This window comes from Cyclopterus lumpus, chromosome 11 (genome assembly GCF_009769545.1).
Source record: "Cyclopterus lumpus isolate fCycLum1 chromosome 11, fCycLum1.pri, whole genome shotgun sequence".
In the NCBI taxonomy this organism is placed as follows: Eukaryota; Metazoa; Chordata; class Actinopteri; order Perciformes; family Cyclopteridae; genus Cyclopterus; species Cyclopterus lumpus.
The window spans coordinates 2776836-2848924 of NC_046976.1; the positions used below are offsets into that span (position 1 = coordinate 2776836).

At 44.0% G+C, this 72089-nt stretch overlaps 3 protein-coding genes across 6 annotated transcripts in view; all 3 read left to right on the forward strand.

Annotated features, from left to right (window-relative positions):
• The first annotated feature begins 3449 nt into the window (after positions 1-3449).
• LOC117739132 (repetitive proline-rich cell wall protein 1-like) lies at positions 3450-9405 on the forward strand. The gene is made up of 2 exons (XM_034545429.1): positions 3450-3474; positions 8939-9405. Exons 1-2 carry the CDS (start codon positions 3450-3452, stop codon positions 9403-9405), a joined length of 492 nt encoding a protein of 163 aa, XP_034401320.1.
• A 14286-nt stretch (positions 9406-23691) lies between these two features.
• Positions 23692-56144, forward strand: erf (Ets2 repressor factor). Of its 2 annotated transcripts, none has more exons than XM_034545015.1 (5): positions 23692-24395; positions 45432-45666; positions 51150-51262; positions 52826-53703; positions 53911-56144. In XM_034545015.1, the coding sequence occupies exons 1-5, from the start codon at positions 24374-24376 to the stop codon at positions 54547-54549; spliced, it is 1887 nt and encodes a 628-aa protein (XP_034400906.1). In that variant the 5' UTR covers positions 23692-24373; the 3' UTR covers positions 54550-56144. The 2 variants fall into 2 exon arrangements, with proteins under 2 accessions (XP_034400906.1, XP_034400905.1); XM_034545014.1 differs by lacking the exon at positions 23692-24395 and adding an exon at positions 37561-38074.
• Positions 56145-67640: 11496 nt separating this feature from the next.
• cica (capicua transcriptional repressor a) overlaps positions 67641-72089 on the forward strand; it is a 31531-nt gene continuing 27082 nt past the window's right edge. For 2 of the 3 annotated variants that reach the window (XM_034545797.1, XM_034545799.1), the window contains exons 1-2: positions 67641-67831; positions 71293-72089. The exon at positions 71293-72089 is cut by the window's right edge and continues 2921 nt beyond it. In XM_034545797.1, the coding sequence (XP_034401688.1) occupies positions 71510-72089 (580 nt within the window). In that variant the 5' untranslated portion in view covers positions 67641-67831; positions 71293-71509. Of the gene's footprint in view, positions 67832-69937; positions 70914-71292 lie in introns of those variants that run through there. The other variant, XM_034545798.1, reaches the window with a different exon arrangement.

Here is a 72089-nt window from a genome sequence, read left to right on the forward strand (position 1 = left end):
TTATTATTATTTTTGTTTTTTACACCTAACAAGCAGCCACGCGTTTCTATTAATGTCATTATTGAATGAAAATCAATTTCCACAGACTTGAATCCTTCACCTGAATATCATGTCCCTTGTTTCTCCCCCAAAGTTATATTATTGTAATGCTGTGTAATGTGTTTTATTCAAGTTAAGAGGCTTTGAATACACTTAACAGTGAAGCAGTAGGCGATTATCACTTGATGGGAGGAAAAACTCTAGGCCCAGGTTGAAAACAGAGTTTCATGTAACACACACACACAGGTACTGAAGGCAACCATTGATAAAGATGATGGGGATGGGGGGGGGGGGGCTGACGTCCACTGTTAGAGGGAATGTATCCATTAGTTCTTCTAGGTTTTTTGTAGGGGGAAAATAATCTATGTTCAACTGCTCTTACTAGTTGCTGATGTATAAAAAGACTGGGACTATTATCTCTTGATGATGAGGACCGACAACGACGACGGATTTAAGAACCAAAAGCTTTAAAACTCTTTATCTCTCACAGGCTCTTTGTTGGAAAAAAAAAGTAATATTTGTATTTATTGTACGAGGGAGGTGTGTGCTTTTTTCGGGGACGGGGAAGATGGTCCGTTTGTATTTTATTAACTTCTCTGTCTCTCACCTTTATTTATTGACTCTTTATTTATGTATTTATTGGATTCTATTTATGTCTTTCTGGATCTTTGTACTAGTATTTTCAGGGGTTGTTGTGAGGCTTGTATCTGCAGAGGGGGGGGGGGGGGGGGGGGGGGGGGGGGGGCGTTCTTGAGATCGAGACAAGAAGAGAAGATGCCAAACGAATGTTTCAAAGCAAAACCAAACCTAAAGACTGTTGTAACCTGAGACAGAGGGAGAAAGTAGCAGGGAAACGGTGACGGAGGGAAACTATGTTTTTAAATTAGCTCGCACGGAACTTGGAGTGTGTGTTATTGTTTTTTAAAATATTCAGTCAGTGATGTTTACTGACATAAAACACAGACTCTTTTCAAAGAAACTTTGGGCTTCTCATTCAGATCAGACTTATATGTTACCGTTGCACCAGCTCTTCGTTAATTCAACCGTAGCCTTGTTAGTATTTACTAATTGGAGGTTTACACATTACCAAATTAAACTAATTAGATGTGTTGTTTTTAGTGCTGCGTTCCATTTACCTCTGACCTTGATAGGAAAACAAAATGGACGCCCATTTAGCCAGTTTGGCCATTGCTAGTAATACCAATAGCGCATTACACAGTGTTTTGCACACTCCGTTGAGCTGCCATCTTGGATTTTGATGTCAGAATGTTTTTTTTATTTTCAAAGTAGGAAACCCAACAGCTGTTGCCTAGCGAACAACACTAACGTTAGTTTGCTAACCTGTATAGACGACTAAAAGAGCTAATATACAAAAGGGTCCACATAGCTGACCTGACACTTGATCAAAGTGTTATTAAAAATACAAAACGCTATGCTTGCAATGTCATGAATGGCTAGCTTAACAGCATTGGTTAGCATAATTAAGGATAAATACTACAAATTATTTCTTCATGTACACAATCCCATAAAGTCGTAGCTACATTAACAAAAGATTAGCAGTTACCTTTCATGTAAAGAAAAGACTTCTAATACTGTTATTTGTGGCAGTCATGTCACAGCTTGTGATTCTAACAGTGCCTGCCCGATGAGATGGCGCTACAGACCCTCGCAAACAAAGTCTTCATTCCTAAAGTCTTTATCACTAAGACGTTTTTACATTTTTTATAGTGCGACCTGATTCATTCACCACTTGTCTAAAACGTAGATATTAGTTTCTAAGAACATAAACACACTTTGGGGTGGATTTTACGAATAGCTCGTGCAACCCGGTCCTGCTGCTTCAGTCTGGTGTGATGACATACTAGCGGCTCCACATTCGCCCCTTGTTCCGGGTTCAATGTCCCGTTGACTGAATTTCCTCCGTTCACGTCTCCTCCTTGCCTCTCTAAAAAGCTTTCTGATTCCCCTTTGGGGCTTTTAACTCATACCTCTGATACTCTAATAAAAAAAAACAACCAAATAGACATTCAAGCTTTAATGACCTAAAAAAAAAAAAATGTAATAATAAAATGTAAAAAAAGAAACGTGACCTGTCTGAACTCAGGAGCGAGGGATGTAAAACTGGCCCTAGCGAGCTTTACTATGGAGAAACAAAGACTTTCAGTTGTTCTTATGGCTTTAACCCACAGAATACACCACCACGTCCTGGTGGCTGTGTTTTGTAGAGCGGAAGGTGTGTGTGTGTGTATTCATCATTGCTGTTGGAGGAAAACATTTGAACTTTTACTTAAAATACAAATTTACTCTTGGGCTGTCAAAATAAAAAGTGAAAATCCACCGCAGAGCTTAAAAACTGCACGGATGTCAAAGTAAACTTAAAAAAATATATACACATTTATATTTTTAAGAATTGTGATTTTATTTATTTTTGGTCTCCGACAGCAGTGCAGCTATGTGTGCCTGTGTAGTCCGGCTCGGCTGTGGTGGACAGAGAATGATACCAAAGTTAAAACTACCACAGTGAGACGCTACACGACAAACACGACAACACACACACTCACAGTCATTCCACGTGTAAATACACATTCAGGATTCTTGTTAGGGACTGTATCTGCTCAAATAAAAGGCCTCCGAGCGCCTGTCGATGATATAAAAACACTGTCAGACAATAAGAGCACGTCAGGCCTTGACAGTTTTCTACTGTAGTTCTTCTGTGGCTGTGAATGTTAATTTTATTACTCTGTTCAGCTTTCCAAGTTACCGTGACTCATAAAAGACCTTATTTCTTCTTCTTTTTTTGTCCTTGAGAATATAAAATGTAAAACCTGACAACGTAAAAAAAAAGAAAGAAAGAAAGAAAGAGAGAATAACTTCAGTCGATATTTTTTGCCCCCGTTTTGTCATTCATTTGTTTACGGAAAAGAATAAAAAGAAATGTTTTCCTTTCTATTTTTTCTACAATGCAGCTTAAATCCAAAGGTTAAGAGGACAGCAAATATAGATTTTACTGCTCAAGAAAAAAACCTCAATAGTGAAAACCAAAGAGCTCCACTGTATCTTCTCACTTTGATTTTCTTTTCTCCGCATTGTACAACTCCCATGTTTATTTTTATGATGGCTGTAAACTCCAAAGGTTTTCTTTAATATAGCCTAATGATGATGGTGATGATGACGATGGCGATGAACAGAAAAGATGACACAAACACTGCTCTGTAAGCTTTAGTATCTGTTTTTCGGGTCATTTTCTTTCTGTTTTGAAGTATGCTTACGATATGCTGTTTTTAAACCTCGAGGCTCTCTCTGTCTGAGTTGATTCTATAACCTGATTCTGTTGGAACGGTTTGGGTTTGAAACCGTTCCCTACTGTCCCTGAACTCATCGCTATCTGTGTGCCTGTTGTTCTGGGGGCCATGGAAACGGGGACGAAACAAACCTGTAAGTGTTAGGAATAAAGTGCGAATTTAGACCAAAGTCATCTCCTGTGTCTGTGTTGTCTTGATATGATGTGATAGAAAACAAAAAGCAAGTAATAAACAAAAAAAGATGATGCACCATTTCTAGTACATTAATATATTAGCGTTCACAGAGTTTTCAATACAGTTTTGTTGCAGGTAGTTGTTTTACATAGTATACATAAATAAACCCTGCCATTTAGTATTTCTGTTACTTACTAGTTATATTTCTATATGTTATTAGTTATGATAAACCAACAGAGAATTATCAGCTGTAACACCATCCCATCCAGGAAGCAACTTCCGGTTCTGAAAATTGAAGTCGATGCAGAAGAGCCTTTAACTTGCATCCTTTCTAAGACTCCTCTGGTTGTATAGAAGTCTATAGAAAATGGCTCTACTTCTCTCTTGATTTATTCCCTCAGTAAACATTTATGAGTTCATGGTCTCAATCTCTAGTTTCAAGCCTTCTTCGATACAGTTCGATGTTCATTTAGTAAATTATGGTCTATTTAGGATCAAATAGACCATAACGTAGGGTATGCTTTAGGGCGGTGCTACCTTGTGATTGACAGGTCACTCCTCCGCAGTCCAATCGTGTTCATTCCGCTCACTGTTTGTAAAAGTCCAAGATGGAGACAGACAAAACGCCAAACTCGAGGATTCAAAACCGCAGTCCACAAACCAATGGATGAATTCACAACGACTCTCCGCTTTGCAGTCTGTGGTCCCGACCGACTGAGCTCCCACCATCCAGTCCACCCTCCGGTCCACCCTCTGGTCCACCCCCAGTCCCCCCTCCAGTCCACCCTCTGGTCCACCCCCCGGTCCCCCCTCCGGTCCACCCTCTGGTCCCCCCTCCGGTCCACCCTCTGGTCCACCCCCCGGTCCACCCTCCGGTCCACCCTCCGGTCCACCCCCGGTCCCCCCTCCAGTCCACCCTCTGGTCCACCCCCCGGTCCACCCTCCGGTCCACCCTCTGGTCCACCCCCGGTCCACCCTCTGGTCCACCCTCTGGTCCACCCCCGGTCCCCCCTCTGGTCCACCCCCGGTCCACCCTCCGGTCCACCCTCTGGTCCACCCCCGGTCCCCCCTCTGGTCCACCCCCGGTCCCCCCTCTGGTCCACCCCCGGTCCACCCTCCGGTCCCCCCTCTGGTCCACCCCCGGTCCACCCTCTGGTCCACCCCCGGTCCCCCCTCCGGTCCACCCTCCGGTCCACCCCCCGGTCCCCCCTCCGGTCCACCCTCTGGTCCACCCCCGGTCCCCCCTCCGGTCCACCCTCTGATAACAAGTAATACTGTTAACTTGTTCAGCACTGTTGGAAACGTTAGCTGCGAGCCATCGGCCATTGGAGGTAATCCCTCGATTCATTTACTCTGGATTCAGTTTAAAGCACCTTTGAGGACTTTTATTTTATTTTATTCATTTATTTTGCAGGGACAATGCACATAAATCAACAGTAGGACTGTAAGTGAGCCAGAGAGTCTAATTTCCATCTGCTGTCCCTGGCCAGATGTTTGTAAGGCAGCCTAAAATAATAGACCAGAGACATAACAGGCTGCAGAATGAATCAGGCAGAACAATACAACATACACATAAAAAACAAATGCACATATAGGCCAAACAAGCATCAGGACAGAGAGCATATCAATGATTGCACTTCTTCCGCAATTCAATTGAACAGAACATAGAGAATCATTTAGCAGCTACATTGTGGACCAACAATAGAGACAAAACAGGGGTGAATATCTGCTGCTTTAAAAAACAACTAAGAAACACAAAGTTAGAAACTGTGTGATCTCCCGTGTTAAAGTCCTACATTTTAACACACATTGTGATTTGGGTTTAAAAAAAAATACTTCCATAAGGATAAGGGATGTTTTGTGTTTCAAAGAAAATACTTTTAAGGCTGCTTTAAATGATGTCTCAAGGCAATAACATTCTCACAAGAAAGACTGAATACATTTTGGTGGATTTTGGTATGAAAACTTTCTAACTCGAAATAATCCAGCAGAAAATATGTTGTCCTCCAAACACAAAAATAATTTAGAGGACAAGTCAAACTATTGCAGTGGATAAAGAGGGATGTTAAGCTGCTCTTCAGACTCGTGTGGAGACGCTGTGAGGAAACCGGTCTGTAAGTACAGTACTTTTATATTTGTTCAAACTTTGTATTTGTGCTTTCCTGTTTTACTTATCACTCGTAAAAGTAGCATCACCACACTGTAGAAATACTCACAAGTAAAGGTACTTTGTTCAAAAGCTTACTTAAGTTAGAGTTTTAAAGTATTAGCTTCAAAATACACTTTAAGTTCCAAGAATAAAAGTAAACATTTTTCAGAATGAAGATGACACGGTTAGCCAATCATCTCGCTGCTGTCTCATTTAAATATGACTGTCTCTCTACCTTCAGTTCTTTCATGCTGCTGTTACGCACCCCTCAGCCTCCCCATCTCCGCCCAGTCTTCACGGATCCATCAGCTTCATCAACTCATCATTCTATCAGCTCATCACCACCAGGTCTGGACTCCACGGGGGGATCTATCTCATTGCTGATCGGGGCGTCGGCCCTCAATTGCAAATCTCCCCGTAGAGTCCAAGCGCCAAAGACTCTGAGACTTCATCATTTCATATCATCTGTTAACATTAAGCATCATCCTTTCTTTATCTAACTGGTCTCTCCCTGATTGAACTACTCAGGTTTAGGAAACAAAACTACTTAGTCAGGTTTAGGAAACAAAACTACTTAGTTAGGTTTAGGAAACAAAACTACTTAGTCAGGTTTAGGAAACAAAACTACTTAGTTAGGTTTAGGAAACAAAACTACTTAGATAGGTTTAGGAAACAACTACTCAGGTTTAGGAAACAAAACTACTTAGTTAGGTTTAGGAAACACAACTACTTAGGTTTAGGAAACAAAACTACTTAGTTAGGTTTAGGAAACAATACTACTTAGTTAGGTTTAGGAAACACAACTACTTAGTTAGGTTTAGGTAACAAAACTACTTAGTTAGGTTTAGGAAACAATACTACGTAGTTAGGTTTAGGAAACACAACTACTTAGATAGGTTTAGGAATTAATACTACTTAGTTAGGTTTAAGAAACACAACTACTTAGTTAGGTTTAGGAAACAAAACTACTTAGTTAGGTTTAGGAAACACAACTACTTAGTTAGGTTAAAGAAACAAAACTACTTAGTTAGGTTTAGGAATTAATACTACTTAGTTAGGTTTAGGAAACACAACTACTTAGTTAGGTTTAGGAAACAAAACTACTTAGTTAGGTTTAGGAAACACAACTACGTAGTTAGGTTTAGGTAACAAAACTACTTAGTTAGGTTTAGGAAACAATACTACTTAGTTAGGTTTAGGAAACACAACTACTTAGTTAGGTTTAGGAAACAAAACTACTTTTTACATTACATGTCATTTAGCTGACGCTTTTATCCAAAGCGACTTACAATCATGTTACATTCATACACTGTAGACACAATGCAGGGTTAAGTGTCTTGCTTAAGAACACATCGACTAGGGCTGGGATTGAACCGCAAACCCCCTGATTGAAAGACGGGCATGCTAACCACTGACCCACAGTCGCCCCTGACTTAGTTAGGTTTAGGAAACAAAACTACTTAGTTAGGTTTAGGAAACAAAACTACTTAGATAGGTTTAGGAAACAACTACTCAGGTTTAGGAAACAAAACTACTTAGTTAGGTTTAGGAAACACAACTACTTAGGTTTAGGAAACAAAACTACTTAGTTAGGTTTAGGAAACAATACTACTTAGTTAGGTTTAGGAAACAAAACTACTTAGATAGGTTTAGGAAACAAAACTACTTAGTCAGGTTTAGGAAACAAAACTACTTAGTCAGGTTTAGGAAACACAACTACTTAGTTAGGTTTAGGAAAAGTGTTTTGGATTCAAATAACTACAGAAGTGTCGTGACTGAAGCACTCATTATGTGACCAATAAACCAAGGAGACCCTTTGTTCTGACGTCCCCTCCCACTTACCTTGTGGGTCCCTTTGCCGTCTTTACACTTCCTCGTTCGTGATTACAGGGAAAACAAACAACACCATTTCGTGGGATATCTACAAATTTCACCGCGCTATTTTTTGTGGTTACGAACGCTGAATGAGAACGGCCTGATTATGATTAATGTGTTCATTACTTTTATGTTGCAGCTATGAACTGCTGGGCAGCTCATGAGGATCAATTAAGTTATTTATAGCAATATATTTATTTTTTTGCTCATAAAATGTGTTTTATTAACCGGAATCTGCAAAGTAACTTAAAATGTAGTGTGAAAGTAGCAGAAAGTGTAAATCTCCCTCTCCCATCTTTCCTTTCCCTGCACTGTTTCTCACAGTTTGGGTTTGTCAAGAGTTGCTGACATGGCGGGAGGATTCTTAGCTCACTTCACTTCACTTTCTGTCAGTTGTGCACGTTCAGGGGGGGCCTTGTGGGGGGGAACCCCCTGAATGATTCAGGGGGCTTGGATTATATATTTAATGTGTTGCTGAGCTCCAAGAGTTCTAGCGGCGCCCCTGCACACATTCACAACTTACTTCTGGCCGGCAGCACCACAGCGAGCAGGTTAAGGTGAGAAGATCAAAGTCGTCCCCCCCCCCCCCCCAAAAAAAACACAACTACCTCTTCTCCAGGCATCCTCTCCCTCGGCTCCCTCTTCTCATTGCTCTTTTTTTCATGAGATTGGATCCAGGGTGGTTCGCATGCTTTGTAAAGTCACACATCTGCCAAACCCCCCTAAAAAATCCCCCGGCGGCTCCTCCCATCTCCAGTAAATCACAACGAGTGCATCCAACTCCACACACACACACACACAGAGAGAGAGGGAGAGAGAGAGAGAGAGAGAGAGAGAGAGATAGAGAGAGAGAGTCGCAGGCTGCAAATTAGCTCCCTCAGTTCCCTCTCCAACAAATTACTGGCCGCTGACATGTAGAGTCAGACCTACTGGATCGTGCCCATTGTCACCAGTAACCCGGTAATCTGGAAAAACACACACACAGGCCTCAGATCAAGAGTCAACGCTGTCATTTCAGTTTTTAATACCACTGTGTTTTTGTTCTTCTCAAAGACGTTAAACCTCAGATGTTTCACCAGCAGCTGTGGTGAAATGAAAGGCAGATACGAGGCTTCTGTGTCAAACTGATGATGTGTAGCTCGAGAACTGATCCCATGAAGTCACGATGCTGCTCCTCGTGGTCTTGGGTGGTTCAGATCTGGGTGGCCCGCTGTGTGTGTGTTTCCAGTCAGTCACAGTCTCTCTTCGGGGAACTAACAAGTCGTAACCCACAGGTCCCTGAGGAGTCCCGTCTCCTGCTGCGAGGAGACAAACTCTGTCTCTGTGACTCGCACTGCGTCTCTGCTCTGGCCGTGAACGACCCCCCTCTGTTTGCACCTTCGCACCCTCTGCGTGCCAGATGTGATCGAGCCATATGTGATCGAGCCATATGTGATCGAGCCAGATGTGATCGAGCCAGATGGGATCGAGCCAGATGTGATCGAGCCAGATGGGATCGAGCCAGATGTGATCGAGCCAGACGTGATCGAGCCAGACGGGATCGAGCCAGATGTGATCGAGCCAGATGTGATCGAGCCAGATAGAATCGAGCCAGATGGGATCGAGCCAGATGTGATCGAGCCAGATAGGATCGAGCCAGATGTGATCGAGCCAGACGTGATCGAGCCAGATAGAATCGAGCCAGATGGGATCGAGCCAGATGTGATCGAGCCAGATAGGATCGAGCCAGATGTGATCGAGCCAGACGTGATCGAGCCAGATAGAATCGAGCCAGATAGGATCGAGCCAGATAGAATCGAGCCAGATGTGATCGAGCCAGATGCTTCGGCAAACCCCCAAAAATGTGGAATAGCAGGTGTGAGGTAGCCGTGAAACACACACAGCAGTGTAAAGGTTGCAGAACAGCACGGTGTAAACCAGTAAAAGAAAGAAAAGAAAGTTTTGTAATCGCTTAACCTGCTTTGTGATCTCAGGGAGTTATTTTGAAAGCCAAATAAAACTCCTTTCTTTGGCTTTCATGTCTTTGATCTTAATAAAACCAATATGTGTTATACAAGCAGCAGTAAACACACTATTTGAAAAGAAGCAAAATAAATTATTTTAAAAAGACAAGACGCCAAAAATAATATGATAATACGATTTGGGTTTTTTCTAATATTGCTTGTTTTTCTTAAATTAGACAGGTTTTTTTTATATGAAACCGCATTCATACAGATGTGGCTACAATAGTCAAATACTTTATTATTAAACATTTTTATTAAATATGTAACCCTCTTTTAAAAAATATTTTTCAAAGGACACAATAGGAGAATGAAGTAACCACAACCATAATCTAATTTCCATCATTTCCATTCTTCTTTTGAGATTTCATGGCCTCTGTTTTTAACCAGAGTTATACTTTTGTTTAACACAGAACAGTATGTTGAGTTGCAGTTTGTGCTAAGCGCCACTAGATGGCTCCTGTTCACTGTAAAAAGAGACTTCAATGGGAGCATGTACAGGTCACTTGTCTGTCCTGGAGATCATATCTAGAGAAACTAAACTCTGATCATATGTATTTAGTCTCTATGGAAATATAGTTGAACATGGTCTTAATTTATTATAATTGATATGAGCTCTTCTCCTTAACCTTGTCTGTCAATATGAGTAATATCTGCGTTATGAGTGAAGGAACGTGTTTCCTACTACTTCTGAGGCCTTTCTCTGTACTGTCTCATTTAAGACTTGAAGTACAAGTTCAGATGTTGCTGCTATAGGCTTATAGGCTGCTGGGGGATGTTTTAGGATACACTGAGCACCTATCTCATCTCCTCTCTCTCCTTATGGATGAATTTACATCTCTCCATTGCACCTTATTAACTCTGCTTCCTCCCCGGAGTCGTTGTGACTTCACGTCTCATAGGGTCCATTGGACCTGGAGGTGTCTGATGCCTGGTGAGCCGGCCTCCTGTGTTGGCCCTGCTGATGCCCCGCCCCCCCTCCTCTCTACCTCCTTCTGTTTCATGGATTGTGGAGGTAACATTGTGAAACACATTCTTTCTCACACTTTTTGACTAAAATACTAATAAATAAAAACTTTTTGTACTTATCGAACTCTTCTCAAGTACCTCCCAGGAAATGGGGAAATCCCACGCTCCAGCTTCGGAGAACTGTTGCAATTTTCAAGGAAATACATCTTTTCCACTCATTGTAGGTTTTTGTTTCGGGGCATTATGGTAACATCTCTGGTTTTTGTATTTCACTTCAGTCAGTCGGTAGCGAAGTGCTTTGCTGCACTTCACATGTAAATTCGGTCTTAACAGTTAAACTGTCTGTGTTGTCAAACATGTGCAACACGTCACACTGGTTTAAAGTATTATGAATAAATATTCAAATTGCTGGGCAAACAGCTCCCACTTAATGCTGTCATGAGCCCGGACCATTGATTTTCTATTTGTTTAGTTCATATTTATTGAAGGATACCCTTAAACTGTCTGTCCGTATACAGGACCTGTGGCAATAAAACAGTAAAAGTAAGTCTCTGATTCAAAATCCTGCTTCAGTATCAATACTAGAATCAATAATAAAAGTATTGGTTTGACCCTGTGACCCTTTGAGCTGATATTCACTTTTAGTCCTGTGGTTTCCAACCAAGGGGTTGGGCCCCTCCAACGGGTCCCCAGATAAGTCTGAGGGGCCGTGAGCCGTTTCATGGGAGATGAGAGATGAAAAACAAGGTTCGGACACACAAAGTTCTCATTGTTTGGACTTTTCTTTTCACCATGTTGTACAAAAATGAAGCCGTCACAGAAGTTTAGAGGTGAAATTTGTGTTTGGTGGAAACAGCTTAAAACGTGACGAGGAGCCCAAAATTAAACACCATTTTTTGGAAATGGGTAAAACATATTTTTTAAAGAACGACTGATTTAATCTTCAGCGGATCTTTGTGTTTTAATGTTATTGTGTTTTTTGATGTAAAAATCTTAATTTGAAACTACAGCTTCAAATAAATGTAGCGCAGTAAAAATCCTTCTGGGCTTCCGTAGCAACACGGAGGACTCTGTGGAAGAAGACTGTAGATATGAAGGGCTGGAAAACAAGACAACTCTTAGTTTCAGGTGATTACACACAGAAGACAATATAGTTATGAGTATCATATAACATTTCTGCTGTTAGATTCCTCTGAAAAGCTCCACACCAGCCCTCTAGCCCAGACATACGCCTGCAGCCTCCTGTCTCACAGCATCAGCGTGTCTCTGCTCCCTCGGATCGGGGTTCCCCCTCCTGACTGTCAGGGTGGATGTCAGGGTGGGAACCGGCCGTCATGTGTCTGCGTGAGAGCTCACGCTTGCCAACGCGACACCACAACTGCCTCTGACGTTTTGACTGTCTCCCACTATCCAGACACAACCCCCCCCCCCCCCTTCCCCTGGTAACCGCGGTGATGCAGGCAAGTCCCTCTGTAGCTATAGAAACAAAAACTGTGCGCCCGGTGGCGTGCGGTAGGTGGCCCGGCTGCTTGCGGCTGGCTGGAAGGCGCGTTGTCTTGCTGGCTGATCACTGCGGTGTGATGTCTGTTGCCATCGCGCTCTCGTCTTCAGCCAAGAGGAGCGGGACTCTTTGCATATTTCTGGGCCTACAGGCCGGCCAGACCTGCACAAACACAGTGGCAGCCAATCTCAACCCGACTCAGACACACTGCGCCTCAATCCAAAGCCATCCGAGCGTTAACTGTGCGCAGCCAAGCCCACCGCACTCCACCCTGCCCCAACCCAGCATTTGATATTTAATACTGGAGACGTCGTTTAGCCAACACTCTCCCCGAGAGAACTGCAAACAGTGGAAGAAATCATCATAATTGTAGGCGGCAGGATCGCCCTTGTGGGTAGAGGGTGGCGTCTTGCATCTAAAAAAGGTCAAGCACTTGATCCTATCGACAGCTGGCTTGTCTGTCAGTCAAAGTCTGAACCACAAACTGCTCAGTGTTAGAAACTGTGGAAAGCAAAGAGCCAAAACCATCAATCACAAATATATCCAAGTGTAAAAGACAATAATTCAAATAACTAGAACTTGATGGAGAGGGGGAAACTAAGCAGCCAAAAACCTTCTACGTTTTCTATGTTTTTATTTCAGGGTTTAGAAGACAGAAAAGTCCTAGCTGTGGAACTGGCCAACTAAACACTTAGAAAAACTCCCCAAAACAGAAAAGCAGTCTACGTCCGGGTGCCCTTAATCTCTCAGTACAGTGACATAACTCGTCTGTGAGGACGCAGGTTGTCGACGTACAACAGGGGCCTCGCATGCCTGAACACAAGGCGGTAGACTATACATGTCAGTCCGAATATATACATTATGTTCAAACCATAAAAACAAGGAGGATGAGGGGGGAGGAGGACGCTCAATCTCCCAATTCGAGTCGTGTCTAATAGGAAACAGACCGGAGAAGAGGACAGAGTGACGAAGAACAGCGTCGGGAGGAGACGAGGAGAGGACGACGAGGCAGAAAGGAAGCGAGGAGATGAACGAAGGAGATGGTGAAAAGTAGGCAGCTTGGCATCCAAGCCGTTCAGAGCAGCAGCGGACCAAAACCTCAGCGCCCCGTTCGTGTTTTCATTGGCCCGTCTGAGCCGGTTGCTGCCGACTTTGACATACTTTTCTGTCTCCGCCGTCAACAGGCCGTAAAAAACGTATGAATGAGGCTCTGTGAGATTGTGGGAGGCGACTGGCCCGTTAGCATCACCATCACGACTCAGGTCAATTGCACTTTGAACTCAGTTTGTGATTTTCAGTCAGTATGAACGTAGATTAACACAGTGAATAGGAAGCATTTAAGCCTAAAAGCATTTGATAGTCTATATGTCTATATCTATATATCTCTCTCTCTCTATATATATAGAGAGATAGATAGATAGATAGATAGATAGATATCTATATACCAGAGTTGTTTGTTAATTGATGGCATATTCGTATTTATATACTGTTCATACTCATAGCACTTGTTTCTTGGTTTTATTATTACATCTCTCTCTTTCTTTTGGTCATTTTAATGTGCATTAGTTACTCATTGTGTGCTGTATTATTTCTACTCTTAATGAATAAAAATAAGTAATATGGTAGTATTTGAGTGATTTGCAGCAGATAAAAAAAGTTTACTTTACGAAGAAAAAAAATGTGAATGCCGGTATAAACACATAATATCCATATCTGATGACACTTTTGATCTGGCAATAGTCAAGACGATTTTGTTCTTTCTTTAGTTTTTTCAACACTATTTCCCCATGTTTTTGTGTCTGAGTGACTAATGGAGCTGAGTTCCACAATGTGAGATTTCAAAATGAGACGACTCAGCGAGATACACAATAACAAACGAATGTGGAAAATAAAAAAAGGTTTTATTTCTCTGTAGGCTTCTGTCCGTGATGTTGTCAGACACTTCTAATAACAATTTGAGCCTGTCAGTGGACGCAACCTTGAGGAGTTTCCTCAGCGATTACATAGGAGCCTGTTTATCGTCTGCAGCGTTCTCCTTCAATACTTCACCTGTTTCAGGAATTGTTGTCTCCATTAGTCCCTTTGACACAACAACATGGGGAAATAGGGTTGAAATAAAAGCAAAGTAACCCTTTAAATGAAATATTCTACTCTGAAGGAATTATATCATCGGTCCGCTGCTTTTAAAAACAAAACAAGATCTGATAAACCCATCGGCTCGCTGTCCTGCACCAAACAACAAACAGACCAACATCATATATATATATTATTACAAAAAGAATTTTGTCATGTGGAAGAAAAATCACTCCAATGTCTTGATAATGTTAAAATGTGTAATTAATTAATCAAGATAAGCCCTTCAAAAAGGTTTGTCTGGTTTTTGAGAGGCCGGTGAATATTGGAATTACATTCATGAGGAAGCCACAAAAACATGAGACGTGAGCACACGTTGACAGAAGGTTTCAGAGGACGTTCTTCTGACTCCTAGTGGCCAAAAACAGATTTTAAATAAGCATAGCGTTAACAAGCTAACCAGTTTTATTCAAACAGTATTCTTTCGCCGCACAACCCGCTTGTGAGTAACCCTGGGTAATGTAGGAGAGCATTTAAAGGGCCAGTGTGTAGCATTTAGGGGGGTCTATTAGTAGAAATGGATCCTTCATATCCGGGAGCGGGTCCTCTTCACGGAGTCCGCCATGTTATTACAGAAGCCCTGAACAGACAAACAAAACACTGGTTGGAGCCGCAGAGAGCAAAACCGCTGTTCCATCAGCCCCCTTCTGGCTGCTGTTGCTCCTAAAGTAGTGTTATTATGGTATGGATGGCCTCTTAGGTGGCGGATGGCGTTGGTATGGTTTTTGTAATCTGCGGCTCACATTTCCTTGGAAAAGGAGGAGTGAGCAAAGGGTTGGTTACGATCTGCAACAGCACTGCTAAATGTCACTAAATCAACACTGCTAAATATCACTAAATCCTACACACTGTGCCTTTAACGCCATCCGCCACCTCAGAGGCCCGAACTGATTGGCGCGAAAGATTGCCCGCAAAACCATTGTTTTCATACGTTTTTTCGACGCGCATAAACTCTTCAGTAGCCGGCACGGAGTCACACCTCTCGTCAGCGTCACGCTCGGCCCGGGCAGCCAATGTAATCGAGCAAGAGGCCGGCTTCACTACTTCCTGTTTTGTGGCGGCAGATGTAGAAGGGCTAGCTAGCTAGTCAACTGTTGGGCTGCCAGAAGGAGGAGGGGATTGGTATCTGGTGTTGTGGTAGTTCCATGTAGGCTACAGTGGGCACGTTGTTGTCTCGGTGTGGCCCTCGTCGCGTTAGACTGCAGGAACGCGACTGATAGATGTCCTCTGACATACAGGCCACAGGGCGCTGTGTTGCTATGTTGACTGAGTTGACTGAGAGGTCTGGGTATTCGGGGGAGTGTATCATGGGAGGAAGCGGGTGCATGGTGCCAATAGGAAGAGGAAGAGGGAGTTCCTCCAGAGATAGACAGAGGAGGCTGTTAACACATACACACCGAGCTCTATATAGACTGTCACCGTTCCACACATACCTCCAGTCTGACTGACTGGCTGATGGCTGCTCCACTCTCTAATGCCCCCCTCTCCCCCTTACCCCCCTTACCCCTCTCTTGCCAACTCACACTTCACTCCTTCACTCACCAAATCAAAACTCTCAGCTACGAGCTCGGCCTCTCTGCTTTCCCTCGCTCATGTTCTCCCTCTTCTTCTTCTCTCCATTACAGACCTGGCACAGGGCTGCAGCTAAAGGTTGAATACAACAATCACAGTCCTCCCTGCAGTCCCTCTTCCTCTCCAGGGGCTCAACTCTTTTCATGCGGTTCATTGTGCAGCGCGAAAGACATATTCAAGTGGTGCGTACAGAGTCTTGAGCCTTCACTCCTTGTTTTGAGTCTTTCTTAGACCTCGTCCACCTTTTATCGGGTCATTTTGGAAACAACATGCATTTTCAGGTGGTTTTGGTAAAGATCTCCCACCACTTTGACGCTCAAGGAAAATGGATGAATCTCCTCTTTGTCTGTCCAGGAGCGGGACATAATTCTTATTACAGTTTTTCTCGATTCCTAAGACACAATTCCTGGAACAACTCACCATTTTTTCAAATCTTCACACACAATTTTAAAAACTCACACCCAACAGTCCAAACATCTAACTTCTGGGTCCCAATCAGTCTTTACCCTCAGACAATACACACAAGCTGTCAAAACACAGACTACATTAGTGTTTGTTACACACAGGAGGGATTCATTCAACACACTGCCACCAAAATGTCAAAAATAGGGTTTATTCACAGCACTTCCAGATTGAGCACATATACAGGTTCATCAGCATCGGCATCAATATCAGCATGATCTTGTCTCAGGTCAGGGTCAGGCCATAGGATTTTATCAGAAATTACTTGTCTTTGCTGTCCTCTGCCTCTCCCTCTCCCTCTCCATCTCCATCTCCATCTCCCTCTGCCTCTTCCTCTTCCTCTTCCTCTTCCTCTCTCTTGTCTCTCAACCTCTGCATGGTTGGGATCCATTGTTCTAAGCTCTATTTATTGACCCCCAATTCTGATTCGTGTGTTAACAATTTTCAGGCTGAGTGTTTTCACCTAGAGAAGGGTGTGGTCTCTGAGTTTATGTTATGATAACTTGAGTTCATTATATTGAGAGCATGTGTTTGCTGAATGAACACGTAGTCTAAAGAATGATTTATTTGGTCACTTTTGTGTAAGGTTTTGCAGAAAGTGTTTTGAATATTGAGACGCAGTGGGGACGCAGGTGAATTGTGTTTTTGGTTATGGGAAATGTGTGTGTGCATGACGAAAAGGTTTGGGTGTTTGTGTTACAGGAACCAGGTTTTGTGTTTTAGCAATCAAGAAAAACTGTAATACGGCTGTTGAAGAGTGACAGCACTTGAAAGTCAATGTCAGCTCCTCAACTATAATAACTTTTGTATTCATAATATTCATAACCATCGCCACCCTGTATTTGTGTCCTCATCACGTGATTTCTTGCAAATCTTCCCTTCGCATTCTGAAATTCTAACTAACACATCAATCCTACAACTGCCTGGTCTCAAGTTTGACTTTAATAAACTGCCACTATTAAATTATACTATTTCTAGATAACTGCGAGTGAATATTGAGACACGCCTTGGTGTGACTGTATACAGATGGAGCTGCTCGGAGGCCGTCCTCCTCCCCGACATTCAAATGAGCCTGAAATGTTCCCTGTGACCTCCCGTAGCCCCATAACAGGCCAATGGAAAGAGCTCTGTCGCCTTTCCTCTATACATTTGTTTTCCTTTTCAGGAACCCCCCCCCCCCCCCTCTCTCTCTCTCACCCTCTTCCCCCATTTCTTCCATGGCCTCATCCTCCCCTCTTTCCTCCTGTTTCTGTCCTCTCTCTGTCCTCTCTCTCCTCCCCGGCTCAGGAGCGTGTTAATCCCATTACATGTGTGTGAATACCAGCTGGAGGAGAGCGGGAGAGGGGTGGGGGGGGTCGGGGGGGTCGGGACAGAGAGTGTTTGTGTCCGAGTAGGACTGACTGCATACTCTGCCACTGCGTCTGGTGGATGCAAAATCCCCTACTGCAAGGTAGTGACGGTAATATAATGTAGTGCATTATGATGTGGGAGTTTTTCAGGTTTCAGCTCAGGAGGAAAGCTATTCATTTGATATACATGTATCCTTTCTTCTTCTTCTTCTTCTTCTTCTTCTTCTTCTTCTTCTTCTTCTTCTTCTTCTTCTTCTTCTTCTTCTTCTTATTATTATTAAGTACTTAAGGGCCTGTAGTGGTAGACTAGCTAAGTACATTTACTAGCCTTCTGCTTAAGTATTTCCACTTTAAACTACTTTATACGTTTTTCTTTACACTTTTTTTTTTTTAGCAGAGATTGAATATAATATTCAGAACTGTTTTCATTAGTGTAAACTAAGAATCATTGTGTTTTCAAGCCTTTCAAGTTTTTACATTATCCAAAGGCCACCTTAGTTCTCCGACACATGCTTGTAAAGGGAGGGCCGGGAGGAAGGCTATTCAGTTGGTTGCAATCTGCAACCTCACCACTAGATGTCCCTACATCCTACACACTGCACCTTTAAGGATTGAACTACCACACTACTGTAAGAAACTGCTACTTTTACTCAAAGGCACAATGAGTAGGACCTTCCTGAAAAAAAATTTAGATGATCAAATAATAAAATATCATAAAACTGATAAAGTAGTCTCTCTGAAACACCACTTCTGACCCACTAGAAGTGTGTAGCGGTATCTGCACTGTCCTCTGACATTTTTATTATTATTATTTTATCATTGTTAAAGACCCATTAAGGAAAATTATGCTGAAATTGGGTGGAAGTATAGAACGGTATAAAATGGAAATAATGTAAATTACAAGCACCCTCCAATTGTAGTACTTTATACCTCCAGAAAAATGTAAAATACAATAGTATCAGTCAGAGTCACGCGCAAGAAGCAATCATTTAAAATGTCTCTCATTGTGACGCTGCTCACGTGCCTCGGAGGTCATCTTCCAGTTTTAAACCACTTTAAGTTCCCCGTCCCATGTTTTACAGCTGCTTGTGTTGGTGCCAACGTGACCCGCCTCCTCTTCGTGATTCAGGGCCCGTCGCTGGGATGTCGTGGAGGGCCATGAGGACGGGAGCTAGACAGTGCAGACAGGCCCAATGCGGCTCCTGAGGAGTTCAAGCGCCAAGAAAATAAACAAGCCTTTTGATCACAAAGGGCCCATTCACTCTCTCTCTCACTCTCTTTCTTTCTTTCTTTCTCTCCCCCTCCCCCTCTACTGATCCTGGGTAGATTCTCCTCAGCTCTCCTCTCCTGACCTCGGTCTTTTCCTTCTTTTACAAAACCTCTCAACGTGTCTCTTCCCTCCATTTTTATATCTTCCCTATACGTGTCCAAGACTATCCCGCTGCTTTGTGTGTGAGACAAGGGCAGCAGTGAGACAGACATCATCTGACCAGCCAGCGGGCAGACAGACAGACAGGCAGACAGACAGACAGGCAGGCAGGCAGACAAACAGACAGACAGACAGACAGACAGGCAGACAGGCAGACAGACAGACAGACAGGCAGACAAACAGACAGGCAGACAGGCAGACAGACACACACACACACACACACACACACACACACACACACACACACACACACACACACACACACACAAGGGCCTCCTTATTCCACAAACATAAGCTCATGGTGCAGAGCAGAGGAACACAACATGGAAAATGTCTTCATCCCTCCGAAAAAGGCAGAAACTTTCCCCCTCCGGCCACTCCAGAGAGTTTTGCTGTCACGAACACGAGCGGCCTCGTTCTGACTCAACTGCAGTGTGTGTGTGTGTGTGTGTGTGTGCGCGTGTGTGTGTGTGCGTGTGTGTGTGCGTGTGTGTGTGCCCGCATTGTGTGTGTGTGTGTGAGCGTGTGTGTGTGTGTGTGTGTGTGTTTTCTTATGCATACAGATGGGCTGGTGTGAAAAGGCCTCTCCCATTACAGTTTTGTTGTCCAGAGTGAGCGCCGCCCGCTCTGAGGTGTGGCTCGGTTCGCACCATTTGCCCCCTCGGGCCTATTTTACCATTTTATAAACACGGCAGATTTCCTCCGATAGAAAACACTTAACCTATAGAAGAAAACAAAAACAAAGACGTGACCGTAGTTCTATTTGGGACTTTGCTAATGGGACCCCCCCCACACCCGCCTCCTCCCCAAAAAACAAGGTAAAGGTACATTTCAGTGTTTGTTTTTTTACTCAACACACTAAAAATCACAGGGTAATGGTTATAAAACATTATAATCCACTCAACCTCTTTTAAAACGCATATGCCACTATTTGTTTTTACTGATTGTGATTAATGTGTAATGTGTCCCCTTTGCTGTTTGAAATGGCATATACACATACTTTTGTAAACAACAATACATTTTCGATAGTTTTAAGATCAAATTTGTGTCTAAAAAAACAACTTCATTTCGCTAAATAACCCAACGATGACATAAAAATAGCAGTGAAGCATGTCAAAGCAGCCCATTGATATTAGGTTAAGTTATTGATTAATGAGCAGCAGCACTGAAAGCATTATCACCAAAACCCCACCGTTCACACGTTTTTGATTTCATTAAATCCATGACTTCTTCTCATTCTTCATTATTTACCAATCAGCGGAGGTTTGATTGGCTCCTGTTTGCTGATGATGGTCATTACCACCTCAGTAATGAACCGATGGCGACCCTGGTGATCAGTTAGTCCCGATCACCCCACCAATTCACACGTATGTGGCCGTCAGGTCTCCCGCTGGGCCTTTGTTGCCGTTCCATGCGGCCGGGTGTCTGCATCACAGTCTGCCCCGCGACCCTCCTGTTGCATCAACAAGCCATTATTTCCACTTTTAAACCGGCCGGGGAGGACACAGCTTCACTTCCAGTGGTTGTGTCGTGAGCGAAGGAACTGGCCTAAAAAATAGGGACTTATTGAGAATGAAGTTATTGAGCACAATATTCCCACCATCATCCCACTTAGGGTAGTGTTTTCTTCTATAAAACTGTGTTTTGTTGTTGCATTTTTGGAATTGAACCGAATTTATATAGATTTTTTTAATTTTTGAAACACACATAAAAGGCAAAAAATGCAGTGGCTCATATCTTACACATAGGACAAATCCAAAAGGGCCAAATACTTAAAATAAGATACTTGTGCAGACACATTTCCCCCAGTGTGTTTGCTGTAAAGGGTTCAAGGCATCATCATTATTATCTAAAGAGCCTATATTAATTCATAGTAATGCTAATTACTCTTGCATGATGTAATGCAGAAAAGCAATGTTTTTGCATCAAGAAAAGACTGCAGCCTCGTACCGAATCAGAGAAACTCTCTTGTATCGCCCCAAAGTGTTGTGATGAGTCTTTAGCAATAAAGCTATGTCCATTAAAGAATCAACACTTTTATTTTCATACAAACTACTGTTTTATGAATGCGATTTTGGTGGGAAGATGGATTTTGATTCATATCTAATTCTTGCCTCACAGTGGCATTTCCCCACCTTACACAGCTCCACATATCTGTGGTTGCAGAAGACTAACATCTACATGAAATGTGCATTATATTATTATCCGCTAGAAATCTTTTCTGGTCAGCTGGTTGCACTTTGGTCCTGAGGTTTTGCAGTCGCAGAGCAGAGAGTAAGGACATCACTGGTGTCAACAAACTAAAGGTGGACGTGCTCGTTCACGCTTCACTTCCTCGAGGTGTTTGTGCCCGACGCTCCTCGGGTGGAGCAAAAGGTCAGCGGCAGAGTCGAGAGGGGAGGAGAGTGATAACCCCACAAATGCAGAGCTGAAACAATTAGTCCGTTTTCACAGCGGACATTTGGGGGATTTTTGCAATGTCAGGGAAAAAAAACAAATAACATTTACAATAACTCTATTAAGTTCTATCCAGCTGTCCCATTATGCACAACACCCTGAAGCTGAAGCAGCTAAATGGAATTAAGCCATTATTAATGGGTTATTTACATGTACTATTCATACTGTGATATTTCAATGTGTCTTTTGTGGGGGGGGATGTGAATTTTGCTTGTATTATTAATCTTTGGGTTTTGGACTGCTGGTCCGTCAAAAAATATATATATATTTTAGGACGCAATTTCTTCTAGCTTTTACTCACTGAATGATTAAATGATGAAAAGGAAAGTTGGACATTTAAAAAATAAAAAAAAACATTTATTTGCTTTCTTGCAGACAGCTAGATGAGAAGATCAATACAACTCTCATATTGGGTTGTTCAACATGAAGCCAGCGGTTGGTTAGCTTAGATTAGCATAAAGACTAGAAATGGAGGAAAACAAGGACTTATGTGAAAAAGAGCTATAGCTTGTTAAATTAGTGAGCCAGAGCCAGGCTAGCTGTTTCCCTCGGCTTCCAGTCTTTGTGCTAAGCTAAGCTAAAGAGACTTAAATTGAGGAGACGGACAGGCGAGGGGCATCGATCTGCTCATCTCACTCGATCTGCTCATCTCACTCTATTAAGTAAAAAGGGAAAATTTCCCAAAATGTCAAAGATCTATAATCAACAGAAGAATAAATCATAAATATAACATGCACACCTGTCGATTGCTTGTGGTGAAGGTGTTGACGAAGCATCGTGTGGCGCAAGCAAGAGGACAACTGGTGAGGAGAGGAGGAAGTGAGGTACAGAGGAGGAGATGAGAGGTGTAGGCCAAAAGAAAGTAGGAGGTGAAGTTACAAAACTGAGGAGGAAGGATCCACGCAGAGCAGAGGAGTGAAAGAGCAGTAGGAGTGTGATGTATGGGGGCCAAGGAGGAGAGGAAGTGGAGGAGAGGAGGAGGCAAAGGAGTGACAGCAGAAAGAGGAGATGTTTTTTTCCCTTTTTCTGTTGTATTGTTATTGTGCCTCTCTCTCTCTGTGTGTGTGTGTGTGTGTGTGTGCGTGTGTGTGTGTGGTGTGTGTGTGTGTGTGTGTGTCAATGTGACAATCGCATGAAATACTTCACCCACCGGCTGGCCTTCACCTCCCACACACTGCCACTCAAAGTAAATGAGCAAAGCAGAAGAGAGAGGGAGGGAGAGGTGGATGGACGAGAGAAAGAAAACAAGTGTGATGACTGATTGGGTAAGAAAGAAGGGGAGAGGGAGAAAAAAAGGAGCTGCCTACAATCCACACTTATTCTCCTCCACTTCATGTCCTTCCAATGCGCTCTTCAGCTCGGCCTGCTCCTCGCTCTCCAGTTCACACTCTTGAGTAATTACTGCTACTTTCTTTCAACTCCTCTGCCTCTCTCTCTCTCCGCTGCCTCCTCAGAGCTAATGCAAGTGCTGAAGGGCCCTTCATTAGAGAGGTAGAAAAGAGTGTGGATAAAAAGAGGTGTGCTTGTGCGAGTGTGTGCGTGTGTGCGTGTGTGCGTGTGTGTTTGTGTGATGAGCGCCTGATGTCCTCTCATAATTTAAGTCGATGCACATGTCAGTCTCACCCTGGCCACCGTCCGTTCCTGCAGGAACAAAACCAACCACCTGTTAATTGGCCCTTTCCTTTCCTCCCTTCCCGTGTGTACTTGACGGCCGCCTCGCCGCCGCCGTTTACAGGTAAACACGGCGCCTCTCTCATCACCCGCGGCGGCAGCGGGTCTCCACAGCAACGCCGTGACGCGCCAACCGGGAGCGAGCGGGGTGATACACCGGAGGCAGCGGCGGTAACTCCGGGCAGCGGAGCAGCCACTGGTCCTTATCGAAGATCGTCTAATGAGATAATTACTGGGATTACAATTTTTAAAAATGATCTGGTCTTAACACTCTAACATGCATGTTTGAGTGTTAAGACCTTCCATGTGTGATGCAATCCTAGCCAACTTGGGATATTTTAATAGTGGTTAGGCACTGTGGCTCCCATGCATGTTGTGTTTTTACCTTGATGTTTATTTTATATCCTGATTCTCAACCCCCCCCCATTGCTTCAGTAAAGAGTGTTTGGGGTTGTTTTGAAACATATACCACTATACCGGTACATTTATAATAAAAATGTTTGCGCCTCTATCTACTCCCTGATTTTCACATTCACACGCTATAAACGATCTTTGGCAACAAGTGGGCGTTCAGTTCCTCACCCCTTCCCTCCCTCCGTGGGTCAGCGTGGGCGGCCCCGTGTGGCAGGAGAGCGAAACACGACACCCGACAGAAGAAGGGGGGGCTGAGAGAACACGAAGTGAATGCAGTGGAAAAAGAAAAAGTCTGCCGGAGAAAGAGAGGGGCAGAGAAAGAACAGGGTTGGCGTTGCTTGTTTTTGTTCCGTTCAGAAGCGCCGCTGTTTTGACTGTCAGCGAAGATGATGATGTGGAGGAGGAATCGACCATGCGACATCGTTTCAACACACGGGATGAACATTTAGACTCGTCGCATTCCGCTGCTCTAGTACGACCGACGGCAGCACGACTCCTCCAAACTTCGACCTGCGCCATTCAGACCCGGGCAACTGGAACCCCCCCTCCCCTCAGAGGCTCGGGGCAACTTTTGGCATCAGACGCTGCGTGAAAATATTCCGACACAAAACTTTTTCATCAAACGCGGATGTGTCGAGATAAAACGCGGGCGCCTCGGTGAAGTTAGCCGCTTTCTCTTTCAACTCTAAAATCGAGCGCACCGTCGGGGGCAGGTTCTCTCCTCACGAGCCACTTGTGAGAACAACACCGGAGGAAGGAGTGGGGTGTCACTGCTAACTCCGCTAGCTCACTCGGCTAAACGCGAGCTAACTAGAGTCTAAAGTTCCGAGTCGACGTGGAAAGTGACCGAAGCAGCGCGCCGAAGTCGCCCGCGGAGATGAAGACCCCGGCGGACCCCGGTAAGTGGACGCTTCCCGCTTACCGACTTCAACTTTTCGGACGCCGCCGTTGTTCTTCTAGTGGAAACAACAGCGTCTAGCTTCGGTGGCTAGCTGTTAGCACGCCAACCAGAACTCTTCGCTCCGGAAAAGTGTGACAGAATTATGGCGCTCGGGTGAATCCCTCCGAGCCTCTGGTTATTGTTCGGGAAAGAGTAAAAATAGAGTCCAGCTCACGGGCACGTTTATTTTCAGATGCAACCATGCCGTGGAAAACACTTTGAATGTCCACGATATTTAACTTGAAGCTCCTATGCGGAGCTATTTACAGTGGGGGCATTAGAGAGTTAGCGTGGCGGTCCGGGTCAGTGCACCCCGACTGTAGTGTTGCATTCAAGATGACGACTCCAGTTCAGTGCAACAACCGCTTTAGTTTAGCTTTTAACCAACACCACCTGGAGCAGCTAGTAAGTGACATACAATTTATATACTGCACGTACAGTATTTATATTTAAATCTACAGGAGAAAAGCATGAACATGTAATTAAAGAGAGATAACAAGATTGTCTATAACAGATTTAAAAACAATAAAATGTGATGTTGCAGCAAAGATACAACAATAACCAGCTGAAAGAGTTGATAGTTAGTTTGAGAAGAGAGATAATACCTTTCCGTGGATGAAGTGTGTTGGCGAAGCTGTTTTGTCAGCTATTTATTTTAAGGAAGTGACAGCAAAGTACACACACTTCATGATTTGTGTTCACATTGGCATTTTTATTTGCAAGCTGGAAATCGGACTTCCATTCATCACTACATCACAGCCCACTGTGCAGTGAGCCAGGTAGAAAGTGACTGTTTGATTGGATAAGCGCTGATAAGTCTGAGGTTGAAGCAGAGGTTATCTGAGATCCTGGATAACACGCTGCCTGGATTCTTGGTGTGAGATTCTAAAATTCAATTAGGAAACATAGTGTGTCCCTTTGTTTGCAATAATTCTGTATTTTCTTTGCTTCCATGTGATGCACTTTGCAAGTGATCCCATTGGACCCCCTTGATGGATGCAGAATAATAGATAGTTTCAGTAGTTTTTAGATAGATTTTGACTCCAAGTTACTATTTCGAATGCTGCTCGTTTTTCCTATCATTTAAATGTTCGTGATTTTTCCATCCACAGCTCGAGATGTCTCCTCGATTGTGCCTTTTGGGTGCTCTTAAATTAAGTTTAGTCAGAAGTCTTGTACGGTGATCGTGGGCCGACAGAGATTAAACACGCATAATGAATGTTTAAGAGGGGAAATGCCACTCAACATCATAATCAAACATACACTTTTAGATATCTGGGCATCTTCAGATAACGATTTTTTATTTCACAAACCAATTATGGGAAAAACTTTCAGACGGATAAGCTTTTGTCAGATGATCTGTAGCCATGTGGGTATTTAACTATCTCATACTTGGGGGAGGGGATAACGTGGTGAAATACATTTGGATGGTAAAAGTCTTCTGTTTGCTGCTGTATTGTTTTTTTGTTTTGTTTTTGTGGGTGCATTTGTGACAGTAGAACTAAACGTCATAACCCATGGAATTACTTGACCTAGAGCTCACTGGAGCAATTATACATCCCTGATGTGCACCCGATGCTAGACAAGAAATGTCTTGCTTCATAATCTACATAGTTAGTTTAAATATTTTTATTTCCTGCAGTCTGGCCGCAATCTTTACAAATAACATTTTAGGATGTTCCAAATATGCTTATTTGACTGTCTGTGTCTGTGTGTTTGTGTGTTACTTGAGCAATTAGCTGTTACTTAGTCTGGTACGGCTAGGCTGCTGTTTATGACTGAGTATATTTATGTGCACGCCCCATATGTCTTGTCAATGTGAGCTCTACCTGACATTGATGTGGTCACAACAAAGCGAGTGTTTGACTTTTACAAGCGAGACCAAATTGCCCTTCTGAGGAGGACCATTTGGTTGAGTGAGTTGAGTCTATTGTAATTACAGGAAGAACAACGAGACGTCTTTTTTTTTTTTAATGCAGATTCAAATAGCTCTAATAACACCGGTTAGACGAAAAGCTAATGAACCACAGGCGCATTTTGGTAAAAGACTGACGCTGTTGGTTTCCTTTGGGAAGGACTGTTGCGTTACTGTCTCACCATTATACTGCCGTCGGAACCAGCAGCGGAGACGGCACAATTGCTGGCGACTTAAGTGTTCAGGGATGTGGTTGTGCAGTTTCTCTGTTTCAGGACACCCTGTCTACTGTGTGAGTAAGTTCAGACGAGTGCAGGGCCTGTTGAAGACAAGCCGAATGCTCGGCCTGTTGTGTTGTCACTTGCAGATTTCTCAAGGAACCGCTCATACGAACAACTTAACACTGGACCCTGAGCTTCTTTTGGTCCTCAGCAACACACCTGCCATGACATATAGTTGCGTCCCAGCTACTCGCGGTCCGAACAGGGCGGACTTTACCATACAGCAAGGTGGGCCCCAACAGCCATACACCTAATATAATGTTTAGATACAACATATTTTATTGTTACTATTTATTGCACACCCAAAATAACTTGTAGAAGGCCCAAAAGACAAAACTCAACTTTATACTACTTACTGTGTACTTCTGCTTCAGAGGAAATCATTGTACTACTTTGTCTAAAAGTATTACTGGTTATGTTGTAGATTTAGATTTGACTGAATTAAAATATGATGCATTACTATTCAATAAACCATCCAGCATTATATTAGAACTAAGAGCTCCATCTTTAAAAGACATAAAGTACATGCCTCTTTAACTTTTCACTAGAAATATATAGCTTCCTTCTCCCACTGCAAATACCACCAGTCCCAGTTAGAGAACGGGTAGAAAGTAAAAGGCATGATGGCGCCAACCTGGGGCCCCAAATCCCTAAATCCTTCCCTGAAAAACACCCAGGTCAGGGTTACTCACGAAATAAAATACAATTAGTGGAGGTAATTTCCAAACAGTAGTATTAGTAGCTTGCTTTTACAAAACTACTATAACCACCAGTCATAAAGTAGAGCATGGATGTAATTAGCGGAGGTATTTTTCTGGTGGTAACTTTATTAGGGTTATAAGTTAGTTTCATGTCTTTTTATAGTGGGTAAATACAGTCACCGCTATTACCGGTCACACTGGCAAGTAATTCTGGTTTCGATTCTGCTTCCAGTTGGCTATCCACTCGTTGACACCAGAGAAGTGACGAAGAGTTTGGTTGTAAAGGGAACTGCTGTCCACGATCTGCCCACTGCGGACAACATGTGGGGCTCATGCTGCATAGTCCTGAAGCTCTGCCCCCTGCTGCGACACAGAGCGCTCTTTTCTTGTTATTTCAAAGTGTATTCATATTGAGCACCAAATTCAACAAAAGCACTTCCAGGGGTGCCCAGCAATACACATTTACAGTGTAAAGTAGCTTGGATGAGTGGTTTTGAGATATGCGTAGGACGACAGACGGACAGAGATTCCTCGCTTTTAAGTAGTGTGCTGCAACTTGTGCAGCATTTACTATTTACCTGTACTGTACATGAGTAGTTTTATTTTGATATTTGTGGCAACGCCCTTTTTAGTTTTCCAAAAGTAAGTGCATATTTTTGTATTTTAAATTGAAATGACTACAATGAGATCCTGGGTCTCACTTTGTTTGCAGTACCAGTCTGGTCAGGCCATAAATATGCTGGTGCGGACCAGGTTTCAGCTCTCTCCGATAGATAATAAATCCCGACAGATTCCATTGAGGTGGAAATTGCCACAGCCCCCCCCCCAAAAAACCTAAATACCAGTGTTCCTCACAGGATGCACCACTTTCCCTGGTCAAAGCAAACGGTTGACCTGATGGCATTCCTACCTTACTACCGAGCCGAGCCCCGGGGCAAGCAGACCCTGGAAAAAGTACGGTCGCAGAGTGACGCCAGCATTTCTCTGGTGTGTTAAGCGGCGGCCCAGGGCATTGTTGCTAACGATCGCCTCTCGACATCACGGCGGTTTCCTGTGTGTGTGTGTGTGTGTGTGTGTGTGTGTGTGTGTGTGTGTGTGTGTGTGTGTGTGTGTGTGTGTGTGTGTGTGTGTGTGTGTGTGTGTGTGTGTGTGTGTGTGTGTGTGTGTGTGTGTGTGTGTGTGTGTGTGTGTGTGTGTGTGTGTGTGTGTGTGTGTGTGTGTGTGTGTGTGTGTGTGTGTGTGTGTGTGTGTGTGTGTGTGTGTGTGTGTGTGTGTGTGTGTGTGTGTGTGTGTGTGTGTGTGTGTGTGTGTGTGTGTGTGTGTGTGTGTGTGTGTGTGTGTGTGTGTGTGTGTGTGTGTGTGTGTGTGTGTGTGTGTGTGTGTGTGTGTGTGTGTGAGAGAGATGGCTTCAGTGACCCATACAAAGCTTAGAGAATAGACAACAGCTTGCACGAGCTGGGACATGCTGGCCAAACAAACACTGGGGCCTCACACACAGGAAGGCCTGGCAGTCAGTCTGGGAGGTGAGCGTTGATGGACATTTACGCCTGCCGTTATGTACATGTTTTTTATTCAGATATTTGAATTGCCTTGCCGAAGGGCACTAAGGTGGTGGTTGTATAGCAGCTCTAATATTTAAAATCCATCTTGGAGTGTGAAACCATTAGGAATCATCAATTTGGTAATGTGCTTTTCTTTCATTACATCCACATGCATCATCTGCTGCGTCCGCGATTGGAAGGTCTGCTGATGAAATATTGCTCCACTGTGGCGAACTCTGGGACCGTCAATGACTCTACTTTGTCCCCTTTTCATAAAGAAATACATAATTGTGGATCGACATGTTGCCAGGATAACTTTGAACAAAACACATAGACTGCTTGAACTTGAACAATCCCGCTGTGGGGCAGGATGCAGATGGAAAAATCAGCATACTTTTTTCCACTGGAGAACAAATGATTTGTTGCACCCCGTACTCGTATTGCAATATATCTGTACATCTCAGGGCTGTACTTTCTCAGTGCATTGGGCCTACTGTTCTCCTACGACTCTCCTACGATGAGTTTCTCTCTGCATGGTTTGCTGAACAGCTATATGAAGTGTTTGAGTTTAGAGGAGTTGCTCTTTTGATTTGAGAGGCTGAAATGAAAACCTGACATTTATGTCGTTGATACTTTAGTTGACCGAATCCTATTTTATTGTGTGTTATTAGCAGGAATGATAAAACTACAGGAGGTGACCCAGAGTAGTCAACTGTTGGACGGTTTGATCTAATGAGCTGGATCTGACTGGCGATCTCACAGTTGGATTGCCACACCAGAAAGGCTTAATGGCAACAAGATCAAAGCATCCTGTTAATTATAAAAGCACTATTAGTATATATTTAGTATCTATAAGCGATTCTCTCAAATCTGCCGTTTGCGGCAACTAGAAAAGGTGGCACATTATTCTCACAACTCTAACAGTCGCATGTATCTCGGACAATAGTTTTTCCTATTTCTTTATATAAAAGCTGATGGCGACGATCAATGAGCAAAAAAGAAAACTCCAGAAATGCACAAATACAGGCACGGCTTAGAAGAAGTGTTTTTTATTTATCTTGACAGTCACACCACTTTTTGTGGCACCACCTTTATGTCCAAACAGGGTCCTCATCGTCTTAAATGTCTCTGTCAGCCGTCCTGCTTGCATTGTTATCTGTAGGCATTTACGATTGAGTGAATCCGTGTTGGCCCCCCCAGAAGGGCAGATGAAAAGGACAGAGCAGGTCAAGTGGAACCCACGACTCACTCCACCGAGCAGATAAGGATGGCTTCTGCAGCGGGACGGATATCACTGAGACACCTGACAGTATACTCTGTTTTCAGGCATGAGCAACTTAAAAATCCCCTTTAAGTAAACACGCCTGCTTTAATCTGCCGTTTAATCGAAATTCACAGCTGGAGGCTAAACAAAGCCAGATATAATTGTAATGTTTTTAGTGATAAATGTGGAATAAAGCTCTTTCCTCAACCATTTTCTCATAAATTGACTTATCAACTCTGCGTAAAGATCGCAAAGCCACTGTTCATCCAAAAAAATGCAGACAGACCTTTTTGTGCCCTTGGAGCTCCTTTTCTTCTTTTTTTTGTGGACGTTTTTTAAATCAAATCAAGGCTGAGAGAGACAGAAGTTGTGGAGGTAGGGCTGCGCTTTCTCTGGCTGTTTTGACTGGAGTCAACCGAACCGAAAGTGGTGCGCCCGTGTGTTATGGCTGTCACCCGCGGCTCGTGGAGAACACGTCTGTCTGGCGTTGTTTTAACGGCCGTATGGTTCGAGGTGGGAACGAGAGCGGGTCTGCCGTTTACACACTGCAGAAAGGATAAGTGGACAGACTAGGTGTGGTCCCGTATGGCTCTGCATAATACCGCCCAAATTACTTTGGTCACTGCCAGCTTTTTGGGGAGTCTGTTTTAGCTCAGAGGGGCGGTAAGATGTCGTCTGCCAGGTTATGTTCTGGCAATTAAGAGAGCTCCAGTAGGTGGCAACATCTAGGTCACAATGTGTTTTTACAATGAAATAAATTAAATGAAGCATTGACTCGCACTAAAATCCAACTGTGGCATTCATCAGCAATTCATTGCAACACCAGTGGAAAGACTTCAGTCCGAAACAGATCTGTTGATTTAGAAAGCAGTTATTATGTCAAATAAATTAGATGTGTTTTCTTAAAAATACATTTAAAAAAGGACCACCTCAAGAGCCACTGAGGGAGAAGAAAACTCTGCCAACAGGTTGCAGGGAGGAAAACATTTTGGGTGTTTTGTGGTTGTTTGGACGAAGTTGATCCAACCCAGACTTTTCCTGTCCAGCACACTTGTTGGCGTTGCACCTGCATTTTTTTAGCCCACACTGCTCGATTGAAAATGTGAGATGTACAGCTTTCAGAAATGCCAATTTGAATTAATATTCTCATAAATATGAATCTCGGTACTTCTCCAAATAGAGTTTTCTCCAAAGAATACTATTGGACATGTTGCCACATGAACGGGGGGCTGTGGTGCTTTGCTGGGGTTCGTTCAATAGTAAGAACTGCTGCCCAAAGGTTTAATTTAATTCAGGCGGCAACTGATTTCTGCTGAGGTACCTTGCTTCACTGGACAATGACATGCTTAAATGAGTTTCTTCAAGAGGTTTTACATTTCGCACAAGGACTTAACCTGAATCCCACTTTGTAAGATGGGCTGGCGTATGATGACGTTTCATCGAATCCCACGTGTTGGGCATCTAACAAATAACCGTCTCCTCTGGCTTTTAAATTGTTACTAGATTTACAAAAAGGTGCCCAGAGTCTGCTTTTAAATAGTACATTAATGGCCAATTTATACAGTTAACATAAATTTATATTATATTTTGTTTAGTCATTTTCTCATTACCAATCTGTGTAATGCAACATTAGCCTTTACAGCTTTTCCCCTTCTGTGGTGATATAAGTCTAGTTTGTGAAAGCAGCATGGTGACCGGTGCAGAATATTCAGAGACCATATGTCTACACTGTGAACAACAAATGGTTGTCGAATGGGCGGTACAGTCCTGGCTGGCTATTTAACAGAGCTAACGTTAACAGAAGCTGCAGAGAGTTACATGACGGTGTGTTCAAACTCTGTACAGTAAGAATGATCAACGGTCATTTATAACCTTTTATAAAGAGGGGATTATGATCTGTTTAACTTTGGAATACTAGCTCTAATCAGATGGTATGACATACTACTAATGCCAAGCTTCTTTTCGAAGAATTAGTTTTATTGTGTTGTGCCAATTTGAATGAAGTCCGTTTAACAACAATCAGCGAGTAAATAGCGGATAAAATAGCTGTTTCTGTCAATTGAGTCTGGTGGCTTTGAGGAGAGCATATTCTTTGTTTGTTAATTTATTACAATAAATGTCCAAATCCCACTTTATTTTCTTTATATACACGTAAATGTTTGTATACATATACAAACTCAGTGTCCAGCTGAAAGGAAAGTAATATCACTTTAAAGCAGGGACAGGTCAATGAGGAAAATATGATCCAGGCTCCAGTATGATAACATAACGGCCAGTCATCAGTCGCATAACACTGTTGACCAGTCCAAATAATTTTGACAGTTCACACTTGCGTCGTTGAGATCAACCTCAAACAGCTGCCTAAGTCGTTATGGGGAAAGCAAGGGTTGGGTTGGTCTTGTAGCCGCTTCAAAGGTGGGCCATAAATGAGATGAGTGATAAGAAACGGCACCTTTTGATCAGCACCACCACCCGGTCATAAAGTTGCAATTTCTCCTTGTGTGTCCCCCCTTTTTTCCTTTTATCACCAACAGCACAAAAACGCTGCTGAAGTTCTTAACTTTGACGTCAACTTAATTGGAATCTAAATGCTTTATGTACACTTTAGTGATGTGACGGAGGATCACTTCACATGTTGACTTAATTAAGTTTAAAGCGCCGCCCATGTTCATTAGTTAACCCCATGAGAAGGAGATTTGTGGCCCCCGGTCGGTGGTTTGAAAACCAGTGCCAGTGACGAATGAGTCGGGTTTTATTGAAACGCGAAAGTCCGTTGGTCCCATCAGACACTCACTCGCTCATCTTGCCCACTCGCAGCATGCACACTTTTTATTAGGGGGCCCCCGGACCCCCCACGTGCAACGGGGGGGGGGGGGGAAACAGGGCGACGTCTGTCTCGCATTAACGCGCACCCGTAGACACACTCTTTTAATTTTCTCGCTGCAGCTAGCAAGCGTGGCCTCGCTCATTTTGGGGCTGCCATCTCCCTGCGGTGACGCCGCTGTGCCTCCGCCTTTTTATGTTTTTAACACGGGGAGCGAGCCACTCAGTCTGGAGGCTGAAGCATCCAGCTTTAATGCAATCGACTGAGGAATTAAGACTGCGGGGGCGGCATTGCCAATGAGGAAAGGCTGACTAACGCACCCAGACATCACACGTGTAGAAAGTCCCTCGAAAGGCTGTTTTACATTTGACAGTCATCCTGGGCATCGCTGCCGCTGTGGTTGTACCAGAGGCTGTAGCACCAACAACATTGTGAGCCGATGCAGAGAGGCGGGAGCTCAAGACCACAGCGTTCTTGCAGAAAGGACAAATATTCATGTTTTGATTTCAGCAGAAAATGAAGAGACGGCGCTTCTGTTCATTGATAGCAGATGTTTAGCAGCAGTTTGAGGTAAAGCGGGTTTGGGCTACTTCCAGTTTGAGTGTCCGTCTAATCAAAAGCAATTCCCAGCAAAAGAGTTAATCTGACATGTATTTAAAGGTTAAATAGCACTTTTTAATTGACTTTACTAATGAAGTGCACATAACTCAATCAATGCGCCAACAGTTCCTTAAGCATTGATCTACACTTAATATTTAGCGCACTGTGTGTTGGCCATAACATGACCGATGCACCTCGTCAGAATCACTAAAAAGCCAGTGTTTCCAACGTGAGCTGCATTAATTGGGTCACAGCGGGCTGTTGACTCAGTTTATATTTGCTCAGCTATCCCTGACCCATCGTCTCGGGTTGAATGTTGTACAGATTGTGAAGCCTTCTGAGGCAGAAACTACACAGTTTGAATAAAATTGTTTATCATTGCACAAATATGCACATTCCTGTCTGATATTTGCTCTTGACATACTCTGTTTACTCTGACTGAAGTTTTCTTGACTTGAATTTTACTGTAAATGTTAATGCAAAAAAAAAGGTTTTGAGTCTTCTTTTTTCCTTCCCCGTTTTGTCACATCACGGTCGCTTTCCCGAAACGCTAGCATTGTCACTAAGTAGTTGCAATCAACAGTGGAGTCTCTTTGTCTGCGTGGAAAGATGCTGAAAGGGAAAGCGGCATTTTTGGGGGAGGGGGAGGGAGATGAAATTTGATTGGCAGGGAGCACGAGCACGAGAATGAGTCACTAGCCCAGCTCCCTGGGTTTGGAGCGACGGGCCTATTCTGAGCTGCGGTGACTGACGTCCGTGCGCGTGGGTTTGCATGTGGTCGTGTCCGCGTACGGTGTGCAAACCAGCCTTCACATGGCCCAACCCAACAGCTGAAGTCACCAAATTCTTGTCGTTGGCCACCAAACCACACTACACGCGCGCTGAAGGAAAATGAAAGTCGTCTGGCAACCGAACCACAACACAGAAGCCAAATTTATACACAAATATTTATCTTCTCTCTCTCTCTCTCTCTCTCTCTCTGTCCTCTGAAGTCTCTACAACACCACCACTCCGCAAATCCCTCCAGTTTCATAATGGCCTCCAATCCGTTTCTGACTTCTAGTCAGGATAGTTTGTCTATGGTTTGCTGAATTCAGGGTTTGTTCTTTTCTTAGGACACCTCCTCTGCTTGTCATTTAGTCCTCACATTTAGTCCTCCAAAGTTTCACTTTGCGTCGTAGTTCCTCTTCCCAGATAAACTTGTCTTTCCCTTTCACCTGAAACAAGAGCTGTGTTTCCACCAAGCATTTTCCCTTAAGTTTAGTCCAGGGACTACTTAAAGAAGAAAAACTAAAAGGCTCCTTCACTCCGTTGTCTGCGTTTCCACAGTAGAGACTGGCGAGGGTTGCTGGTGGTCACAGAGGTTAATGCAAACCGTTTCTTCTAAAAAGAAAAAAGACTGCGCTGTCTCTCTCTCTCTCAGTTCCACCGCTTCCCAGCTTGCGCAATCTTTTTTAAAAAAAATTTTTAAGCTTAACTTTACTTTCAATGTCATCAAACCAACATAAAAGCTCTCCTCGTCCCAAAATTGTCTTAAATTTACCAAGGAATCTGTACTCGAGTTGAAGCAGCGGTGTTCAGAAATCGTAATTTTAACCCTGGTCCCTGTGGTCAAAACTCAGGGAGTTCCACACAAGGTTCCTAGTCCCTGTTTAAGTTCCTGCGGGTGAAAGTGAATCTTGCTTGATGACACGTCTTGCAGTGATTTGAACTAGTCCTCAGTTTAATGTTATACTGTATATCCGCATAACAGCCACCGGATCATGGAACCTGCTGGTTTGTTGAGCTTAACGTCGCTTGACTTTGCTCTGCAGTGTGTCAATACACTGTCTGCGTGTGCACGCGCGTGTCAACAGATAAACCCAATCGGTGCTGCCCCAGTAGAGTCATGTCGCGCTCTCTTTCCTGACTTTACTTCTGCCAGTCCATCTCTATTTCCCACTATCATTCTCACACTCACAGAAGTGTCTTCTAGTCAAATTCTGCCCTGAGAGAGAAATCTCCAGCGAGGCTGTCAGGTAGCCAGGAGCTCATTACAGCTGAATGTTTTACGCGGTTGTCATTTTCTGAAAAGGAAAGCATGCTCAGGCGAGTTTCAGAGCACGAGTATGTGCACGTCTATATTCCTCTCACCCCCCACCCCCGCCAACCTTGTCTCTGTGCTACAGATTTGGAGGTAAAAGTTTTCAGCTCTGAGATTGCCAATGACTGTTTATTTAGTTTCTCATTACCACCGCAATAATCCGTTCCTGTGAAGATTAAAAAAGGTGCGCACATTTAATTGATTTGGGCAAGTGACCACAGAAACATGAGTTTGACGACCGTAATGCCCCCAAGCAGCTTCGGGGTATCTTTTGGCTCCTGCCATATTTTTCTCTGTGACCTTTTTTTCACTGCAATATATAAGTCCTGCACCCCAATAGAAACAATACAATCATGACTAGAAAAAGGAACTGAACAATTTGTTTTGTGCAGAATAACACAGTTGCCATGCCATAAATAAACAATAAAAGAACTCAAGTTGAAATCCTTTTGATAATTTATTTTTCAAAAATTGAGAACAAATTGAATCTATATTTTCAATTTTTTTTCAAGTGTTACCAATGTTGAAAAACTCTACGTGCTATATGTATTAAAACCATTTAACCATTACAACCTATACTTGCAGCTTCTTCTCTGCTCTGCCTGCAGTTCTGTCATAGTTTCACAGGATTTATGTCACGTGACTGTTGGTCTCAGCTGAATCAATCATGGCTTCCTAGTTGCGCTATGGAGTGCAGCATTTATTGTTGTTTACGGGATCTGGTTTCATCAAACGGTTTATTTGGGGCAAGATTTTAGATGAGGCATGCAGAATATAATGTTTTTGATGAAATATCACAATTTGAAGCTTAGTTTCAGTTAATTTTTCTGACTGAAACCTTGGTCACACTAGATGTGTTCAAGGACCGTCGGAAAGATGACAATCTGACGATTACAGGTTTGGCTGTGACATTGTTTCAAGAAAACATGCTTTTTCTACTCAACCAATCATCAGCCTGGATGATTATCAACCGCAATCGCTACTTTCATCAAATCGCTATTTCCATGGTATTTCTTCTTTTCATTGTTAGCAGAGAATGTCATCGCCGTGTAGTTCACATACTGATAAACCAAATAATCTTCCATTCTGATTCATGACTCGGGCTGGGCCATATGATTATCACTATACAGCCTGTTTTCTAGTAAATTAATATATACTCTTCGTAAGATAGCCACAAGGTTTTGTATAATCTTGTGGGAACACAATATTTGATGGATGCACTAAAGGATATTGCTGCAAAAATAAATCTCTCTTGCAGAATTTGATTAAACAAATGTAAGTCTTAAGTTTTGTGTTGGTGTTTGTATACATTTGTACTGAAAGATTTCCATTTTTACTGCAAATGTACATCAAGTCACGGGCCTCCTTGAGCGCTAATAATCGGTATCAGTCGATCCTTGCGTACTACTAGCTCTTTGTCTGCAGACTTGCGAACTTAGCGGTCTAGCTGCCGACGCTCTGTAAAACCGCTCACGAATGGCGAGGCTCTGTTTTAGATTGGACCGCTCGCAGTTCGCAGGGAAGTGTTGTTCGCAGTGCAAAGATGGACCGCCGAGACGGAGAGCAACCGTGCCGTCCCCACCGAGAAGCAGCCGGCTGATTTGAAGCCACGCAGTGACTCTGCATTGATGGCCACCTTGAAGCTCCGGCGGCGTTAACCAAGTCTGCCAGCAAACCAAGCGTTACTCGTTGTCTGCACACATCCAAGGCATTAATAACGAGTGGTCTCCTGGCAGCTCAGCTCATAGAAAAGTCTGAAAGGCCTCAGACTTCAGCCATTAAACGCAACACGCTCCAATAGAGCAAAGTTCTGTTTTACTACTGCTGTTAGAATGAACATATTTATGCTCGAGCTGTTGGTGTTCCTGTTTCTCTCCTCACACACTTCTCAGTTCCTCTTTCAAAGCAACCTTTCTCTTGTTTGCATCATTTGCTGTCTCTCTCTGTGAAGCTTTCTCTTTGGCCTTGTAGTACTCTGTCTAATGCAAACACACATTTCAGCCTTCTTCTCATATCTCTAGCATAAGGATCTTGTTTATCTTGTATCTGTCTGTTTGTGTCTTCATCTCTCAACCCGTATAGGAGGAAGGAGAATTCATGAGGCGTTAGGAAAAGACAACCGCGATGTTCAGCAAATCCGATTCCTCTTTCACTCAGCTACTTAGTTACGAAGCGGCGGCAGGCGGGTGTTAGTGACGTCAGTCTGCAACGGTGAAACTACAATGTTCAGGAGATGGACTACAAAAAGATCATCTTAGATACTTCGTCTGCATGAAGACGACATGAACAACCCAGTTCAAAGTATTACTTTATTTACGAGGTTGGAATAGAAATGAAGAACAGAATATATGTGAGACCAAGGGATTGTCGGACAGAGCAAAGCTACTATTCGACCGCAGCTCTGTCTTATGTAATGGAGGAGGGATCATGTGAGTACCGAGGTCGGGGTTCATGCCGTGCACCTCTCCCTTTGTTCTCTGCTGGATTTCTTTTTCTCCTCCTGCCCTCCTCTTCCACTGTTTCTTCCTCCCTTCCACCTGACTTCCTCCTCGTACCGTCTGTTTCTCCGACTCCTCCCTGGCTTTAAGCCACAGGCTCCTCAAATCTGAACTCCATCCTTTTGAGTGTAATTATGAGATCAGTTCAATGAGGAGCAGAGGCTTTTTAAACAGTAGTTTGAGGCTCAGCACTCCTCAGTGAAGCCTTGTTTGATTGTCTGTTGTAGACAGCAAGGCGAGAAGGGAAACCCAGTTGGGCACGATCAACAGTTTATCATCTCAAATTTGAAATTGACCTTCCATTATATACAAATTGTGTAAATTCAGGATTTCAGCAGGAATTTAGAAACATCTAGTAGGTAGAGTTTGAGTTCTTAAACAATTTATTATTTTAGAATCTACTACAAAAATATATACAAATGTGTAGCAGTGGTGCCTTCCCCCCCCCCCCCCCCCATCCCCCATCCCCCCAACACCTGCTGAGTCAGGTCGGAACCTTTTCAGATCATGTTTTCCATTTGTTTTTGTATTTTTGACACACGCCCAGCGGAGATTCCCCTTTTCCTGCTCTCTCCCCATTTATTTCCTGCTTTTCCTTGTTATCCAGATCCCGTCCCTGATAAAGCCCTCTTCAGTAGTCGGACAGCCCCCGGCCATTTGGCCTGGCCGGTTGCCTCCATGCCCCTGAATCCTTACCACGCAGAAAGACACGCACCGACCTTTTGGTGTAGCTAAATATAAACCCACTGAAGAATATGAGGAAGGGAGGTAAAAAATAAACGGGGAAGATAAATGGAACAGCATGTTAAAGAAAGTTGTTGGGGGTGGGGGGAGTAAGTAGAGTAGGAGTCCGTTTTGTGTTTAGTCTTCTGGACAATACTCCGATGATGGCTATCGTGTTATTAAGAGCGCCGTTACAACCACGGTGACGTCAGCGCCCCTAAGAAAGCCAGACCCGCGCGTTAAACCCCCCCTCGTCCGCAGAGATCCTATGTTTTTCTTGGAAAAGAAACACAGGTGGTTTGGGACTGCAGACTAATAGTAAATTAGTTTTCCTACCCTGCTCTTGGCTATATATAGACTCCAATGAGGCCTGAAATGGTGTGTTTCGCCTCCGCCTGACAATCAGAAATTCTTCCTGTCTGGAGTAGAGCTCGCCAGATAGTACAAAGGGCTTTGGGTTTGTTTGTCTACTTCTGTTGTATCTGACTTGTAGCTCTGCATCCAGATCTCTTGTGCTGTCAACCAGTGCCGGCGGCTGATTATAATTAGCAGCGAAACGAGCATTGATCAGTGCTAATGCTTTCTCGGCTGCTGATATGGACCAATTTGTTTGCACTATAGTGTGTTGAAGCTCTGCCAGTTTTACAGGTTGGCAATATGTAAAAAAAAAAAAAAAGACCTCCAATCCTTTTTTTCTTTCACCCTCTGACCCCCAAAACCCGCAGGCGGGATTGAAAAGCATGTTTTCTTTAAAACAATCGCCAGAACTCCACTGTTTATCCTAGCTAGAAGCTGTAATAACATCATTATCATTAGATTTTCATATTTCCAGCGGCCCTTGGAACACAAGAAAAACCAATACAATTAAAAATGTTGATATTTCATTTTAAATAAAGTAAATCTTTTTGTTTTAACCAGATTCTTGGAAAAAACATTAAATTCTAGGAAGCCATAATTGACGCACCTGAGACCACAGGCTCCATTTTTCTCCAACATTGGTAACACTTGTGGCAACTTGGAATAGTGTTGGATATAGAAATTTAATTTGTCAAAGAAATTAAACACAATTAAATTTATGGCATAACTTTCCGCACGGACATTTTTGCAGTCAAAAACGAGGCCACTGAGAGAAAAATGTGGGTTGTCAGTGAAATCTCTCAAAAGGTAATTCATATTTAATGCTATTTCATGTGTGTTTTTTTATTTTTTTAATGCAGACCTAATACAATAACCTAGAAATACTAGTTATGGTGTTCCCTAGTCTACGAGAGGTTTCCTTTTGAAGCTGCAGGTTTGACACGAGCGTCACCGATGCGTCGCCTGCCATGTTTTGTGTTCGCAGAAAACCATCCACATGGGAGGCTAATGTATAGAAGAAGCTAGTAGCTGCAGATGCCCAGAGATTTCATTACAGGAGGATTTCAGCCTGAAAGTGAATGACTTGCGTCTCAGTTTATGCAAAATAATAATTAAAAAACCCAGCTATAGGTAGTGAACAGCTTGCAGTGTTAACATATGGGCAACATTAGGCTGGAGTGTTTTGCTCCTCGTCTGAGGACTAACATCGGCAAACATTGTAGGTTCTAGTTCTGATAGTTTTTACACAACAACAAAAGGATTTACTTTTTTGGTCCCATTCACACTCGCTCCGTCTCACACTCCTCCTTTTCTGTTATAAAAAATGTCAGACTTTGCACGCCATTAACTGCCAGCTGTAGCAGATGCATCTCAGCTGCACATCTGTCACATCAGCTGTGCCGTCTGATTTTCTGTATCCGTCGACCGCTGCTATCGGTTGGTCAATTTCAGAAGAGAGCCCTTCAATGTGAAGGAATGGACTCCAAACACAAAAACGTGTTTAGGCTCAAATAAATCTGGACGTTGAGACAACGTGCTCCTTGTAGGCCGGAGGGATGTGACCGCTCTCTGGCTGGAGGTCTCCGCTGGTCAGGCCACCTCAGACGGATCACGCACCCTCACTCTGTGGCCCTCTGGACCGGCACCCCAGCCCGGTCCACTCTTTTGGCAAGTTTTTATAATTGAATAATATTTTGTCTTGTCCGTCGTGACTCTGACGTTTATTTTTAGAGCTTTTGTTGCTAGGCGACGGCGTGTCTTAGGAGAGGCGGAGCGAGGGAGGGAAGACATGAAAGAGGAGAGAAAAGAAAGAAGGAGCTGAAAGAAGTGGCAATGGTGTTGAGGGGGAGAAAGGCAGAATCTGTGAAAGCTGAACGGCGAACGTACAAAGCGATGAGTCAGTAGGGACATCTGCAGCGTGCACACACACATACACGTGCGTGCGGTGGGCATGGTTGCTATTCCTGCGTTCTTTGTCTGTGTGCTCTGCGCACCCACGCATGAACCCACTTACCCCTCCCCACTATCCTGTGTGTGTCTGTACTTTGTGTGTGAGGGAGATATTAGCTCGCCAACTTTGATTTAATCCACTCCTGCTGGTGTGTGTGTGTTTCTCCGACAATCACCAGTGTGCACCACAATGTACAGCAGCAGCGTGTTGCGTCCGTGTCACAACGCCTAAAGCTGTCCCCACCGACAAGAGCCTTATTGTCTGGTTTATGAATCATATGTCCGTAACTCATTAGTAAAATGGCTATTATCAACTATTGCGGCCAGCTTGTCCGTCTTTTGGCTCGCTCTCCAAGCACCACGGGAGATCAGATAGCAGCATGTAGTTTATCAGTCACCAGGAGCGGGGTCTGTTTTCAGGATGTTCTTTGCTCCTCCCCAAGACTTACTTTATGTTGGTTTTGAACAGGAAGCAGCCTCCGCTTCTGAAAAGAGATGCCAATGCTGAAGTTTCTTAAAACTGCATTCTCTCTGACCATCAGAGGGCTGCGACTATGGTTGTATAAAAGTCTTCTCTCTTGATTTATTGCCTTAGTAAACGTGAGTTTATGGTCTCAATGGAGTTTAAAATCTTCTTCAATACAGCATGATATTCATTTAGTAAATTATGGTCCATATACAGTCAAATAGGCCATAAAGCAGAGTATGATTCAGGGGCGGGGCTACCGAATGATTGATAGGTCACTACTGCTACCAGAGCCATCTACGCCATCTCTATTTCACTTCAAGTCTTTTAAACAGCAGACCACAAAGCAATGGGTGACATCACAGTGACGACGTCCACTTCTTATACACAGTCTATAGGTTTGAAGGTCCCCGTGGATGAAAGTGGAGTATTTTCAGGCACCAGACAGAAAACCCCTTAATTTACTGCGGCAGTGTCTGACGGTTTTCCAAGCACAGTCCGGGTTCGGCAATGCGGTCGGGGGCCTCCAGCAGCGTGTTGCTGCTAATGTTAGCTGCGCGGGTTTTTAGGAGAAACGTAACATTTTAGAAAATCATATTTCCTTCCAACCTCTCCGGGTACACAACGTTTAACCACGACGAACTCCAAATCCACCAAACCGGCCTAAAAATGGCAGAGAATCTGAAACGATCGCATGAGTCTATGGAGCAGAGCCAGGGGGGAAAACAGATTGCAGTTACTCAACTTGTGTCTCGCAATACTCAGAGTGAGGTTGCTTGCTAAGTTTAAACTCCTCTGACAATATAGACTGTTTTTCATGCACTAAAAACTGTGTGTGTGCTCGTGAGAGAGATAGGGGGAGAAAGGAAAAAAAAAACATTCATTCATCATCTAAACAGACACTTGGATGTAGGTGAACTTGATTTCCTCTCTTAATGGTGTTCTCACAGGTCTTAGTGTCACATATTGTCCCGCTTTTAGACAGTTATCTATCACTACAGCTTCTTCTTCTTCTGCTACTACTACTACTACTAAGGATTAATGACATTTTCCAACACGCAGCTACACTTTGCACACCTGATAGACTTCAGTTTCCCCGTGTTCGACTTGGTTTGTTTTTCCATGACTCACGCCATTTACACTTGCTATAAAATGTCATCTATAGCTAGGTGAGGAAAACGCATGTAAAGGCCTGCTGTAAATGCACAGATCCCTGTGGGCCGAATTTGAACCTCAGCGGAGTCGGTCATGTGTAAGTCAGTTCACCAGAATTCGGACACCGTTATTTTTTTGAGAAAGCACCACCCATGTCTGTAGGAATTCAGTGACTCACTCTGGAGTTTGTCGTCTCGGCTTCACAAAAAAGACTGATCGTGACCTCCAGTTGTTGTTGCTTGAACTGATCCGCTGTGAGGAGGCAGTCCAAGCTAAAATGACCTGGTAGCAGTTGTGTTGCTCCTGACCAAGAAAAACTGTAAAAAGACTAGTTGAAACCTACCATTGGTGTTAAATGTATTTTACTATTTCGCTACCTATTTATAAAAAAGCATGCAGTGCAGATGTTGAGAGCAAATATTTAGCAGATGGAAAAGTCCCAATTGATTTAATTACCATCTGGGCAAAACATATTCAGAAGCCGTTCACTCTACTCTGGGATTTAGTTGCCAGCTGTCTTTTTTTTTTATTCCAACATTTCTACAACTTATTCTCCTTGTTTCTTGAGTCGCGATGAGATGGCAGCCTTCTGTGTATTGTCTCTTATATTGTTACAATGTCATGATGATTTTCACTGCAATATGTAAGTCCTGCACCTCTGTGCAAACAGCACAACCATGGCAAAGGTGGAGAGAACAAAAAATTGTCTTGTGCGGTATAACACAATTACAATGCCATAAATCAACAAAAACGAAAAAACGCTGACACCTAACTTAACAAAAATTGAGGCTCCACGTGCAATAGATATTGAAGAAATTACATTTTTACAACCTCTACTTACAGCCCCTCCGTTCTGTGTTCAGCCTGCATGGAGAATAAAAAGTTTTTGAATAAATATAATTTCAAGCGTTTTGGTTGCTTCGGTTACCTTCAAAAGTAAAACAAATCTGACGTTAAGGACTTTTTTTTTTTACAGCTTTTGGCAGTGACCCCGACATAGGACGATGTTTTTAGACATCTGACATGCAGAATGATGCACCGCCGTCCCCATTACATCGGCAAGACTGTCGTGGGCCGTCCCTGCAACTTGGGTGAAAAGGCCGCGTTGCACCAGTGTCACAGTCCGTCAACCCCGAGCATGTCATTGTTAAAAGTCCCCCGTCACTGTTCTATAGATATGGCGGACTTTGTCGAGTGTGGGAAACTGATTGTAACCTTGGTATTTAGGATACTGTGTTTCTTTACACTTGCATAAACACATGCGCCCACAAAATTCTGCATTGTTATATTGTGCCCACATGTTTCCCACCCTTTGCTTTCTCAGCCTGATTGCCAAGACACATCTGGTCCTAATGAGGTGTGTGTGTGTGTGTGTGTGTGTGTGTGTGTGTGTGTGTGTGTGTGTGTGTGTGTGTGTGTGTGTGTGTGTGTGTGTCACACTATGCCTTTGCTATGCAGCCTTTCAGCCCGGCCTTGTGTTGAAGTGGTGTTGAATCTTTTACTGCCACCCACTGCTTTACAACTCAAAGCCTATACTTTTAACTGTTGGATAATAGTGTGTGAGCTTGCGCCCTGATAGTAGTTATAAAACCATAGCTTGTGTTTTGTCTGCACATATCTCAAGGCCTCTTAATCTGTTATAACAGTGCTGATTTTCCACCTTTTGATGGCGATAGCAGTGGAGTTTTGATGTGACTGCGGTCTCTGGGAAAAGATTTAGTTTGAAATGCTCACAACCGGCTATCCTGGTTCAACTCTGCGACGACGCCACGGACCGAAATGTAACAAGGATTTCAATGTTCGCTTTTCATCCTTGAACCCATGATTCCCAACATTCTCATATCTTTTCATAAATGCTCAGCCAGTGTTAAAATGTTAGCTGCATGCGCCGTCTCTCTTCCATCTGATTTGAAGTGTCCATGGAGTCAAACCAAACTACCTTTTTCGCCTATTTGTGTGTGCCCCCTGCTCTCCTTCAGTGTTCAAATGGATGAAACGCAATCTTTAATTATTTTGGTTAAAAGAGGGCAGGTAGTTTAACAGGGTCAAGAGGGGAAGAAAATAAAAAAGCGTCTGCCATGAAATCACAGAAGTGTAACATCGTCTTTCAGATCCAGGACTTTTCATGCCAAACACAATAAAAAGCCCTGACTATTAGCTGTTAACTAGGTTAGGTTTAAGGTGAATTGACTGAGTTTAGGGCATATTTCATCGCAAATCCAAATTTGTTTGGACCAGGATAATGGACAATCATAGAGATGCTCATCCTGGAAAATAATTTAAATTGACCTGCAGTGAGTGGAAACCATCAAAACATGACTGTTATCGTAATAGTCTTCAGCACTCACTATTAGACAATACTGAATTTAAGCAAATGGTCGTATTGTTTTGAGCCAGCTACAGTGTCCCTTCTGCGTGTTCATCGGTTTCCCTCCTGTGCCGAACCGTGACCCCAAAAACTGAGGTACATACCGAACTGTGAGTTCTGTGTACCAACAACAAAGAAGACAACAAAAAGACTAGGCAGGGTTTTAATGTGCTGGGATAACCCAGCTCTTGTTGTGCCCATCCTGTCTTTCGCCTCTGTTGATGATGACCTGGCTGTGACACCCCCTTCTCTCCCATCTGCTCCCCCAGGGTTTGCCTTCCCGGATTGGGCCTACAAGCCCGAGTCAAGCCCGGGCTCCAGACAGATCCAGCTGTGGCACTTTATCCTGGAGCTGCTGAGGAAAGAGGAGTACCATGACGTCATCGCCTGGCAGGGAGACTACGGAGAGTTTGTCATCAAGGACCCAGACGAGGTGGCCCGTCTCTGGGGGGCCAGGAAGTGTAAACCACAGATGAACTATGACAAGCTCAGCCGAGCTCTCAGGTGAGACTAAAGCGGATAAAAGGGGATGATAGAAAAGAAGGACCACTTCACCACACTTTATTATATCTTTCAAAGTCACATGGCTGCAAGGGCCCAAGTTAGTTAGATTTTACCCATGTCTCTGAAAGTCCAATTGGGCTTTACACAGAAACCAAGCTTCAAAGCTAAAAAACCTGATTTAACTCATCAGGAGCAGAACTGCCGAGCTGGATCTGCTGACACTTGTTGATTTATTCACACCAATGGCAAAAACTGGCATTTCTTGGGTATCGCCCATTCTTAGTCTGGTCTGATGCCAATATTTTGCTTCATATTGAGGTCGCATATCCTTGATACCAGAGGAGTCAGATAATGGCAAAGAGCCCAGACGGCTCGATCTTGAATTACAGGAGCTGGAATCGTGTTCTGTTGAACTTCAGATGAACAGGGACGAAGTCGGTGAACCAAGAGAGATCTTTAAATTAAATCAATGTCTTTTTAGGTGTAACCAATCAGACTAATTTACACACACACACACACACAGGAACAAAATATTCTGCTTTAAAATTATTCTCAGCTTTAAAATAAATGTATTATTCTCAGTTTTTCTCAGCACTTTACAAGGTGTAAAAGGTTTTTTAAACTGAAAATTAGGAGGAGGAAAGTAATTATTAGTAGTTCTTATGTAGATACTTTTCAGTTCAAGACTAACCGACTATAACGTGGAGTAAAGAAGCTCTACCCTGTTCATCTTGTTTCTATTATTGTGGTTTCCATTTTTATTCGTCACCTTCACTTTGAGTAATGGAGATACTATGTAGTATAACTTGGCTGCTTTTACAGTCGAGCCCCGTTGTGTAATGTAGGAGACTTTGGCGTTTTAAAATCTCTTATTTCTCTGATAAGTACAGCAGTGTCAAACGTGTCGGGAAAAACAAAAACAGGATTGTGTTTAGCCGTGGATGAGCTCCTGTGCTTCGTGCTGGAACTCGAGGGTGACTGTAGATTTAGAAACGCACACCGTCACCCTCTGCGGAGCACATGTGGGATGCTGCGCAGCTTTATTTAGCTGCCAGTCTGTTCGTGTACACGCACACACTGCTAGTCATCAATGTCGCCTCCTGTTTTGTAGGTTGGTGTGGGTTATAGTTTGCCGTGGTGATGACTAGTTACACTGCCTCATCACCACACACACACACACACACACACACACACACACACACACACACACACCCACGTGTGCACACATACAATTGACACCTTGTTATGTTAGCCCTCCTCCAGCCCATCTGTCTTGTTTGTTGTTTCCACCTTTTTTTGTCTTTGACTTCATATGACAGCGTATTTAAAGTCACAACTTTCTCTGAAACCATTTTCTAACAAGAGTTGCATACGCTGCTGCTGTAACGCATTGATTTAGCTGTATAGTTTATTAGTTTAAGTTCCTTCTTAAAAGGGACACTACAGATAAATGTTGTTACACAGGGAGAAGCTATGCAACAGGTGTATTTTGTGTGTGTGTGTATATGTCATAGAATATATATATATATATATATATATATATATATATATATATATATATATATATATATATATATACACATACACACACAAACACACACGATTCCCTGTGTGTATAGTTTCACCACATGTTCCACAAAGAGGGTTTTAGTACCAGAGCTGCATGCTCATTGTCTACAACAGGAGGATGCGTTTGAAGACAAGTCGTTGTTATTTATTAGTCAATACGAGCAGCTCGTTATGTCACATGACTCAGAAGATGCTCAAGACCTGATTTATTAATTTTTTCTTGCAGTGATGGAGATGTGACCCTCCAGTAAAAGATAATGGAAGTAAATTCCTCCAGTTTTAAATGCAAATATGCAGTGTTTAAAAATAGCAGTCACAGTGAGACAAAATAAATGATGTAGAGAAACCTGTTGATGCATCAAAATTAATCGTTAGTGTTTTAATAATGGCATCGTAGCCCTCAGAATCAGAATCATAAGGCAGCTGCAAACTGAGCTTTCTGGTTCCAACACACTCGCACACCTACTGAGGAATCGTTTGCTCCAATCGACAACATTCACCATCAACTCCACATGGACAACCACATAAAAAGGTGGCAATGTTTTCCATTAAAAGGAATTAATCCCACAAAGTGTTCACAGTAAACACGCAGTCCATTTGTTCCAGGAGAAGCTCTTCTCTCTGGTCTGGGTGGAGTGTTTCACACCAAGGAGCAGCTGGGGAGACAAACTTTTGTCGCGACTGTCTTTTCTGTGGTTTGCAAACCTTTTAAAAAATGTTATATGAACCCACGGCTGGTAATTAATTCAGAAGTGCTCTCTGTTAGAAGTCTTTGATGTAAATGTGCCCACTGCGGGACTAATAAAGGATCATCTTCTCTCTCGTCTTTGTAGTGCACATGTGTGTGTTTTCATTCATGCGTACCTCCGTACATGTGTACGGACAGATGCGATTGTGAGTTTGAATCTCACACACACACACGTATACGTGTGTGAGATACAAACTCACAAGCATCAACAAGTGTCATATAGGCTGTATAGACTCTCTATGACACATAGTCCTTTCTAGTTTTTTTTTTTTTAATTGAATTTAAATATTTCTTTATTTTTGAAGGAAGTTGAATTGGTCTTCAAAGAGCAGGAGGCCCGCAGCGAGACCCGGGCCCGGCATATTGACTCAGCACTTTTGAGGGTGTGTCTGTGTGCGCTTCTCTCACATGCACCTTCTTGGCCGTTTACACTTCGACTTGTTCAAAGTGCCATCTATCCATACGCACACGCTTTTTGTTAACACTCACAAATACTTCCGTTGTTGTGATTTCTTTTTTGCAAAGAATGTGTGCATTTTCTGTGTATGCCCACTTGCCATGAGCGTGTTAATTTCCACATAGTCTGCAAGAACTCAACCTCATCGCAGATTTAAGGCATTTTTTTCCTTTTGACTTTTTATGAGACTTGCCGTACATTCTTCACGTCAACTGTATTCCAGAAGGAAATAATGTTCCTCTTTTAAAGCTATTTGCCTCGGGATACATGAATTATCATCATATCTGACGACGGGCATGTCGAACATTTAAAAAAAACTGATTTACAATTACAACTTCCTCTCAATGGACTACTATTCCACTATAGTATTCTTATGTTCAACTTCCCTCAATGATGAGACCCTTTTCCCCCTCTGTAACCCCCAATTCGCTTGAGTTCAATTATTGAAATGACCTAACGCCGCGCAAATAGCAGTGTGTGTGTGTGTGTGTGTGTGTGTGTGTGTGTATGGGTGTGCGTAGTAGTCGTCTCTATCCAAAGAGGCTCTTCACTCATTGAGTCATTGAGGAGCTGGTTGCTCTCGCTCTCTCTCTCTCTCTCAATCTTTCTCACTTCTCTCTCTCGCACGCTCTCTTGCTCCGTTTCTCCCTCTCTCTTTCTCCCTCTCACTTCTCTCTCTGCTCTCTTTTCTCTTTCTCTCTCTAACACACACCACGTTGTTGTGCATCGTACCAAACTCCAGTGACTAATACTCTGACCACAGTGGAGCAGCGAGTCAGCTGGGCACGGCTTCATCAGTGTGACAAATAGTATGTCTCTCATTGTTGTGGGTTTTATTCTTTTTATTTAATTGGTTACTGTCACTGTGAGTGTGACTGATTGTAGGAAACTAATATTGTACTATACTGTAAGAATCTTATCTTATTTACTTTGTGGCTATTTTCTAGGGCGGGGGTGGTGCAAAGAATGCAGGTTGAGGTTTGTCATCCATCGTTTGTAGCTTGGTGGCAAATAAAGGATTTAGACATGGCAACGTCAACAGCATTTAGAAAGTATGAGTTAGTTTCATCACACAGAGGCGTTGCATTGAGCGTGCATGAACATTAATCCACCTCACGGATAGTCTTTTATTACTATATTTTTACCTTTGTAACAATTAATCTTATTTTTATATCGTGTCTGTATATATGTAGCCAAAATTAGACTGATGGATTTATAAAGAAACGTGTGTAACATGGAGAACGGCTCCATTGTAACTAATGGACAACAAGAGACATGTTTACAACAAAATGTTTGAGCAAATCCCTATTTTGAGCTCCTCAAGCTCTACTGGAAATGATGCATAATGTGGCCAGTTGAATGAGAGACACTGATTTATTAGTTTTTATATACATAAATATGAATGCGGTTTTGTTCCTCCGATGGCCATCGGTGAGTCACAGGGAGCCATTTTATCTTTCGGATGAGCTGTCAGCGGCTGGCTATTCACTCCACTACATGTGTATTGACGATGACTAATGCGGCCCTTACTAATGGAGCCGCCCGGGTTAGAACAAATCTGAGCGTCTGTCTCACTTCCTTAAGTAATCACAGTGAGATTTTGAATCCAACCATGTGTTCACATTGTGAGCAGCTTGTTAAATGATGAGCTTGTACACTGAGTAATGCTGAATTAGCATGCAGGTAGCGTGCATTGTGCTTTCTGTAATCCTACAGAATAATAATAATCTTTTATTTTTAATATATATTCTCTTTTTTCCTTGCTGATCCTTTCCTAGTACCAACATCTAATGTTAAAAGTAAAATCTCTAAAGAACAATCTCCACCTACTTCCTTGACGTTGAGTTTTTCTCTGTATGGGTGAACATCAGACTTTTTTTAAATGTACAGTATTCACAAACGTTTCGCAGAATGTGGTACCTTTTTAAAGGCACAGAAAAACCTTCGAGATGGATTGGTAAAACATTTTGTGAAACCTGTATAGAAAAAGCCAAACTTCATGCTGATGCTCTAGATTTCTTATGACGATCATATGGAGGGATACGTATAACATTTTAACTGTTTCATAACTCGTTAAAGAGAGCTTTCACACCTGACCCATTAGATTCGGTCAAAATGTACTCTGGTCTGTTTGCCCGGTTGGTTTGGGCTGGAGTGATAGCTGTCAATCAAACCCTTGTGCCGGACGGACATCATTTTCCCAAAACGCCGTATAGGCGCCTTGCTTTTGAGATGAAACGGTCTATATATCGAGTCATTTCATTGCCCCACCAGAGGTGGTGGAGGAGGTTCCTTTATCCATTGAAATAAAAGTTCCATTTTAACAACTGAAAACCCTCTAATGGCTCTGTGTCTTTTCATCCATTTATGCAGAACTCTACACATGTCCAGTAATTGCCTCACATTGGTAGGGATGCAAGAAAGGATTTGATTGCCTGACTTGTGACCATAAAAGGTGTGACGAAGAATACTAAATGTCAGCACATGAGCTAACCTCTCGCAGTTTATTCCGGTTTAGGAAAGAATGGTAGACAGGTGATTTTGATTGAACTGTGAGTTGTTTTGTTTCATGCAGGAGTCCGTAGTCTCTGCTAGAAAGAAGAAGAAGTGCATGATTAGTGGACTGATCATGCTGCTGCTGATGGGAACCGTATTCACTACTGGTAACTCACTGGGAGATAACACTATTGTCTGTCCTTCACTCTTTAGATACTACTACAACAAGAGGATCCTCCACAAGACCAAAGGGAAGAGGTTCACCTACAAGTTCAACTTCAACAAACTAGTGCTGGTCAACTACCCCTTCATCGACATGGGCTCCGGTACGCATCCACTCACATTTCTGTACCCGATATCCCAGTTCGGCCCACCGCTCAGGGGGATGTAGCGTCACAGTGGAGATGTTACCTTGTGATATGTCTAACCGTGTTCTTTCTTTTTCCGCCCTGATAACATCTCTTGGGAACAAAGATTCGTTTATTTATGTTTTGGAAGAAAATAATGACATTACGCTTGACAGAAAGGAGCCCTTCAAGGAGCATGAGCTCAAGGGCAGGCGCTTTATTTTTGGCCTTCAGGTGTTGATGAATTGTAGGTCCTTGTGTTTAGATTGCTGAGCTTGACTTTAAAATGGAAGGGCCAAAATAACCGCTGAACACAGTAGTTATATAACTGAGGGGAGGGAGCAACAACAGGTACAGCACAATGTACATATTGCATTTAATATAATACAATCATATAGAGAGCTCCAGAAGTTGGAATCACACTGGGTACCTTGACAAAAAAGTAAATGGGATTTTTCTATTTGGTTTATGATTACTGCAGAAAATAAGCTCTTGCAAACACAAGCTTGTGATACCTGGTATTGTGATACACATGAACCGACAAAAGTAACAAGACAATGACGTGCTGTAGAACCAGTCAGCCACTTGGTAGCAACCGCCTTTTTAAAGTTATTTACCGACGTACACAACATGTCCTTAGCTAGTGTTGACCACAGATCTTTTATTCAGACATAAAAACAACCAATGACTTTGAGATGAGGGAACCAGAAGTGCTTAAATCCTTTCCTGGTTTTAGATCTATTCATATCTAGTATGTTTACCCCTAAGATAGCTCAATCAGATATCTTCCTAGCTGAAGTGTGTGTGTGTGTGTGTGTGTGTGTGTGTGTGTGTGTGTGTGTGTGCGTGCCACGTCCCAGATTATTCCTCTCCTCCTCTGAAGTCGTTTCTCATTCTGGTCCTGGCCACACAGTGTAAACACGGCCCATATGGGAGCGTTGGATACCGGGTGACATAAGTGCGGCACGAAACTTCAATTATAGCCTCCGTGTGATGTGGCCCCCACACACGACATGTTGTGATACGACGGATTACTCGCGCGCACATGCCCACGTCAATCTGGATTGATGGGCAAGCACAAACATACACATCAGATGAACACACACCGTTTTTATAATTTTTTTATCCTCATCGTCTCAGACATGGCTGTGAGACACATACACACACTCAGCGGTACTGAAGAAAACCCATAGGAACCCAACCCATGTTTGTGATGGCAGTAAGGACGACTTTTCCAATATTTAATTCTGGCACGTGCGCAGATGCCAAGAATTTATTGCCGTGCCACAGTCTCCCTGGCAGGAGAGAAAGAGGGGGGGCTTGAAAGAGAAGGGACCTTGTGGCTTTGAGTAACCCAGTGTTTTCTTTCAGTGTGCCTGTGATCATTTGGGTAAAATAGTTTGAGTTATGAGAGACCCACTCTCTAGTTACTTTTCCCTTTTCTCCTCGGTTTAAAGGGCCAGTTCGCCTGTTTTTTTAAAATTCTTTTTTAAATATATTTTATATTACAATATTGATTTGTAATGTTTCGCCTCCTCACAGGTCGTGTCCCTCAGAGTGCCCCCCCGGTGCCGACCGGCGGCAGCCACTTCCGCTTCCCCCCCTCCACGCCGTCAGATGTCCTCTCCTCCAGCGAGGAGCTGCGCAGCCCGGGCATGTTCAGCAGCGTGGCCCGCCGCATGGCCCGCGGCTCTGTGAGCGACTGCAGCGATGGCACCTCCACTAACTCGGAGCTGGAAGAGGCCGTGGGGGCTGACGAGCGGGGTGTGGGGCCCGACCGGGCCTACAGGGGCCTGCTCCCTCCGCGTCTGCCGCACGAGTCTCTCTTCAGGATCTACCCGAACCCAGGGCTGTCCAGACATGGCCCCAGGGTCCACCCGGACTCTCTGTCTCCATTCCCAGTCTCCCCGCTGCCCGGCCCTGGGGGTCTTCTGGCCCCAACTCTGTCCCCGGCCCTGTCCATGACACCCACCCCACATCTGCCCTACACCCCCTCTCCCTCCCTCTCCTCCCCCATGTTGGGTTCCCACTTCTCCTTCAACCCGGAGGACATGAAGCACTACCTGCAGGCCCACACCCAGTCCGTCTACAACTACCACCTCAGCCCCCGGGCCTTCCTCCACTACCCCAACATTATCATCCCTCAGCCCCACCGCCCCACCCTCGAGAAGCCGGCCGCCCATCACCTCCACGGCCCGCCCCTGCCACTCTCTCATTCGCTCGGCCACCAGCCAGGAGGCGGGGAGGATGGGCTGCATCATCCCTCACCGTTCAAGTTCAAGCTGCAGCCACCGCCACTCGGGCGCAAGCAGAGGGAATCCGGGAGCTTATCGGCCTCTGCTTCCTCCTCTTGCTCCTCCTCCAGCCAGTTCTCATCATTCACAGGGTCTAGTCAGGCTGCAGGGCCTCCTAAGATTAAGGTGAGACTACACACACACACACACACACACACACACACACACACACACACACACACACACACACACACACACACACTCTCAGGATGTGATGGTTCCACAATGCATGGTTCTGGGGTTTCGGAAATGCCTCTCAAACATTTCAAGCATGAATAACATCTGGCTGGAGTCATAAATGAAACGTCACCATGTAATATGTTTCCTCTGCAGGTGGAGCCCATATCCGACATTGAGTCAGAGGAAGAGGTGGAGGTGACTGACATCAGTGAAGAAGATGACCTCAATCAGAACGACCGGGATGACGAAAGCAACATCTTCACGCCGACAGCTCGGCACCATCACCATCAGCTCAACAACCATCACCGAGCCAACGGGACCGGGAGCAGCTTCTCCGCCCCACCACACCCTGACGATGACGGCGATGACGATGAGGTCTTCAAGACTCCCGCCACCCCTACCATCAGCGGTGGAATTGGCGGCGGCCTAGCAGGCGGCCTAGCAGTCCTTCCCCCGGTCCTCCTGAAGAGCGAGCCGGGTCAGGCGGCTCCCATCAGCCCCGGGGGCACGCTCTGCATCCCGCTCAAACTGCGCTTCAAGCGCCGCTGGAACGAGGACCAGAAGATGGAGGCGGGCGGCGAGCGAGACGAGGCAGAGGACAAGAAAGTGAGGGCCGAGGAGGAGGAGCGGGAGGGGAGGAGAGAGGGGACAGGGGAGGTGGCGAATGGGGGAGGAGGAGCGGGAGGAGTCATTTTGGGCTTGATGCTGCCGCCACCTCCCACCCAGCGCAGAGCGAGCTCTGAGCTGCAGAGGGCCACAGCACAGCTGTCTCTGGAAAACACTGGCTGCTGAGCATCATGTGCGCACACACGCAGACACACACACACACACACACATTCTACTTGGATAGAAAACACAGCTGAGTCTGAGTCTACAAACGTAATAGTTTTAGACCATAATGCCTTGTGGCACAGGTTCCCGTGTGCTATAGCTGCAAAGTGGAGACAATAACTTAAAGGTGATTATGTGAACACACTTTAATGTCTGACCACGTATCATATGTAGGAAAACAATGTTTTTTGTGCAACAATTAAAGGAGCCTGGCACTTTTCACTGACCTCACAGCCCCCAAGCTCCTTGAATTGCTCCACGCAAAACCAAATATTTCCCTTCACGTGTTACAAGTGCACAATGTAGTGAAGAACGAGAGGGCACCATCGCCACCTCTCAGGTTGTGTCAACGCTTTCTTTTCTTTTTTTCCTCCCACTCCTCAGTCAGTTCTGTCAGCACGCGTAGAACCCATGCGTAGAACCCATGAGAACATCGATGTGCGGCCTCTGAAGTGCTGCAAGGCGAGACCCTTTTATGCCCCTTCAAACACCAACACAGCAGTATTTTTCTTGTGACAACATTAAGAGATGACCAAACTCCCCGTCTTTCGACATTAGAACGCCTCAGAGTGCCAGTTGAATCCGCCATCACACCATCAAAATAACAACAAGATTCTCCTCCTCTTCACATCCTCACCGCTCTCCACACATTTGTGCTCCCCAATAACAGACATACAGATCCTAATGTTACAAAAAAAACTTAACAGCCCTGATACAGAAGTGCCTCTCGGTCCACGTCCATCACCAAGCGGGTGCTTACAAGATGGAGGGCAGTGAGGGGGAGAAAAACAAAGAACTCTGACCTCGCTCCGATGGATCTCTCAGACTGATTAGAAAGGGTGATTAGAAAGAGCTCTCCAATCACCGCCTTCTCTCCAGGAAACAACTCGGACACTAAGAGGCCTCATCATCCTCTTCATCCTCAGCTCGTTCACTACACTGTACAAAGACATGATACAGGGGTCCACCCTTGAGGACAGTCATACTGAGCCCGGAGGGAGATTGCGACGAACCGGCTGTGACCTCTCGGCCTCACATGTGTGAGCCAGCAGATGGACGTGGCTCCCCACTGTTCAGGGGGAAACCGCCCAGGTCCTGGTGTAAACAGAGATGGGTCTTGCTTCCTCTTCGCTTGTGATTACAGACACACTTGATTCTGTATGTGTGCGCTTGGTGAACCCAACGGTGGTGTACAAAAAAACCAGAACAGGAATACAGAGGATGTCTCAGCCTTCAGCTGGTCCTCTCACTCTTTGAGGGGTTTTGAGGTATTTTTATTTGACTCCCTCTAACTGACGGATCAACAGCGCTCTTCTGCATTCCCCTTGTTTGTTGTTTTTTTAAGACTGTATTATTTCTGTCAAAATAGGTGCGTGCCCCTCACCGACACGGGACAGTATTTTAGGGCATTCGCAGATCGACGGATAAGCAACGTCTGGAGCAAACTGATTTGTGTATATGTGGGTGTGGAGGGGGGGGGAATGGTCAAGTTTAAACTCAGACAAATGTTCACTGAGATGTAAAAAAAAAAAAAAACTATTTTCATGCTGTTTTACTAAAAGTTAAAAAAGAGGGGGGGGGACATTATGCTCATAACGAACAATTCCAAATAATATTGTGCCTTTTTTAATAAGCCAACAAGAGTTTTATCACGTACCCTCAGCATGTTCTATCACACACACACACACACACACACACACAGTACCACCATGCCTTCTGTTTTTTACAAAAGAGATACAGAATAATTAAATCTACACATATATATTTTATTCAAATATATATTGAATTCAAATATTATATTTCAATATGGTCATTTGATACAAATCAGGAAAGTCCTACTATTTTTAATGGTAAAGATATGTATATATTCTAATGGGCATATTATTACCAGTATCATTCAGCCTTTGCCTTCTCATCTTGCCTTCTCTTGACCGTTGAGCTGCAGCGACAAAGGCCACCGGCATCAGAGTTTTATATTTATATTGTACAATTTCGTTATTTTTTTCTTTTCTTTTTTAAAAACAATTATTGTGTATTTGGAGGGCGTGACGGGACGAGGAGAATTTTTTTTTTTTTTAAACCTCGCTGGAGTAGCCGATAGCCGGGGTCTTACCGCCCACCCTGCTGCAACTGAAAACACCTAACAACCCCCCCAACCCGCGAGTTCGGAGCAGCCCGGACGATTCTGATTGGACGACAGCGGGTCTTTCCAGCTCTGTCACCTCGCAGAGGCCAGCTGGCGATACGAACGGGCTTTGGTTCAAGCGCGGACTCTGGACTTGGGTGGCTTTGTGTGATCAGAGTGTGTACGGGCTGGTCTGAACCCTGCCCACACACACCACACACACACACCCTGTCCTGGTTACACTGAGGCTTTACTGTGGCTAGAAAAAAAGGGAAACATGACATCACATGTGACATCAGACCCCCCCCCCCCCCCCCCCCCCCCCCCCAGTCTCTCTGGAGTAGACCATAGAATCAACACACACACACACACACACAGGAAATGGCGTCATAAAACCTCCGAGAGGAGTAGAGGGAGAGAGAGGGACTTCCCGTAGCCTGACTCCCATAGCTCATTCTGCTTGGTGTGTGCGCATGTATGATTGCCATGGTTACGCCTTCACACACACACCGATATACGGCACAACTCTTCAGCTCAGATGAAGTCTCGGCTCCGGGTTATTAAGTCCTTCTTTTCTCATCCAGATCGTCCAACTAACTCCAGTCTCGTGTGTATTTTATTTTGAAATGATTTCCCTTCACCACATACACACACACGCAGCAAACGCTCTTACATCTGTCATCATTAATTGTCTTGTTTTACGTTGTCCGCATTAATTGTTAGTGGAGGTCGCTAACAGTGCTATTGACAACTAAATGAATCTAACTTTAGGGACTTTGAAGGACAGTTTGAAGTGCGGTAAAGAAGAACACAAGCTGTTCCTGATCTGTTACCCGCCGTGGCTTCAAACACACGAGCATCACCGCCGGGACGATATTTTCACCCCACCACGGCCGATTATTGTCGCTGTCGATCTTCTGTATTATTTGCTGACATATTACTGTTACTCTTGTAATTCTATTATTAACATGACTATTTTTTGATTATTCTGAATCCTCCTGCCCATGGCCCCGCCTGTCTCCATGTATTTCCTGTACGTTTTTGTTCCAGTTGCACTCTTTACCATGAACTTCAACTAGTTGGCTTCAGTGCATTTTAATATGTATTAATTTTATTTTATTTTTTACTCGTGGATTTTGTAACCACGTTAACATGGACAAGAGGAGGGTCACATACTCCCCACATGATATACAGCAGGGGGAAATCAAACGTTTTTTATGTTGTACATATATACTATTCTTCCCCTTTTGGCGGGTTCTGTAAGAAAAAAAAGCTTTGTACTGTTTAACCTTTGTATTATTTGAAATGTGCCCCCCCCCCCCCCCCCCCCCCACACACACACACTTCTGTCCTCTTTCTCTGGTCTCGTCTGTTGTCAGAGACCTTTTTCCTTTTCTGTTTTTATCATGGAGGAACCACCTGTACTAGAGTTTCTCTTCTGTCTGTTCCTCTTCATTTGTAATTAAACAATAATCAGGGTTCATTAAAAAAGGTTAAAAAAAACAACTGGATGTCAGCTTCTCTCTTTTCTTCTTTTTACATTCTACTTTGTTTATGTACTCAAGTTCTTGGGTACTATCTTTTTTTAAAAATACACAGGCAAATATTGTGTTTTTTACTCATACAATTATTTGATAAAATAAATTACGTTGCCGATTTTAAGTTATCAACACAGTGTAGTTTTAAACAAATACAGTATAATAAGTTAACCCAGTTAGATGATGGGAGAACTTACCTTGAGGGACTTGGTTCTGACGGAGTGATGTTTGTGAGACTGACCTCGTTACTTTCAGCTTCAGGTGCAGGAAAGTATTTGGGAAAAATTCTTGGTCTTTTGTTGAACATTTTTCATTCTATTTTTTTTCTTGTGTAGATGAGAGAAATGTTATGTTTTTAAAAGTTGGATGATCTGTTTACTTTTAATTGATATTCTCTCATATTTTCTACCAGATGCTAACCGTTTGGTTGACGTTCAGCAGCAGTAGTAAAAAGTAGTAAAAAGACTTTATGCCGCCTCGGCGACACACCAACTGGTGCTTTTACTTAAGCCGAAATGGAAGTTTTAATTACCAGACAACAGCAACCAGACACAATGTGGGTTTATCTCATTGCTTGGATCCGACCCACTGATATAACTTTTTTTATTGCATGTCTTTTTTTTTTATAAATGTTGCATATTGTATAAAGTCAACTAATTGTTTGGTCTATAAAATGCCTTGGCAGTAGTGAAAGCTTCCCATCAAAACTTGCCCAGAAGGCGAGATGATGTCTTGAAATGGTTTAGTTTAGTTTCACCAATAGTAAAACCTCCAAAGGCCTTTTAGTTTACAATCACAGAAGGAAACCAGCCCGCCTTCCCTTTTTGAGAGGCAGGGGCCAGAGAATTGCAGCTTAAGTGTCTTACATGATTCATCTATTGGGAAAATAGCTACCAGCTCTAGCCAGAACATGACTAATTCAGCCTTGTCCTGTGTGAACATTTTGATAACCGTTCGATATAGTTATTATATTATTTAATAAGTTTACTCTTAAACAAGCCGCCCCCCTGTTTATGTATAATAATCACTAACTGCTGGACCGAAAACCTCCATTTGATTTCTCCCCTGGTGTCTCGCTGGAACTCTGGCTCCCCCTGCTGTCTGTTTCTAGTAGTACATCTTCTACCTCCTGCTATTGGAAACTCTCGCGAGACTTGTGAGGGAATCTTGGGATAGCGAGTAAAATCTGTGAAACTATAATGGTTCGATAATTGAGTGTTTGACTGAAGTTTATTGACATAAAAATGCAAACACTCATTATGTCTAGACTGATCTGTCCGGTCTGGAAACTTGCTCAGAGGGACAACTCTCCGTTCTGGAAGGTAATGAAGTGGAAATCTTCCAGTATCTCACCACAGTGTGCACTTTAGTCAAGCTCTTTAATTAGCATCATTACAGAGTTTGAGAGGTCATACTATGGAAAAAATAACACTAACTACTACTTGACTATTTCATTTCTTATTTCACAAACATAACAAACTGCACACGAAATGGTACCCGGTCATTCTTTGATACTGAATTGTATTGTTGAATAAAACAGCTCTTATACTTGCTAACTAAGAAGCTAGCTAGCAGGTGGTTAGCTTAGCATGGAAACAATTTACCTTAAAAGTTCAAATAATATATATATAATGTTTTTGATATACTTGTAACTACACAGACATAAAGCAGTTACTGAAGTAATGTTACAGTTTTTAAGTACTTGTACTTGAGTAATTTCTTCTCATGCCTCTTTCTACTTAATACTTGACTAATTACTTAATACTTTGACAGCTTTAGTTACTAGTTATTTTACAAATGAAGATGTACTTAAGTACTTGGTTCCGCTCCATCACTGGCTGAATGGTGTTCATGGAGCAGCTATTTGAACCATGGCTGACCAGTGCCCCCTCCCTCCCTCTCTGCCTACACATGTCGTTTTACTACACTTTCTTTACATTCACAGTCTCCCTGTGTTCTCAAAGTCCTGTTAATCATTCCAGTATTTGTTTCATGTCACCGACTCCATCCCCCCCCCCCCCCCCCCCCCCCCCCCCCCCCTCCCTCACCCTCACCCTTGAAATCTGATTTGAAGCATTCACCGGCTGTTGATCTCAACAGGGGATGGGGCGTATTAATAGGCGGCTGATTGATGGGCTGTTTGGCCTCCAGCCGAGAAGCATTGTTGTCTGGCTGTGGGACGGGGTCAGAGGTCACAGTCCGGAGAGGCCGAGACAGAAACCAGATCACAACAGAAGGCTAATTATCATGCATTGTTGCTGGGCTCCTGCTGGGACCCCGTCTTCTCCAGCAGGTATCGGTGAAAGCTGTGGACCTCCAACATTCAAAACGTAGTGAGACACATGATCAATATATCATTTCTTATTATGTACCGATATTGTGGTTGGAAATATGGGGGGGGGGGCAGACAATATATTAGCCAACTTCTACTTATTCTAGTAACTGAAAAAATATATATATGATATACAATCTGGTATTACAAAATAATTAATTTACTGAAATCTTGTTTTGCTAAACTTTGAGTTTATTGTCAATAATGAAGAACTAACCTTTTATTACATTGTTTTCTTTTCTATGTTTTACTTGGAGTTGCTTTCCCTCATTGATTAGACTTCACGGCTCTTAAAACATAATAATGAACCCAGTGAGGACATAATTAATGTTAAGTTGACGGTAGAAAACGCATGGCGCATGAGCAGTCAGTCAAGTCAGTGGGCGGGATTACATGCTGACAGGTGGGTACTTGTGCAGCAGCAGGCCTGCAAGGGTATTTCTGGAGATGGATTGTCCTCGCGGCGGCTCAAGGGGCCTGCAGAGCGGCCTCCTCGCTAATAACTAATAAATACATGCGGGAGCGTCCACTAGCCGCCGCTCCAGTCGTCAATGTGTTCTCCTCGAACAGTCCCGAGAGCCCCGTGGAACACATGGAGGGCTTAATTCGACCACCCTTCATTTCAAGTGGTGCTCCCGATTGGACAAGTCAACAGTCAATCTCGAAATCAAAGACTCAAAATATCTTTTTGAGAGAACATTATGGTCTCCCATGTCCTTATTACACACTTTTATAGAATTCACATTACAATTAAAAATATTCTTCTTGTGATCAAATATATCTTCATCATAAAACCTCCCTGAAGTTACCTCCATTTATTTACGAGGTGCAAATTAGCTGTAAATGTAAAACTGAGCTCCCCACTTATTTTTGCGTGAAGCTGATGTATGCATGTGTCCAATATATCAATATATAACTTGATTATAAATCAAGATTATCGGCTTACGGTCAGTGCAGTTCAGTTTGAGGACACAGCACCATCTACTGAGCAACAGAGACTGTTGCAGATATAGAAGAATGAATGAAACTGAAGAACACTGGCCTGGTGGCACTCTTTTTAGAAATAAACATGGTTTGAAATCCAACCATGAGTAAGTCATCCATCTGCACTGTCGTGTACAGGGGGACAGTAACATCAGACCCCACATCAGGAAGTGGCCGTTAGTTTCTTGATATTGCATGTAAAGGCCCCTCTTTTATTTTCATTTATTTATTTTCCATGAACTTTGGTAATTGACAGTGATGTCAAAGTGAGCAACATACAACACACAGCAGCTACGAGGAAAAACACATGTTGCATATTGCAGTAAACATAACCCAAGCTTTCAGGTCAGAATAAAAATTACTAAATAAGATTTTTTTTAAATGCAGTCTCATTCTGGACTCATTCTGTTGCAGCGGTGTACACAACATAAACCACACTACAAAATGCATGCACTGTCTTTTAGATTGACCCGCCATCAAAAATATTCGCCATCCAGACGAGTTAACGCGCTTCAAACGTTGAATTAAAGCTTTGACCAGCATCAAAATGTCTGGTTCAGTGTTTAAACTCAACGTTTCAACTGTGACTCAAGTACGACAGTATTCCAACAGGATCCGGACCGTTTCCGAGCAGCGGGTGTTTCAGTTTAACGAGTGACCGTGTTAACTGGTGACTCAGTCGATTGCGTCCGTGGTTGCTCGTGTTAACTTTCTAAATGGTCTGCACGGATAATAAACAAACAAGTCTGTATTTAAAATGGGTTGAAAGTTTTTACGAGGACATCCTTCTCGTTCTATTTGTGTTTTCAACAGCTGCTGTCACTAAAGTCACCAGTTAACACGGCCACTCGTTAACCCAAAATGCCGGCTAATGTATTCCACCCACTCACTAACAGTCGATCTGGGAAGCCCATTTGTTCAGGTTGCATCCGCGACCTTTGGTGGTTAATGCTTGAGTAGCATGACCAGCTATTGCAGTCGGTGATGCTTCTCATGTGCACACTTACTTACGTCATCATTGCATTCAAACAGTAAAAGGGTTTATATAATCCATGTAATTGCGAGCCAGGACGTCTCTTAGAAAGCCAGGTAACGTAGTGTAAATGGATGTAAATAAATGGATGGTTCAAATACACAAAGGCCTTTTCCCAGGAGGCCGTTGTTTATGTCCCCTATGAATTGACTTATATTCAGCCGATGCGGAAGTGTCTTACTTGCATTCTCTCTAATGTCCATCAGGGGGCGACTCCTTTGGTTGTATTGAAGTCCATGAGAAAATAACTTCTCTTTTGATTTATTCCTTCAGTAAACATGAGTTTATGGTCTCAATCTCTAGTTTCAAGTCTTCAATACAGCATGATGTTCATTTAGTAAATGATGCACCATTTAGATTCAAATAGGCCATAAACTCTCCCCAGGTATGCTTTAGGGGGGGTTTACTGTGATTCTCTACCAGGGCCGTATACGGCGTCTCTACGTCACTCCTCCGCATTCCAAATATGGTCACTATCGTTCATTGATTGGCCTCGGCCGTAATCCAAGATGGAGACGGCGAAATTGCTGAACTCGAGGCTTCAAAACAGCAGTCCACAAACCAACGGGTGATGTCACGATGACTACGACCACTTCCTATATACAGTCTATGCTTATAATTAGGGTTGCAAAGGGGCGGAAAGTTTCCGGTAAATTTCCGGAAAGTTTCCACGCGAACTTTGGCTCGGGAATTTTGCACCAAAAAAATGTGCCTACGTACTTAAGTGTAGTTGAGAACAAGACTATGCACGCCTAGCTCAGCTGGACCCTGAATGCAGCTGGTTGGGAACATTGTCTGCCAGAAACATAAACATAAAACGTTCTGTTGTTTTTGAACGTCTCTGTCATCAGTGTCTGAACGTTTCAGCCCTATGTCTGGCAAGTGTGAGAGCGCCGAGTGGCCAAGAGCGGTATTGCAGACAGATAGAGATTTCAATTTTAGCTGCAACATATTGAAAAAAATAACTGAACTAGTTCATTTTTGGAGCTGTGAACTTAGTTCAACATTTTGAATTATGAACTATGAACTGAACTAGTTCATTTTAAAATATGTGAACTATGAACTGAACTAGTTCATTTTAAAATGTGTGAACTATGAACTGAACTAGTTCATGTAGACAGTGAACTTTCCCAACACTGTTTGTCATACAGCATATTGATTACTTGGTAAACTGAAGCCATGTTCATTTTAATACCAAGTTTATTTGTATACAGTAGACTAACTTTCTACAGCAGTGAGGAGGACGTTGATGAGGTCCAGGAAGAAAGCATTTAGATTCAGGGGAAGAAAAGTGGGTTGGGGGGTGGTGATCATAGGGAATACACCTTTTTTATTCAACATTCATGTTTTTGTTGTTCGATGAAAGAATAAAGTTCTACTCACAAAATGTCAAAAAAGTCAAAAATGTCATTTTTAAAAGTTGTATTATAAATGTTTGTATGCATGTCTGCTTATAACAAGGTAAATACAGTTAAATTACCCCAAAATGTTCAATTTATTCCTGTTAATTATCGTTAATTATCGTTAATTCCCGTATATTCCCGTTTATTCCCGTTAATTCCCGTGGAAAGTTTCCAACTTTGAATATTCCCGGAATTTTGCAACCCTGCTTATAATACTTTACTTTTGTCAGGTAACTTTCACCCTTAAATATTGCCACATGCGTACGCTACATAGCAAACCACGTCTTTTACGCAAAACTACCTACTATGGGTCTTGAGCTCGGCCTGCAGGGGTGAGGCTCTATATTTCTGGGGTTCTGGTGGAGCCGGGTGATATCCGGCCCAAGACTTCTTTCTCTGCGCGCTGCTCATTGTTAGCAGTCCCATTAGCAACGTGAGACGGCGTGTAAGTAGCCAGTTAACCAGCTCATTTTAAACCAATAATAAGCAGTGGTATCTGCAGACGATAACCGGTGGGTTCCCAGAGTGCATTGGGGCCAGTGTGTTTTAACTCTTTTGACTACTCTCATTCAACCAACGCCTACTCCAAAGTGTCTCGTCGATACTACTCGGACCACAAACGGAAATCCGGAACGCTTCCGATGTAAAATACTTTCCCGTCGCCTACATGTATGTGAAACCAGAATCTGTGTCTACACCGTATCACCACTTTTACTTCAGGACAGAATTGGAGTGCGTCTTCCACCACTGCTGTATTGTTATGTGAGCTCTCGTATCCCTCTGTCCTCATCAGTAGATGCAGTCTGCTTCCGTTGCCATGACAATGTAGATGTCCAGACTTTCAGGACCTTGACTTTAAAACGTTTAGCTCGACAGTTCGTTCATGACCGTGGAAACAGACGGCGTCCCCTCAGGGTCCACTCGTGTTGCATTTATACCAGTGGCGGTTCGCCTCTGCGTTCTGTACGGGCACCCCTCTCGAAATCTGGTATTGAGCAATTTTTCGGTCTTTGATTTGATTTGTTACTTTTTGATAGCCGTAATTCAACAATGCCTTTCTGTTTACTGTAAATATTAAACACAGTAGACAATTTGCATAAAATATTTTTTTTGGAAACAATCTACACCTCTAACACCAGAAAAATATTTTGTTATAATGCCTGTCTATGAGTGAGTGCACACTCGTCTCAGGTTTCATTATTGGCAGCAGGTGCCGGCTGTTAAATCCACTGTGTGCATACACTCAACCTCGAAATGTTTGCCGGTGGGGAGACGAGTAGAGCTGGGACTCATCCGGTCCTTCTCCCACTCTCCATTTGTTCTTTTTCTTTTCTTTTTTGAACACACACTCTTGAATTAGAGAGTGTTAAGCGTGCTGGGTCAGGTACAAAGCAGGGGTCCCTGGAGCTGTTTAGCAGTTAAGTGGCCGTAATGCATTTAGTGTAAAGTGACTGGGATTGAGGGGAGGGCTTAGCCGCGGCTCTCCGCCTCATTCTTAGAAAGTGCTCAGAGGTGCTAATGCCAGCTGGATTTATGGCTCTCATTCACAAACTGCTTGACTTTCGCAGCTCTCTGTCTACCTCTCTGGCCCATTTCTCTCTGTTTCTGTCTCTCTCTTTTATAACTTTCCTCACCATCTGTCTCTCATCTACTACCTTTTACCACCAAAGTCTCCCTCGCACTCCCATTTTCTCCGCCTCACCCTAAAGCTTGCCCCAAGGACTTCAATCTCGGGTGCCTTTTCATGTCTCTTTCGGCTGCCGCGTTGCGAAAGTGTTTGTGTGTGCTTGTCTACTGTGCGTGAGCAGTCGGTTAGAGGCAGACAGAGACTGCAGTGCCTCACTACGAGGGGTGTGGGAGATGTCTGGAGATCCCACTCACTCAGCACTTAGATGTAGTCTGCAAGCAGACTACATGCATTCTCACAGATGTGTGAGTCAAAAGTCGCTCATGGTAGGGCCATGAAACGGGTACAGGAAATGCAGTGTGTATGTGTGTGTGTGTGTGTGTGTGTGTGTGTGTGCGTGCGTACGTGCACGTGCACAAAAGGGTCCCCTGTGCATTCATGTGCAAACTAAATACTAACAATAAACTGTACTTTGTTGTATGTGCAACAGTGCATGTCTGTATGTTTGCATGCTCAAAGAGGTTGTACGATATACACAAAAGTGTGTATATATCTGTGTGTGATTGCACTGGGTGCAGTGTGTGTGTGCGCTCCTGCACACGTACAGCTTATGTAACACCAAGGCATAACTCTACTGCGCCTGCTATCCTGCTGTGTGTGTGTGTGTGTGTGTGTGTGTGTGTGTGTGTGTGTGTGTGTGTGTGTGTGTAGGTGCTGGCTTGTACGCGTTCGCCCCATTTTGTGTGTAACTGTGACAAGTGTACCCGCTCGCCTGTGTGTGCGTGTGTGTTTGTGTGTGTGCCAGGCAAACTGCATTGCCGCAACCAGCGAGCTCTGTATCATCATTGACCAAACTCGCCATCTGTGCCTGTAAGCTATAGAAACAGCGAGACACCCTGCTACACAGCAATCCACATACACCATTAGTGCCTTGTGGAATAGCAGTGGAAAGTGTGTGTGTGTGTGTCTGTCTGTGTGTGTGTGCGTGTGTGTGTGTGTGTGTGTGTGTGGTGTGTGTGTGTGTGTGTGTGTCTGTGTGTGTCTCCTGTTCTTCTTTAGTGTGTCACAGCCTGTAAGTGCACAGAGTAGTGCCCGTGCAGGGAAGGCCCACACGGTGTATGTGGGTCACTCTCTGAGGACCCACATACACCGTGTTTGGACCAAACTTACTCACTGGGGTTTCACTCTTCCTGTTTGGCCAGGCTGATGGCAACAAGCATTAATGACCTCACCGCAGCATTCGGTCATTGGCCTGCAGACCCCCGGCCTCTCGGCCAATCGCACGCTGCTCTGGTGACGTGTAGCCAGCCAGCGGCCGTCCTGATTGGCGGGGGGAGGCGGGACGAAGAGACGCTGCGCTCTTCGGAGCGCCTTCTGATTAGTTGGGAGGGAGGGAGTCGGGGAGTTTGCGAGAGGGATGGAGAAGTAGAGAAAGCATGATCATTTGGGAGTTGGTGTTCTCTGCGGTTCCCCTAAAACTACACTCAACCTGTGGATCATAGTGGAGACGCTGCTGCCATGCATAGAGACGAATATACAGCACACATAGTGTCTCCTCTTCTTAAAGCTGCGATAGTTTGGGCCGTGACATATCGATCTACATTCAATTTGATAATATCACGTCGGTGTGTTTAGTCTACCGAAACAAGTCCAACCCGTTTAAAGAAGAAAAAAGACAGACAGACAGCGTCTCCTCCGTCCATGCCCGTGTCCCATGTTGGTAGACAAGTGAAGAGGGGATGAAGAGAAGAGAGAGAACGATCTCAATCCCGTCCTGCGTGCCCGACACAGTCGGAGACATGCCCACATAGGAGCCCCATTGGCCGCCGCAGCCTCGCTTTCCCAACAGCTGTTCTGTGTTTTCCCACACTGCGATTGGCCGCGGCGCACCTTCGCTCAAATTTACTTTGACGCGTGGCCCCGCCTTCTCTCCCCTTCTGCGTGATCCCATTGGCTACTGTACGCGTTCGTGCCCCGCAATTGGCCGCGCGGGCTGGTTGTCAAGGCTTCGGGGCTTCATTCACCATTTTGCGACTGTAGTGTAGAATGTACAGGGGCAGTAGTTTTTTCCTCCTTTTAAGTTGCTTTGCTGGAGAAACATGGATCGCCGCTAATTGGCAGCTGCGGACGACCGGCCGACCTGCCCTATTTTACCCTGCGGACTCAACAGAGAACCACACTGGGGTACTATATTAGCTCTGGTGAGTATTAGCTGCCCACAAATATTTCTCCTGCAGCACTGCAGTGGGGCTTGTTGTGCTCTCGCTGAGCCGCTAACGCTGGCCGTGTTTACCGTGGCTATAGTCCGTATTAGCGGTGGAGCTGATCACCATACTCCTCCGGTATCTGGGTAAGCCCACGGAGAGGAGCGGACTGCGGATTCAGTGTCTTGTGCGAGGAGGAGGGAAAAAAAGAAAAAAAAGGGAGCGGTGCTGATAGACATAGTGAGCGTGAAACTTTTCCACTAGAAATAAATTCAACGCCATAACTGCCGTCGGACTTCCTAGAACAACTGCTATTCCCCCTGCGTGGTATCCAAACCTTCCCAAAGTGGCTTGTCATTCCCTCCTCCACTGTCTTAGTTACATATTTCTTCCTCTGTTTGTCTCCTCCACGAATCAACGTGGCTGTTTGAATTAACGTGTTCTGCAAAGGGGCTCGAGGGCCTTCTCCGGTGGACTACTTCGTGGCCGCACATTGACACTTTCCCCTTCTCGTATCTCGGTCGCAATAACGCGAACGACGACGAGGGTCGCCACAAAGCGACCCGGCTCGGTGTCGCTACCCTTTCGGGCGACTGTCACTTTCGGATGGGCCAAAGACGGCCGACTTTGTCCGCTGTTTGTGTGGTTGTGTGTGACCGTGGAGCGGATCGACAAAGTTAACGCGTCCATCTGTTTCGGGACATTTCACGCTGTCACGCAACGCGGTTAGTGCGGGCCGTAATACGCGGTATTAAGTGGTTAATGTGCCCGTTAAACCGGTTATTTCCCGGTGACAGTGAGTTGAGGATTTCTAAGCGGCCTTGTGTGTGCGCGCGGGCGCGTGTGTGTGTGTGTGTGTGTAGTTGAGGCCTGGCCGCTGCACGCCACGGCCTGCTGTGTTGTGGAGTACAAACTGGTAGTACTCGCGGTACTACGAGGGATTGACACATACACGGTACTATCCAGATAACCAGAGGTGACGACATCGCCTCCTGTAGTTTTATAACTTGTGCTGTGCACCTTGTGTGGAAGTTAACGGCTGGTGTCTGCTCTGGTGGATACATGTATACACCCCTGGCACTGTCGTGATCCTGTTATACACTTTTAAAGAAACTTTTGAATCTATACAGTTTGATCTGGGGTCAGAAATGTACCATTTAATACATGATTTAGCATCTCCACGGGAGGTTAAAGCATTCCATAAAGGACTGAAAGGTCTGGCACATATTAGCGAATTATAAGGAATGTATGGCAAGGTTTAAAAAAGAAAAAGAAAGTGTGTTGGGCATATGCAGTTTTATAGCATAAAGATGACCAAGTCACTTCATACTCAATATTATAATCCGTTGCAGTTCACTTGAGCGGTTATTAGTTTGTCGTAGCCGAGTTGCGGTTTTAAAAGGCGGCAGTAAATGTTTGCATCAGCTCCATGTTGCCATACAGGTTACCATTTATTTATGTATAAGAGAAGGGAAACACCGTTTCTGGAAATACAATATGACTGTACTGTCCAATCCGAGCACACCTGATGAGCAGATAGAGCTCGACTTTGATCGCTGCACATGAAGCATAGGAGGCCCACTATAGCTCCCATATGGGGCTACCTTGCTCCGTGTTACACGGCGGGGAGAGCGAGTTGCGTCAGTTTGCCTTTAAGCTGTTATCACCAGGCCCAGGACTCCTACACCAGCTGTTGTACACGGCACACTACTGAGTAAACACACGTAGCATACCTCTACCGTGACCAAGTAAGGCCGTCTGCCAAATAATTTTATGGTGGCTGCTCTATGGTTGTCTGTCCTAAATAGGGATTTGCATAGAGCACAGTGACGGCTATTAGCTCCCTGGCTCTCTGTGTGCACTCTCAACTATCATCACATAGGTGTGTGTGTGTGTGTGTGTGTGTATGTATGTGGCCTTGAGACAGGCGGCACTTATCTCTGAAAATTGATTTTTTTTTCTCTCGCCAATAGGATGTGGCAGATATTAAAAGGACCTGAATGAATGTGCAGACAAACAGGGAGGCAACTGAAGGGTAACGAGACGGAGGGGGAAGAGGCTGGTGGGAGGATGGACGTTGAGGCGGGGACAGACAGGCAAGACATGGAAGTTAACAGACAGTCAAACCGTCACTGACAAGTAGACATGCCTCGCGGTGCATGATAGACATCAATGATAGAACATTTTGACAGTGAACATCGGAGTGCGAATTTTTCAGAAAAGGCGACTGAGCATATTGGGGGGGTGTTTTGATTCTCACTCTCATACACTCGTTGTTAACGTCTTTCTGGCACTCCTAGCTCTGTGGAAACTCTTGTGTTGGAAGAAACGAGGCAGCGCACACAGCAGCTAGTACCCAAGGCAAGTGCCGCGCGTATCAGCCACACGGCAAACAAACCAGTTAAATGACAACAGCCTCCCATTCAACAAGTCAGCAAAATCAATCTGTTTTACTTTCTAACCGGGGGCAGAGCTGTCAATGAGTCCGGTGTGGAATGGTAGGTATTCTGAATGACTCTGGCATGGCTAGCTGCGATGCTGAATGACTCTGGTGCGGAATGACAATTAATCGGAACAACTCTGGCTTTTTCTGGGTGGCTGCAGCACAAAATGAGAATCAAGACTTCAGTGGAAGGAGAGGAGAGAAAAAGAGCGAGGAAGAGGTAGGAATCAACTATAGGAGAGAGAAGAAGAGAGGAGGCAGCCAGAGGATAAGGATGCAACGTGTAATAGTAGCAAAGAGAAGTAACGGGAAGTTAGGTAATGGTCTTCCACAGGAAATAGAGTTTGTAGGGGCGGATTGACTGCTTTGAAATACATAGATAAAGGTCGAGAGAGAGAGAGAAAAAAGAGAAGGGTTTCAATATGCGAGCGAAAAAGGAATTCCCCCGCCTCTACTGCCCCGGCCAAGAAGTAGTGTGTGTGAGAGTGCATGTGTATGCAGCAAGGCTTGTCTGGGCAAATTGCAAAGTGCTCCTCACTATTTCCATACTGTGTTGTGAGCCTACTTTGTGTTTACGCTACAATATGGCCTCCTGTTTTCAATATGTACCTGGTATGGATGCAGGCCTTTTGCAATGTGAGTAGAACCTGTTATGTAATGAATTAATGTGTAATGAATTTGTAGATGAGTCATTTTCATTACTACTCTAGTACGATGGTGCATCATTTTGCGTGGAATGCATTTATTTGAGGATTTATGTTCATATTTAACTGGTTATTACTCTTGGTTTTTGTGACCATAAAGTCCCTCTTTGATTTGCTTTTATTTGAATTACTTTGATGTTTGTAATGTCTTCATAGATGTTTGATTCTGATCCAATCTTTTCCACTCCACTTTTCCACTCCACTCCACAGCCAGGCAGTTGGTAGCAATCTGTCGTGGTGAATGGGCTTTTTTCATTTCTGAATGTGTTTGCCACATGAGTAAACCACAATCCCTGTTCCCTTTCTTTTAGAGACACTGGAATAAGGTGGGCAAGTGCCGAAGTCGCGCAACAAAGACAAGACAGGATGAGAGAGAGAGGCCCCGGCAGAGGAGGAAAATAGAGATAATAGAAAGGAGGTGGAAGAAGGAAAAAAACCAAGGCAAAACAAGAGAGGAACGCCAAAGAGAATCTCTGTGATAAATAAATAAAAAGACTTGTTTAGAGAAAAAGCAAGCTAGATGAAAAGATGAAGCCGATAAAAAAGCAGGGCCGTCGCTCTCCTCCCTCCACCCGGGCCAAGGGGGGGAAGCGTCGCGGAGCGGGGGATGCCCCAGAAGGAGGGGAGAAGAGAGACTCAGATGAGAACAGAGACAGAAGCAGATCCCCACAAAACAGAACACCCTCCTCTTCATTTTCTTCTAATTCACATTTTGAGTCGTCCCAGACGGACCCAATCAGAGCACGGGGCACTTCAGAGGGAGAGGGTCTTCACAGGCTGTCAGAAACGACAGTATCACTCGTGATGGATTCTGGGAAATTAGTGACATCCTCAGATGATAGATCAGGGAGGTCAGCTGTGAGCGTTAGCAGCCACAGTGACAGTGGTGGTAGTAGTTGTAGTAACAGTAGTACACCAAGCGCTAACAACAGTCCAAACCCCGCCTCCAGCCGGAAAACGGCCACCTTCAAGGCCCGCGTTCCCAAGAAGAAGTACACCTCTGAACACTGCTTGTCTGCTACTGGTAACCATAGCAACCCTTCCTCCACCACGCCCCCGCATCTTCCTCTTAGTGGTGGGGTCATTAACCACGGGTCAACAGGTTCAG

Bases quoted from the DNA above. Each gene is read 5' to 3' on its own strand.
- LOC117739132 (XM_034545429.1), top strand. From the start codon at position 3,450: ATGGAAACGGGGACGAAACAAACCT. The intron at 3,475-8,938 runs GTAAGTGTTAGG...TCTGCGTGCCAG, and splicing joins AACGGGGACGAAACAAACCT to ATGTGATCGAGCCATATGTG.
- erf (XM_034545014.1), top strand. From the start codon at position 37,978: ATGAAGAACAGAATATATGTGAGACCAAGGGATTGTCGGACAGAGCAA. The intron at 38,075-45,431 runs GTGAGTACCGAG...CTGCTCCCCCAG, and splicing joins TGTAATGGAGGAGGGATCAT to GGTTTGCCTTCCCGGATTGG. The intron at 45,667-51,149 runs GTGAGACTAAAG...TTCACTCTTTAG, and splicing joins AAGCTCAGCCGAGCTCTCAG to ATACTACTACAACAAGAGGA.